This window comes from Trifolium pratense, linkage group LG3 (genome assembly GCF_020283565.1).
Source record: "Trifolium pratense cultivar HEN17-A07 linkage group LG3, ARS_RC_1.1, whole genome shotgun sequence".
NCBI lineage: Eukaryota > Viridiplantae > Streptophyta > Magnoliopsida > Fabales > Fabaceae > Trifolium > Trifolium pratense.
This window is the reverse complement of record NC_060061.1, coordinates 37944969-37997490: the sequence shown is the minus strand read 5'-3', so window position 1 is coordinate 37997490 and position 52522 is coordinate 37944969. Positions and strand designations below refer to the sequence as shown.

At 32.5% G+C, this 52522-nt stretch overlaps 5 protein-coding genes across 6 annotated transcripts in view; all 5 read left to right on the top strand.

The window, feature by feature from the left end:
- The window catches only part of LOC123917375 (uroporphyrinogen-III synthase, chloroplastic), a 5754-nt gene extending 676 nt beyond the window's left edge, over nucleotides 1-5078 (top strand). Inside the window, exons 2-9 of the mRNA XM_045969074.1 lie at nucleotides 734-821; nucleotides 1334-1400; nucleotides 2226-2344; nucleotides 2793-2885; nucleotides 3001-3056; nucleotides 3595-3680; nucleotides 4107-4238; nucleotides 4899-5078. Of these exons, the coding sequence (XP_045825030.1) occupies nucleotides 734-821; nucleotides 1334-1400; nucleotides 2226-2344; nucleotides 2793-2885; nucleotides 3001-3056; nucleotides 3595-3680; nucleotides 4107-4238; nucleotides 4899-4953 (696 nt within the window). The 3' untranslated portion in view covers nucleotides 4954-5078. The remainder of the gene's footprint in view (nucleotides 1-733; nucleotides 822-1333; nucleotides 1401-2225; nucleotides 2345-2792; nucleotides 2886-3000; nucleotides 3057-3594; nucleotides 3681-4106; nucleotides 4239-4898) is intronic.
- Nucleotides 5079-9265: 4187 nt separating this feature from the next.
- On the top strand, nucleotides 9266-13811 carry LOC123918058. Of its 2 annotated transcripts, none has more exons than XM_045969994.1 (11): nucleotides 9266-9841; nucleotides 9956-10103; nucleotides 10187-10303; nucleotides 10583-10814; nucleotides 11131-11270; nucleotides 11540-11844; nucleotides 11937-12036; nucleotides 12263-12322; nucleotides 12405-12488; nucleotides 12569-12703; nucleotides 13163-13805. In XM_045969994.1, exons 1-11 carry the CDS (start codon nucleotides 9744-9746, stop codon nucleotides 13454-13456), a joined length of 1713 nt encoding a protein of 570 aa, XP_045825950.1. In that variant the 5' UTR covers nucleotides 9266-9743; the 3' UTR covers nucleotides 13457-13805. The 2 variants fall into 2 exon arrangements, with proteins under 2 accessions (XP_045825950.1, XP_045825951.1); XM_045969995.1 differs by having other exon boundaries at nucleotides 9366-9841; nucleotides 11543-11844; nucleotides 13163-13811.
- Nucleotides 13812-25487: 11676 nt separating this feature from the next.
- LOC123915786 lies at nucleotides 25488-26743 on the top strand. Its single transcript, XM_045967027.1, has one exon. It carries the CDS (start codon nucleotides 25680-25682, stop codon nucleotides 26580-26582), a length of 903 nt encoding a protein of 300 aa, XP_045822983.1. The 5' UTR covers nucleotides 25488-25679; the 3' UTR covers nucleotides 26583-26743.
- Nucleotides 26744-39404: 12661 nt separating this feature from the next.
- Nucleotides 39405-40492, top strand: LOC123915874 (protein MIZU-KUSSEI 1). The gene has a single exon (XM_045967146.1). It carries the CDS (start codon nucleotides 39664-39666, stop codon nucleotides 40369-40371), a length of 708 nt encoding a protein of 235 aa, XP_045823102.1. The 5' UTR covers nucleotides 39405-39663; the 3' UTR covers nucleotides 40372-40492.
- A 7348-nt stretch (nucleotides 40493-47840) lies between these two features.
- LOC123915052 lies at nucleotides 47841-48801 on the top strand. The gene is made up of 2 exons (XM_045966205.1): nucleotides 47841-48651; nucleotides 48770-48801. The coding sequence occupies exons 1-2, from the start codon at nucleotides 47841-47843 to the stop codon at nucleotides 48799-48801; spliced, it is 843 nt and encodes a 280-aa protein (XP_045822161.1).
- Nucleotides 48802-52522: the final 3721 nt, after the last annotated feature.

The window sequence follows — 52522 nt, the reverse complement described above, 5'->3', positions numbered from 1 at the left end:
CTGTTTCAAATTCATAACTGACCAGCTATAGATTCTTGAGCTGTGTTAGTTATTAATAAATACTAAATTTAAAAGCACTTTCTATATGATGGTTTGGCTGGCATTGTGGAGTCTGGGTTTGCTCCATTTATTATCAATTTATGAGAGAGAGATAGACACAAATGGAAGATTACCGAGACCATATCGTGGGGTCCACTTATTAAATTAGGTTCCACTAATCTTACATTTGTGCCGATGTCTCTCGTAGATGGACAATAAATGGAGGTAGGTAAATGGAACAAATATGAACTCCCAAGTGTGTGTTTGAACTCTTTTTTTTTCGCTTTCACCGCCAGTTTAATCTGGTTCGAGGATCAGTTCTGGCATCAAGTGGTTCCAGCCCCCTCCCAAATGTAGTTGCCGGGTGTGTGTGTTTGAACTTTGAATTAGTTTAATTTGCGTCTAAAAGCTTACAATAAAAAATGTACTACTTAGAAGGCTTATGGAAAAGGAGAAGCCTCTTTACCTAAAATATAATTAAAACATCTAGGTTTTGTTTGGGAGTTAGGAGGGAAAGGAAAGGAAGGGCTTTGGGAGAAGGGAAACTTGCAATGAGATGATCAGCTAGGTTTGCAAATCGGCTTATGTCAATAAAATGAAAAGGGGGGATTCAAATGGTACTGACAATTGTAAGATTATGTTTGACTGATTACATACACTGAAACTATTTTCGTAATTCAAATGTCAAGTGCAGGCGAAACATGAAATCAATTGTTTGGAGCTTCCACTCATTGAGCACCAACGGGGAGCAGATTTTGACAGGCTTCCTAGTGCATTAAGTGGTAAGCTCTTGGAAAAATCCATGTTCTGAAGATTTACTATTTTGCGAAGTAGGAATCATTCCATTTTTTTTAATATAGGACAGTGCGGATATTATATGATGTGATTATCTTTTTATTGGACCAATTTTGAAATTAAAATATATGTGTGCTTAATGGGAAGAAAGAGGCAGTGGTGACATTTCTTAATGCTATGTAAAGTTGAAGTCCTTGAGGACACAATATCATATCAGGGATTGAGGAGCTATTTCCCATGACAAATGGTTTCTCTCATGGTATGATATGTAATAAATTAGGCTGGTTCCTTTATGTGGATTAATATCTATATTGAAGTAGTGTGGAGAAATATGGCATTTATGAATCCATGATGATTTTGTCAACTTAAAAAGTCATTTACATTTTTTTTTTATATTTTTCTGATACACATGATGACATGAATCAAGCTGTCCATGTAATGCTTATTATCAGCGCCGTATCACTTTGTACTCATTCATTTCTTCCGTTGATTCTTGCAGATAATGCTTTTGACTGGGTTGTCATAACTTCTCCTGAGGCTGGTTCAGTCTTTCTAGAGGCATGGAGGTAAGGATTTAGGCTTGTTTGGGTAAATTGTGTAAAAATTGCTTGAATAGAATGTAATTTAGGCTAGTTATGTCCAAAAATTCAAATTTGAAGTGAAGTAATACATTTGTACAGAAGTAACCTTTAGTTATCTTCAAATGATTTTGTAAATTTTGAATGTATTTTCGACGAATTATTTCTGAAAATCAAATTTTGAAGTGAAGTTGTACATAGGTACAGAAGCAGCAGTCCTTAGTTACCTTCAAATGATTTTGAGAATTTTTGCAAATCATTTTCCCCTTCAAAATTAACTTTGAGTTGTTGTGGAGTGCAAGCGAAACATGCACCCCTCCAAAGTCACCCACCCTATCCATGATGAGGTTTACCTATAATTTGTGCAGGCTGTTGATGTTTGCGCTAAAATATTTGCTATTTTTCTTCAGTGACTTGACATCTTTTCTCTTTTTTTCACTAATGAAATTTTTATACCATTTTAATAATTATGGTACCATGTAGTCATCTAGGAAGAATGCTTGAAATATCTTTCATTATGCAACATTTTATCCAAATCTTTCAATATACAATCTAAATAGTGCATGAGTTGTCAAAGATGAAAATGTGAATTGGATGAATATTCAAATGTTTTTAATTGTTCTGGTCTAATTTGTTAATGCAGTTTATAATTGGTTAGATGAGATCCTGTGTGATATCAAGAACATACAAAATCTAAGCATTTCTTTTATTCTGTTCTTTACAATGCCTTTGTTTGCGTGTAACTTTATATAATTGTGTCGAGCACTTAATTTTCAAACAAATGATTAGCTTAGTCTTATTTGTTGTCCTTAGAGCTGCTGGTATGCCTCGTGTCAGAATAGGCGTTGTTGGATCAGGTACTGCTAGCATTTTCAAGGAAGCTTTGCAGTCATCGAACCAATCACTTGATGTTGCCTTCACACCATCAAAAGGTATCCATGTTTGTCAGTTAACTGTCGACTGAATTTAAATGGCTCCTGCATTTATGTCCCCAGTTTTGCTTCTTCACCATGATGGATGAATAACTCAAGAAATACAAAGTAACATCCCAAACCTTACTAGTATTTTACGGGTATTCAAGGAATATATGCAATAACAATAGTTCCAAGATATGCATACAGGTAGGTGAGAGAAGGACTTGGTTTTACTTTGATTGTTCTATTACTTCTGAGAATCAGTGGTGTAACTACATGCATTTTACTTTCGAAAAATGTGAATTTTGTGTCTACTGTTTAACGGTCTTTAGCATTTTATCAGTAGTGATCATATTGTTACTCAGTATTAGTATAATAGTAAATATAATTGAAGCTTGTTTTCAGTAAACTCTAATTTAAAACTTCAACTTCTGAAAGTAATTTATTAAGCATTTGATATTTTCAGCAACTGGAAAAGTTTTGGCTACAGAGCTTCCCAAAATTGGAAATAAAACCACCATTCTATATCCGGCGTCTGCAAAGGCTAGCAATGAGATTGGTATGTGAAGTGTTCTTGTTGCTTTACAAAAACATCATTCTCTATTTTGAAGTTATTTTTAGAAATTACTTAAAAGTTGTGACATTCTAATCGTTTGTGATATTTACATAACCAGAGGAAGGACTTTCAAGTCGTGGATTTGAAGTTACAAGAATGAATACATATACAACGGTAAACTAGTTTAGTCTTGGTGTCCCCTTCTTTTTCAAGAGAATATGGTCCAATACAAATTTTCCTTGCAAGTACTGCATATTTGATAAGTGTTTTGTACAACTAGTCAAGTTTAATTATTTAAAGTGAAATTAATGATACATTCCCTGTAACATGTTTCATTGTTTTTTGGAAGCTGTGTTTCTGAAAATGATTTTCCTGCCATGATATATTTTGTCAAGTGTGTCACGTTATGTTGTTTGGAGGATAAGGTTACAAAAGATTGAAATTGTGTCCTTTACATACAACTTTTTCCCTTAGATTGTATTTTAAAAATTTATGTAGCAGTAGAAGTTTACATCTTCAGAATACTGGCCATGAATAACAGCCTCATCAAAAGCTTTATGTTCACTGACATTTCGGAAAAAATTAGCTTAGCTTTGGTCATAAGTCATAACCAACTATTTCTCACACTTGGAAGGACAACTAGTTTAGACTATTTATGGCTATATATCTGTCAGAGATTTACTGTTGCCCCTAATTCTAACTTAGCCGTCAGGTACCAGTTCAACATGTTGACCAGATGGTTCTAAAGCAAGCACTTGCTGCCCCTGTTGTTACAGTAGCTTCACCATCTTCAATTCGGTGAGTTCCTTTTTGCTTCCTCCCCTTTTGCCTTTTAGTATTTTAAAATTTCATATATATATATATATATATATATATATATATATATATATATATATATATATATATATATATATCAATTTCAAATCTGCAGTTAATTATATTTTGATGTAATACATCAACTGTGTAACAGGAGTTACATGTTGTACTATCTTGATGAAAGTCCAATTTGTTTTAAACATCCTTATTGAAGTTCATTAACCAAACATCCTTGTCCTAATGACTCTCACAGTTGTAAGAACTGTGAAGACTTGCTTTATCTTCTTATTTGTGCTTTAGAAATAGGTTGGGCGTTTTCTAGGAAGTTCTATATTATTTAGTATTTAACCAGCTGGTTATTTTCATCTGATACAATTTACTTAGTTCATGTGTATTCTGCTGTGACAGGGCCTGGAAGAATCTAATCGCAGATTCCGACTGGAGCAATTCTATTGCATGCATCGGTGAGACAACTGCTGCAATGGCAACAAGATTAGGCTTCAGAAATGTGTACCACCCAACACAACCAGGCCTTGAAGGGTAATCACAAATCCGCTATTTAAAATATTTATTTGGGATTTTCTTTTGATAATTCTCTTCATAATGTATTCAATACCTGTTATTTCTGCTAAAGAGTGTTCACTGCCCGAGTGTCTGGTTACATGGAGGAGGTTTCCTCTGAAATAATTCAAGCAACATTTTTAACCAAGGTCTTTTATTTTTTGAAAAATGCAGGCTTACACCACCTAAGAGTTACTCAAGTTTTAATAAGTTACCTTCATTCAAAAAAACATGTATTATCACTCCAATAACTTTACTAACTTGAAATAACTTACAAATCTACACTAGAGGATCATAGACTTTCAGATTATACTTCATTAGCTATATGAAAATTATTTATCGCATGATGGTTGCTCAGTTGTGGCGTTTTATTTTCAATAATGCATTTTGAAAGAAGCTTTTTACATGCTGCTATGCTGTTGAAGTTGAACTTATGACAGTTAATATAGAATCTTGTGGAATTATTTTTGGAAATTATAAAAGCAATGATAGAAGATTTGAAATATAGACAATGACTGAAATTGATTGGAAGTATTTCAGAGTAAACTGGCAAAGTTTATACAGATATCTTACGGCTCTTTAGACTGCTTTGATTTACTGTTGATACATCCTTTTTGACAATCTTCTTTATCTTTACAGCTGGGTAGAAAGCATCCTTGAAGCATTAGGATCCTATGATGAATTATTGAGGTAGTTCTGTGCCCATCATAGCAACCTGGAGATGTTTCCAGCTGTTTCTTTATGCTGCATAAATTATGCAGCATATTTGATTAATGTATTGAATTGACATTATAGATGGATTTACTTTCTTTGTTCATTAGTATTCTTGAAGACTCATGAGGTTATCATGCGCTAGTAGTAAATAATTTCGATCATGTAAATCCCATTCATCTATTTTCTTTATTGCCAATTGAATTGAGTGCTCACTGGCCCAAATTAGCACTCAATTTGTTCATAAACATTGAGGAGATTGTCAATAGGATTAAGAAGTGTTAACTTACAATAGATATTGCATTTTTTTTTTTTTTTATATTATGTACAGATTACTCAATCGGTCTTAGTTGAGTCTTGTTCAATCCTAATTGAATTGATACCGTGATAGTTCAAGTGTTCAAACCAGTCAGCTCCAAACTGAGGAAAGATTCGAGACAAAATACAAAAGGCGTGCAACAATTGGAAGTGATTGAACAGGCTTCTTATTTCTAATTTTGTACTCTCCATGAGGCTTCATACTTTCCAAGTGTTTGGTTAACTATCACCGGACGGGTTTACTTTGTCACCCTACACATTCTGTCGCGCGCCCTACGAATTTATCAAAACACCATACCTTTATAAAAATTCACATTTTTATAACGTTCGCTACTTAAGTAGCGGAAGGGTAAAAAAAGAAAAGCGTAGGGTGCGCGAGTAACCGGCAGGGCGGTAAAAGTAATTCTCATTGCTGGATATTGTTATTTTAGTTGACCCAAAACATTTAAAAAAAACCTAGAATCGGGCATGTGTAAATGTATCACAAAATAAACTACTTTACATTCGATTCATGTTTAACTAAAATTACTTTGACTATATAAAATCAAAATACATTATATTAATTTTGCAAAATCATGGTGACTCATTGTGATAACAATTAATAAACATGAACCAAGATTTATTTTTTGTCACAATGACGGAGAGAAAACCTTCTTGTGGATTTCCCACCCAACGGTTTCAAATAGAGTTTGTCTCAACCGAAACTACACTCATTTTTAATCGCTGTGCAATGAAGAGAGTGAAATTTTGGTGAAGCAGTGAAACTGCAAAGCATATTTGGTAGCACGTTGTATCAAGTGAAAACACCATAGAAGGTGACAAATTATCTCTACTAGCCTTTATGTTGCCATGCGATTATATAGTGAAAAAGACAATATCCTAATACAACATCATGTGAAGGTTGTAAGGGCATAGTTTTGGGATGGATAGTATTCTTGTTCTAAAGAAGATGCAACAAAATTTGGAGCTATAGTATTTCTCAGCGTTTGGATATTCTTTATTTTTTACCAAATTGTCAAATTATGGTATAGTCTTAGTGGCTATAGATATCATTTTCTTTAAATTAAATCAAAAGAAATTGGGTTTAAATGCAAGTTTATTCCTCTATTTTGTCTCATTTTTAATTTTGGCCTCTTCATTTTCAAATTTAGGACTATGGTCTCCTAATTTTAAAAGGATACAATTTACCTGCAATGTTTAGATGCTGTTTTTGTTATTTCTCTCAGGAAAAAGTAATTTTTTTATTTATTAAAAGACAATTTTATCTGCACTTTTGTTAAATTAAAAAAAAAACTTTTTGTGAGATAAATAGCAAAAAACACCCATGTAAATTTGGTCCTTTTTAAAATGTCAAATATAATTTTTGCCTATACTTTTGGGTCGATTTTTAGAATATAACAAGTGATATACGTAGGTGTTATATGACTTCTTTTTTACAATAACAAACTCAACTTATATTATTAATTAATCAAATAGTTTTCAATATAAAGAGAAATTAAATCATTCTGACAATGACTAGGGCAAGAATATTTCACCCTCGTTAAAATATGCGTAACTATATTTGTTTGTCACTTAATAAACTTTATCTCAAAATTAGGATATATCGGTGATAAAGACTTGATATTAGAGATTAAAGTGCTAATAAATTTGGATGTACCAACAAAACTATAAGAAATTGCATCAACCACAATTTTTGAATCACGTCACATGGGAGAGGCCTCTTTGGATTACTTCTGAAATTGCTTCTTTTATCGCCATACCTCCCTTTCATAATTATGTTAAGTTAGAACCTACAGTGATCACGAATACACCAACCCCAGCTTGTAGCCCCAACTGCAAGAATAATGCTGTGGATAAAGTTGTGCTATATGAACTATGACATAAAAATGAGTTATTAAGTTAAAATTTACCTGGACTAACCCACATGCATCTTAAGTTATCTCGTTATCTTTTTTTTTTTTTTTGTGTTGGAACAGTTCACTATAAAACAATGTTTTTGGCTTCAAAATTGGACACCCCTACTAATGAACGTTGGAATTTGTTCCCTCAAATTAGTCGGTTATCGAACTAAATACCAAATTTTAAAAATAAAATCACCTAGACAGTGTCTTGCATCAAATTTAGTCACTTTTATGATATAAATTAATAGGTATATTATTTGTTACATAAAAAAAAATCTCAGTACTTATCCTATCAAAATATCATTTGTGTGAAAAAAATAAACTAGACATTTTAAAAATTGACGAACTAAAAATAGTAAATTTAGAACATGAGATTAAAAATCATGAATTAGTAATGATTGGAAACTAAAATTGCATTTAATCCCAAAGAAATTAAGATAACGTCTAACACGTGAACATGAGATTTGGAGTCACAGTCATGTGGTGGTGGATTGAGACACAAGGGCTTTCATGTTATTGTAACACAAGTTTTAACTTTCTGTTCTCAACTACCCATCATCATCTATTTGCCGTTTCGTGCAGTGTGTGATTTTGTATATTAATTTGTCATCACTTTTCGTTAGCTTTCTCAATCCAACAAGTTTTTAATGTAAGCCAAAAAAAAGTGTCATGTTTTTAAATAATTCAGTTAAGCTTTTGTTTAGTACACTACTTGTAGTTGTGTGCATATCAAATATATATTTCATTGATGCGTATGTGGCAACAACTACTAGTGAATTGTGAAAATATAATATAATATAATACTTTTCCTATGTCTTTATTAGTTCTTCTTAATTATTTTGTTAGCGTATAACTTAGAATCTAGAATGAAGATCTATCCATAAGATAATAGTTAAAATGAACGACAAACAAAAGCTTGTCAATTGCCAGAATCAAAATTTAAAATATGCAAATTTTGTGAATTTCACCTGCTACGTAATTTTTTAGACAAATATGGATGTAGTGTGTCCAAATGATACTAGTTAAAGAATTACAAATAATTGTACAAAAATAAATAAATAAAGAATTGCAAATAAAAAAATCATTAAAAAAATGTGATTTATGAAGTTACTAATCATTTTTGACAAAATGTTATAAATTATGAACAAGTCACATAAGTAGATTTGCATGTGGTATATCCATAAATTAACTTTTACTCCTTTACACGTAAATCTACTTATTTGACTTATTCACATTAGTTGTACGATAAATATTCCTAATTTTTGAAGGACAATATAGAAAAACGTAATATTAATTATTGCAATCAACAATAAATTAGTTCAATTAGTAACAGACTTGAGTCATTTGAAATATCTGATTCCTATGTAAAAAAAATACAAAAACTAGTTGAAATAAGAAAATTCACTTTCTATACTTCAAATGTTCTAAATTTTTTTTCATCACAATATTTGAACCACTAGATCGCTTAATCTAATTCGGGTTTTACCCATTTCCAATCGTAGTTGCAGAGAATCAAACCGTCATCTTCTCTAACGACTCCAACTTCAATTATCACTGAACCGATTAATAAATGTTTCGGACATAGATTAGTCTAACCAACACTAATACATTAGATATCCTCAAAACTCGCTGTGAATTAGGTGGCAAAACATGTGAACAGTGCAGCTTTTGCATGACCAAAACCCTCCCTTGACCAGCCCAATATATCAACAAAACAAAAAAAATTCCAGCCAGCCCCCCATCAAATTTCACTTTCATCAATAATTAAGAACACAACAAATGAGTAATCCGAGGATAAGAAAGGTAAAATAACCACGGGTGAGGAGCGTTACGTTGGAGTCAAGGTAAAATTTAATTTATTATAGCTACCACATCAAATGAAAAGTGCACGTTGGTTTGATCATGACATATACTACTTTTTTGACTGGATCTTCCATTTTTTTTTACCATGCTATTAGATACGAATTTCTACAGTCATTTAACGGTGTTTAATCTTTATCGAAGAATTAATAAAAATAAAACAAAAAAATCTTTATCAAAGAACTTATATAATATGCACAAGTGGATTTTATTCTTTCATCTAAATTTTTTTATGAACCGAATTTCGTTTATCTATATAAATAAAAAATCAAACGCGTCTTTCTTGCTTAATGGACTCAAATCTCTTACTAATTTGTCGTTATGAGATCTTCTGCTTTCCTTACCTTGCTCCCATTTTTCTATAATTAGTACTTACGTTCCATTCCAGCTTGGATTTTTGTTCTCTTTTGTCCCTACACTATTTTTTAAACAAAATTATAAGCAACACATTTTAATTAATATTCTATCCCTTTCATATTCATAACTTGTACTATCAAATTATTATATCCCTTATAAAGCCATAAGAAAGAAAATAAATGAACCAATTTTCAATTGGAGTGTATGATGACACTTCATTCCTTCTCAAGTCTCTTCTTGGATCATTCACTTAAACCTTTTAATATTTATTTTCCTAATTTGGTATATTCAATTTTCAGTAGTGGAAGAAGTTTCAGGCTTAGAAGAAGTTGAAAAGATGAACAAGACCGTGAGAACAAGGTTGAATCCTAGGAAAGGTTCAGTGTCACATGAAAATATAATTAAATTTGCTATAAAGTCAGAACTCATTAAAAGGTATATATATTTATTTTTTATTTATATATGTCATATATATATTTTTGAAAAACGGTTTGTACAGTAACAAAAGTTTAATATTATTCTTAAATTATGATGTTGAACGTGTAACAGTTCTTCTCCTCACAACTCACAAGCCATGGCTTCAGTTTCAACAAACAAAGATCTTAGAGTTCCTCAAAACATGCAAAAAGGCATAGGAAATGCAGTTAAAGATGGAAAAATTTCCAGCAAAGACAGAAAAATGGCTTTGCAACAAGATGTAATGAATATTGTCCTGTTTTTTCTTCTTCAATTTCATTAATTTTCTTTGCTTCTAACTAAGATGAAATTTTCAATTTTCAGGTGGATAGATTGAAGAATAAGCTTAGGCATGAAGAGAACATTCACAAGGCATTGGAGAGAGCTTTGAATAGGCCTTTGGGGGCTCTTCCTCGTCTTCCTCCTTATCTCCCTCCCTATGTTAGTAAATCACTCTACCTTCCTATTTTTAGTCGTTTTCTAAAACACGGACACAGACACGAACACGACACCAAAATGTTGACACTTGATACCGGTAATCACATGTGTCGGTGTCAGACACCAGACACACCTTCAACCTGAAGTGTCAGTGTTACGAAGGTTATACCTAATAGGAAATAACTCAACATTATTATAATCATAAGTGGATTTATTTATTTATTATCATATTCTAGAAATTGAGTATTTGAGTGATGAATTTAATCTTACAAAAAAATGTAGACACTTGGACTTGTGGCTGAAGTGGCGGTACTTGAAGAAGAAATAAGAAGGCTTGAAGAGAAAGTTTTATATTTTAGGCAGAATTTGCATCAAGAAGCAGTTTACATGTCATCCTCCAAGATGAAACTGGAGCATTCAGAACCAACACATGTGAACAATGCAAACACAAATGATAGTACAAAATTGAGCAATGTTGTAGCATCTGCAACTAGGCCTAAAACAACATTTCCTGGTGAGTTACTGACTAGTCAATGTAACATCTACAAAATTGAGTATAGTGTGTGTGTGTGTTTGGATTCAGGGTGAGTTTGATTGACGGTATGCCACCGTAATTTTAGTAAAATCTACGGTTCGGAGCTTCAACAAAATTACATATTTTTTTGTGATTTTGTCAAACTCACCGTCAACTCGGACATGCACGATACATTTCATAATCCGTTTCTGAAGTACAACAAAAGTAGTCTAGTCCAGTCTTCTATTTTTTACATAATGTGACGAGTACGAGTGTGTAGTTTCTGATTTCATATATCTCATGTTTGTCTTACCAGAGGATAGACAAGGAAAAGAGATTCAATCATTTACTCATTCTTACAAGCTCAACAAGCAGTCCATATGCAAAGGCCAAATGGCAAAAATTCCAATTGACAATAAATCACTACAGAAATGTTCTGAACCTCCCAAGAAACAGGTTTGGAATATGTAAAAATAGTTTCCAATTAGTATTATAGAAGTAGTTTTACTAGAACATAGTTTTAAATTGCAGATGCAGTCGTGGTTGCGGTTATGTGGTGAACCTTTATAATGCGTCTGATGCGCACAGTTGAAGTTGCAGTTGTGAAACCTTTATATTGCGGCCGCAATTGCAGCTGCAGACCACGATTTAAAACTATTTACTAGTACGTAGGTCAAAAACCGAAGAATTTTTAAGTTAATGATGAAAATTTTCCCTCTTTACAGCAGCAGGAACTTCTTCGAAACAATCGTCTACAAGAAATTCCACAAGGAGATGAAAGTCCAAATACAATCTCTGAAAATATTGTCAAGTGTTTAACTAGCATTCTCTTGAGAATGAGTACACCACCTTTAAGGCCTCTAAAATCTAAAAACTGTATTGAAGGAACAGAGTTTTTGGATCCATATGGTATCTTGGAATTTGGAAATAGAGACATTGGTCCATACAAGCAATTAAGTGCAAGTATTGAAGCTCATTCTTTCAATCCAACACAAACTGCTAAGTCTTTGTTTTTACTGCATCGGTTGAAGTATGTGATATCATTCTATTCTATTCTATTCAAATTCAACTATATTAGTACTTTTTAAGGTGTTCTAAATTCTAATTTCCTTAAATTTGAAGGGTTCTTTTGAGAAAACTAGCATTTGTTAACATTGAGAATCTCAAGCATCAAGAGAAGCTTGCATTCTGGATCAACATATATAACTCTTGTATGATGAATGTATGTCACTCTAAGCCTATGTTTGGTATCATAGTGAATATGCCAGAATCATGTGATTCACCGTGATTTTGCAGAAGCTGTAAAGTGTAGCTTTTGGAAAATCACAGTAGATCACCGTGATTCTGATATATCTACCCTGATACCAAACACACACTAATACAGTTTCTATTTATTTCTCACTCTTTAATATTAGTAATGACTTATTAAAAGTTCTGCTTTGTTTCAGGCATTCATAGAAAATGGGATACCAAAGAGTCCTGAAATGGTTGTTGCATTGATGCAGAAGGTTGTTTGTTCCCTAAGTTTAGCACATATTAATTGCATTAGTTTCATTGCTCATTAATTAATGTAGTTTTGTTGTTACTCAGGCAACAATAAATGTAGATGGACAGTTGTTAAATGCTACAACCATAGAACACTGCATTTTAAGGCTTCCATATCACTGGAAATATGTAAGTTGTGTCCTTTTCAAATGCAGCTTTTTCATTCTCTGTGTGGGAAGATAACAAAATTAATAAGCTTCTTTTTACAGCTAAATTCCAAACAGATCACATTATTAAAGGAAGTGAAAAATCATGAAATGACAGTAAGAAGCATTTATGGACTTGAATTGTCAGAACCTCTAGTGACATTTGCTCTCTCTAGTGGAACTTGGTCATCTCCTGCTGTAAGTTTATCTGTTGCTTAAATTGAATTTTTAGTCTTTTATAAAGGTTTTAAATTCTTGTTGCAATTCTTGATCTTGCATAGAATTGTAGTAAATACGATTGACGTACCTCAATCGCGGTCCTGTTGTGATACCGAAGGAATAAAAGTATAGTATTGATGTAGCATCTCCGACAAGGGTGAGAATATGTAAGGTTAGGTTAGGTTAAGCTTTGCAAGGCTCGAGTCTGACTGTGACCTACTTTGAAAATACAAGGCATGAGCCTGATCTATTTTATGCATCGACTCGGACATTTTTTGAAGCCTACTTCATTATTTATTTATTTTTCTTTTCTGTAAGCCTACATCTGATTGCTTTTCTAAAAGTTCACGTAAGCATAGCTCAGTTGGGCCTGGTAGGGACATTGCCTGTAAAATGCAGGGACCGAGTTGCTAATTCATGAACTTTGAACAAATGCAGGTTAGAGTTTACACAGCATCCAATGTTGAGAAGGAACTTGAAGTAGCCAAAAGAGAATACTTACAAGCTGCAGTAGGAATTTCAACATCAAAGTTTTTTATTCCAAAGATGTTGGATTGGTATTTACTTGACTTTGCAAAAGACTTAGAGTCATTGATGGATTGGATATGCCTTCAATTACCAAGTGAACAAATGAAAGAAACAATTAAATTTCTTGAGAAAAGAAAAACTCAACCCCTCTCACAATTTGTAAAAATTATGCCATATGAGTTCAGATTTAGATACTTGGTATAAGCATAATTTATTTTTTCAATTTTTAAAATGGCTTTGGGGATACAATTTGTATACTACAACATTAAAGCTCTAGATCATACACATAAGATATGTACATACATGTCATTTTATCATTAATCTCAACTAGAATGAAGGAATAAATGTCAACACTGTACAATCTATGGAACTTGGCCTATAGAATTAAGTATCATTAATCTCACTTTACAGCTAAATTACCTCCCATTTTATCATTATTACTCAAGCACTATAGAAAAGGCGTGATTATAGGATCCTGATTTCAAATATCAGTATTGGCTCCAACTGAAAATGTTATTTCCTTTGTGAAATATAATAGTATTTGTTTTCAAACTGAAAAGTTAGCAAAAAATTCAGTTAATAGCTCTCAATAGTGATTTATTTTGCTTCAAACGTTTAAACCAAAGGAGGAACTCTTGTTTTCTGGCTTAAAAAACACAAGTAAAAGCAGAATGTATATAAAATCGAGTAAATTGCGAGTAAAATAGGTTGTTTATTGATTGAGGTGTGTTCAAAATAATATTTATAGACAAAAAATGTTAAAGACTAAATTCTACCGGCAATGACTTTGACGGACACAAAATATGGTCCAAATCATGTTATTCTCGCGCGGTCACATTGTGTCATGCCACTTCCTATGCTAGCATTCCCACATTCGGCGGCTATTTCTGATCACGTAGCCTTAAAAATAACCACATTGCCTGATCTCTTTCTGTTAAATAGACAACGAGGCTGAATTATATGTATCACCTAAGTCGAAATCCACTATGCATTAAATCGGACAATTATGCTTTGTTGCAGTTGAGAAAGATTCAACTCGATTAACTTTGGCTGGCCGCCCTTAACTCAGCTCATCTAAATTCGATTGTAGAAAATTTTCAAGTAACAACTTAGATGATTTTTGAGCGTGTAAAACAATAATGTTTACGAGTGAAACAAGCAATAATGAAGGTTAATTAATATTAGTTGCATATTGATTAGTATTTATGCATGATATTAGTGTATCAATGAAGAAATGGTTGCAATCTTATATAGTACAGAATATTGCTGATAGTAGTAGGAGTACTGATGGAATTCCATATATGGTCCAACATTCAAAGAAGGAGGATATTGGAATATAGACACTGAGGAATATTGGCTTGTGGGCCAAAATATTCTTAATTATTGTGTCTTTTTCTAAAAATGTTGAAATTAACTCATATATTAACCTTTAATTATTGTACTTGACACTGCATTTAGCAAGTTGTGTTATGATTTAGAATCATTAAAAACAAGTAAATATTAGATTTGGCTACACTCCAATGTCTTAATTAAACCCCTATAATTCAATATATATGATTAATTTTGAGTTTTAAGACAAAGTTGGGCACAATGGAATATGACAAATCAAAAAATTGTAAATTGAGCATTCTTTTTCTCTCTGTTTCTATCTAGAACAAGAATTCATAATATTATTGATTGGGAAAATAGAGGAGTAAAATAATAATATTTTTCTTCTTAATTAATGCGAAATTTTCGTTCATTAGGGAGGGAGTTTCCAAATTAATTAGTAGTTCTATTATATCTAGCATTAAGATTAGTTTATCTTTAAGTCACTAGGTTTGATCTAGTGATGAGGGATTTGGGTAGTACGCTATAAGTTTTAGGTTCGATTTTCAGCTCAAAGCAAAAAAAAAGATTAGTTTATCTTTTCATCTAAACTTTAGTTTTTTTAAGAAGCTAAATTAGTCCATCTGAATTGGATCTAAACTTTGAAGTTAAGTTTTCGAGTTAAATTTAATGTTTTTTTATTCATCTTATCCATAGTTTCGTTTGTGTAAAATTTACTACTTTTTATTTATGCTAAATGTATTGTGTTGTTATTCAAAAGTCCAACTCATATATTTAGGTTTCTGGGAGGTGTCTTCATTTTTTCTTAATCTTTCGATTTCCAGTCTTGACGGTGTTCACCGAGTAACTAGCAAACGGTGCAGGGTTTTGCTGGTTAACCAACGAACCCTCTTATGGCAGGTTATGCAGAAATAGGAAAGATAAATTGAATAAAGATATTTTTATTAAAAGATTAGAAAGAAAAATTACATCAAATTTAATATAAAATGTGGACCTAAATGGAATCTTACTCAAAGGGATAAAAGAGGGACATACTCCTCTTATCCGTTAGTCCGCGTCAAGCATCTCAACTTCTAGGAAAAGAACATGAGCATGTACAAGCTTGCACTTTGAAGGCCAAGCTTCTGTTTTCGGTCCTACAACTTGTCACTTAGCTACTTCCACCTATCAGTTTAGCATCACGTGACAATCCTATTTGTGTACGGGAAATCTCATTTAGGTAAAACTCAATTCGATTAGTTATATCGTTTCCAATTAGGTCACAAAAAGTCCCTCTTCGATTATCATATCGTTCCCATGAATATTAAAAGAACATTGAAAGGAACAAAGAACACTAATTAACTAACAAATGAGTATAATTAAAAACTCATGGAGTGCTTGAGAAACCTCAGGGGGCACGAAAAAATTGCCATTAAGAATAACTCTTACTATACACCAAAAAAAAAAAAAAGAATAACTCTTACTAACCCCCAAATTATAACCCCCTATTGGGTAGATTTTTTTAATTCAGCCCATTAAAATATTAATTTGTGGATACGGGTCGAGGGCTTCATGGGCCCAGCACTTTTCACACTTTTCGGTACATTCTTCCATCCTACTATTGCTACCAACCACATCATGACTGGTGACCACACCACTCCTTTTCCATACTATTTACTCCCTCCGTCCCATTTTATAAGAACTCATTTGACTAAATGCACTATTCATATGTCTTGTTTTGACTGTATTTTTCTACAAGTATATAAATGTAAATGTTATCATATAAAATCTTGTTTGATTTGTTTCGATGAGTATTTTCAAAAAATCAAATTTCTATAATTTTTACTAATGTAAATTAAAGATATTCGTAATCAAAGTTATGCATTGGTGTGCGTGCAATGGTCAAATAGTTTTTATATTTTGGGACAGATGGAGTATTTATTTATTTATTTATTTATTTTCCTTCGGTTAGATTTTCTTTCTACTTTCCTACATTTATTGATTTTTTTCCATATACCTTTTGACTTTCTCGTTTACTTTCTTGATTTTCCCTTTTGCCTTTTTGTTCCCATTTTAGCTACTATTTTCCATTTCGCCATCATTATTTTCTATTTTGGCTTTATTTATAATTTCTAATTGAAATCACTGATATATTTTTTTTATCTATTCCCTTTTGCTTCTAACTTTCCGGGATAAACGTCCTCTCAAACCAAATTTGTAATTGGATTGTGTTTAGTTTATCTTCATACCGTCGAAATATTTAAATTGTCCCATTAATATTAGACGGTTTAGATTTTAAAATTAGATTTTGTTTTTTTAAAATGTAAAATTTGAGATGAAAATTTAGACTATTTAATCTTAATCAAATAGTCGATGTATGACCAAGGCAATCACCTCTCTCCAACTATATATAATTTGGATTTTTTATGTAGTCCTGTTAATACTCCACACTCAATAACGATTCAGCTGGAGAAGACATTAGTTTAAGTCGTCACGTTATAACTTCAGACTCAAGACTATAAGAATGAAAACAAACAAAAAAAATATAGTAGGAGCTATCTCTTCTCAACATGAACTCGATCACATTTGTTTTAAATTGATGAAAAAGATGTCACGAACAACCACAATTAGATTTCTTATCGCAACTCATTACACAGTTACAACTCTTAGCCATTTAATCTATATCGATAATCGAGATTATTTTATGGTCTGTTTGGTTGGAAGGAAGAGAAGTAGGAAGGAAAGAAAACACGAAAACCAATGAATGAACTTAAATTAAATCTTAATCCAAATTCATTTGTCGATTTCTGCATTTTCCTCGAATTATTGTGTGAATTAACTATGTGATGTAGACTATCTTGTTTCAAATCAGCTGTGAATTTTTTTATTTTTTATTTTTGGTTTTTACAACTAGTATTCAGTTCACTATACCGTTTAATCTGGTTCGAGGTCAGTTCTGGTATCAAGTGATTCCAGTCCTTTTTCGATTGTAGTTGTGGGGGATCAAACTGTGATTTTTCCTACCAAATTCAGCGTCAATCACCACTGAACTAACTAATAATTAGTAAATCCATGAAACTGTATTAAAGTTTGTCAACAAGAACCGCCACTTTCATAATTATTAAAAATATTTCATGATCGCCACTAAAGGAACAAAATTATTTCATTAAAATATTACTATGTTAAATAAATTTGTAATAACTATTATTATATAAGAGCTTCATAATGCAATTTCATGGTCAAGATTCGATTCATTGTAAACAAATGTTGAATTTAGTTCATGTCTTTGTACTTAGTTGTCTTGTTAGCAAAGGGTGCATTCCTCTCTTCTAGAATTCATGTTCAACCATCTTTTTCCGCCACCGAAATTGATAAATTATTATTTTTGTTGGCAAAGAAATTGGTAAATTATTAAATAGCCAAGATTTGATATTTTAATACCATGTATGAATTGACTAAGTTAGTTTTGTCAAGCAAGAAAGGCAAACTCTCATAAATACCATTCCCACACGTACATTGTTAAGTTGTGTGTATAATATATACATACACGTATACATAATACATACATTAAATTAGTAAATAATATACTCGTATTAGACTGAGAAAGGATCTCTCAATTATTTTTTCTTCAATTTTCCTCAATTGTTACTGTTGAATCTAAGAAGACTCTAGATGGTTAATTCATATTGTTGATGAGCTGGCTTGGTGTGCAAGCTAGCAAAAGAAAGTGTAGCTAATTGCTTCTTAAGCAAGTTAGTTAGTTTGTTAGTGAAGTTTGTTAATAGAGTTTGTTAGAGTCAGTTAGATTTGATTTACCTAGGTTGTTAGAGTGTGTTAGAGTCAGTTAGGAAGTTGTTAGTTGGTTAGGGCCTAAGAGAATCATCAACCATTGTGATGATCTAGTATAAATAATTGGCTCATGATTAGTGATTGTAACCAACTACTTTTCCCCATTGTGGATGAATAAAACTGATTCTATTTTTCCCTAATCTTCTTCTTCTTCCTCTGTTAAACAAGAGCTTTTCATTCTTTCCATTCATTCACCATTGTTGCAGCAACAAGGATTGTAGATCCTGCAGAAACTGTGCACATTGGCTTGGCCAAAGTGACAGTGCAGCGCGCGCGTGTTTCCTTGATTGCCTGCTTGCTTGCTAAGCCTGTGCAGGCCAAAGTGATCGAAGCCTAGCTTCAGCTGCGCCAACATCTGGCATCAAGAGCCTGGTTCGTGCTTTAACCATGGCAACCTTTAACAATGGTCAATTCCCTGCGAATCTTCCAGTCTTGGATGGAAAGAATTATGATAATTGGAGCAAACAGATGAAAGTCTTGTTCAATTATCAAGATGTGATGGAACAAGTGATTAGTGGTGTGGAACCACTTTCAGAAGGTGCAACAGAGGTTCAAAGAACACAACACAAAGAATTGAAGAAGAAAGATTACAAGGCATTGTTCATAATTCATCAAAGTGTAAGCCCTGATATCTTTGAAAAGGTTGGAGATTGTGAATCAGCTAAGCAAGCTTGGGATATCTTGGCTACAGCTTATGCTGGAGATCAGAAGGTGAAGAAAGTGAAGCTACAAACCCTAAGAAGCAAGTTTGCACAGCTACAAATGGAAGAGAAAGAAACAGTAAGTGAATTCTTTACAAAGATTGCAAAATTAGTTAATGAAATGAAAGCATGTGGTGAAATTGTGTCTGGTACAATGAGAGTTGAAAAGATACTGAGATCTTTAACTCCTAAGTTTGACTATGTGGTAGCTGCAATAGAAGAGTCTAAGGATCTTGACACTATCAAGGTTGAGGAACTGCAAGGGTCTTTAGAAGCACATGAGCAAAGGATGAATCAGAGAAATTCTGATAAATCCAATGGTGAGGTAGCATTACAAGTTCAGCAGGGTAACAAAAATAAGAAAGGAAAGGGAAAATGGCAAGGCAATAAGGGAAAAGATAGTTATCAGAATGGAAATGGAAAAGAGAATCAAGATACCAAAGGAGGTGGAAATCAGAAGAAACAGTTCAATGGTGGTAGAGGTGGTTACAATGGAGGTGGAAGAGGTGGAAGAGGTGGCAGAAGTGGAAGAGGCAAGTTTGATAAGAAACACATTCAATGCTATAATTGCCAAAATTATGGTCATTTTGCAGATGAATGTAGATTCAGAGAGGAATCAAGTGATGCTGAAGCCAAAATGGCTAGAAATGATGATGATGATGAAGGCTCAGTTATGCTTCTTGTAACTACAAAAGATGAAAGTGACCTTCAAGAGAAGTGGTATCTTGATACTGGATGTACAACACACATGACAGGGAGGAAAGATTGGTTCACAAGCCTAAAGGCTACTCAGAATCACAATGTCAAGTTTGCAGACAATAGCAGTCTTGCAGTACAAGCCATTGGTGATGTAACAATCAAAAGAAAGGATGGCAAGTGTTCAGTGATTTCTGGTGTATTGTACATACCAGGTATGAAATGTAATCTACTCAGTATAGGCCAATTGCTAGAGAAAGATTACAGAATTGTAATGGAGAATAGGTTGCTGAAAGTGTACAACACTAAAGGTAACTTGATGTTAAAAACTGAAATGTCAAAGAATAGAACATTCAAGATTGGGCTCAATGTTCTGGATCACAAGTGCTTGATGACTGCATCAAGCAGAGAAGAATGGAGATGGCACTATAGAATGGGGCACTTGAATTTCAAGGACCTCAGCTTGCTGCAAAAATCAAAGATGGTGACAGGCTTGCCAAGCCTGCAAGTGCCTGAAGAGATTTGTGAAGAGTGTGTGCACTCAAAACAGCACAGAGGGAGCTTCAGCAAGCATGCAGCAAGTAAAACCAATAGTGTACTTGAAGTGGTGTATTCAGATGTATGTGGTCCAATGCAAGTGAGCTCAATTAGAGGTAACAGGTACTTTGTAAGCTTCATAGATGACTTTAGCAGAAAACTATGGACTTACTTGATAAGTAAGAAAAGTGATGTGTTTGAAATTTTTAAGAAATTTAAAGCTACAGTTGAAAGACAAAGTGGTAAGAGACTCAAAACCCTAAGAACAGATGGGGGTGGAGAGTATGTATCACATGAATTTGCAAAATTCTGTGACAATGAAGGCATTGTGCATGACATAGTCCCACCATATACTCCACAGCAAAATGGGACTGCTGAAAGAAAAAATAGAACAATAATGGATATGGTGAGGTGTATGTTGAAGGGAAAGCATTTACCTAAGGAGTTATGGGGTGAAGCAGTTTCTACTGCTACTTATACATTGAACAGGTGCCCTACAAAGAGATTGAAGGGTATCACACCAGAAGAATGTTGGTCAGGACACAAGCCAAATGTGAATCATATGAGAGTGTTTGGTTCACTAGTTTTCAAACACACACCAGATCAATTGAGGAAGAAGTTGGATGATAAGTCAACAATGATGATACTGGTTGGTTATCACTCAACTGGAGGTTACAAACTCTATGATCCAATCAACAACAATGTGGTGATCAGTAGAGATGTAATAATTGATGAACTCAAGGAATGGGACTGGAACACTAATGACAGAAAGAAGTCAACTAGTGTGATGATTGAAGAAGTTAGTGAAGAACAAGTAAATCAGCCAATGCCTGAGGTGAGAAGATCAAATAGGCCTAGAGTTCTACCAGCAAGATTACAAGAATGTGAAATGAACTCAGATGGTCAAGTGAATAATGATGGTGAGTTGATCCATTTAGCATTCATGGCTGAATCTGAACCAATTGATGTGCATAGTGCTCTACAAAGTGAAAAGTGGAGAGGTGCTATGAAAGAAGAATTGGATTCGATTGAAAGCAATCAAACATGGGAGCTGGTGGATCTTCCACAGAGAAAGAAAGCAATAGATGTGAAGTGGGTTTACAAGCTGAAAGTGAACTCAAAGGGTGAAATAACCAGATACAAAGCAAGACTAGTGGCAAAGGGATTTCTTCAGAAAGAAGGTATTGACTATGATGAAGTGTTTGCACCTGTTACTAGAATGGAAACAATTAGGTTAGTGACTGCTATTGCTAACCTAAATGATTGGCCAATGTATCAAATGGATGTGAAGTCAGCTTTTCTGAATGGTCCTATAGAAGAGGAAGTATATGTTGCCCAGCCACCTGGTTATGAAGTGAAAGGTCAAGAGCTTAAGGTGTATAAGCTTAAGAAGGCACTCTATGGTCTGAAACAAGCTCCAAGAGCTTGGAACAAAAGGATTGACAAGTTCTTAAATGAAATAGGGTTTAAGAAATGTGTCACAGAACATCGAGTGTATGTCAAGAAAGATGCTGCAAAGGGAGTTATTATAATCTGTCTATATGTAGATGATTTGCTTATCACAGGAAGCAATGAATCTTATATTAGTGAGTTCAAGGGTGACTTGAAGGAAGAGTTTGAAATGACAGATTTAGGCCTCATGACATATTTTCTAGGCATTGAGTTTCTGAGGAATGAGCAAGGAATCTTAATGCACCAGACTAGATATGCATCAGAGATTTTGAAGAAGTTTGAGATGGACAAATGCAATGTTGCATTGTCACCTGCTGAGCCAAGGTCACAACTAACAAAGTGTGCAGAAGAAGAGGATGTAGACCCTACATTCTATAGAAAGATGATTGGTTCTCTGAGGTATTTGTGCAATACAAGGCCTGACTTGGCTTACAGTGTAGGGATTGCTAGCAGGTTCATGGAAAGGCCTAAAAGTTCACACTTGATTGCAGTGAAAAGAATACTTAGATATGTGAAAGGGACCATAAACTATGGTATTATGTTCCCTGCAAGTGATAGAGACAAAGAATGCAAGCTGATTGGCTACACAGATTCAAATTGGTGTGGTGATCATGAAGATAGAAAATCAACAGCTGGTTATATGTTTTTCTATGGTGGATCACCAATATCATGGTGTTCAAAGAAGGAACCTGTAGTGGCCCTATCCTCCTGTGAAGCAGAGTATATAGCAGCATCACTCAGCACCTGTCAAGCCATTTGGTTGAAAAACCTAATTGAGGAAATCAGTCAAGACAGGTGTGAAACTGTCACTTTGAAGATTGATAATGTGTCTGCTATCAATCTTGCAAAGAACCCTATTGCTCATGGAAGAAGCAAGCATATAGAGCTAAGGTTCCATTACTTAAGAGAGCAGGTAAGCAATGGTAACTTGGCCCTAATGCACTGCAGAAGTGATGAGCAAGTTGCAGACTTGTTAACCAAGGCTGTAACAACACAGGTGTTTGAAAAATTAAGAAGTGAAATGGGAATTGAGACAGTGGACAACATGAATTAAGGGGGTGTGTTGAATCTAAGAAGACTCTAGATGGTTAATTCATATTGTTGATGAGCTGGCTTGGTGTGCAAGCTAGCAAAAGAAAGTGTAGCTAATTGCTTCTTAAGCAAGTTAGTTAGTTTGTTAGTGAAGTTTGTTAATAGAGTTTGTTAGAGTCAGTTAGATTTGATTTACCTAGGTTGTTAGAGTGTGTTAGAGTCAGTTAGGAAGTTGTTAGTTGGTTAGGGCCTAAGAGAATCATCAACCATTGTGATGATCTAGTATAAATAATTGGCTCATGATTAGTGATTGTAACCAACTACTTTTCCCCATTGTGGATGAATAAAACTGATTCTATTTTTCCCTAATCTTCTTCTTCTTCCTCTGTTAAACAAGAGCTTTTCATTCTTTCCATTCATTCACCATTGTTGCAGCAACAAGGATTGTAGATCCTGCAGAAACTGTGCACATTGGCTTGGCCAAAGTGACAGTGCAGCGCGCGCGTGTTTCCTTGATTGCCTGCTTGCTTGCTAGGCCTGTGCAGGCCAAAGTGATCGAAGCCTAGCTTCAGCTGCGCCAACAGTTACATCATAACCATTGAATAACTTTTCTTCAATTTTTTCTCATTAAAATATTATCACATGTTTTGATCTAATGATCTAGATCCACACATTATTCCCTCAATTTTTTTTCCGATGGAGAGAATTCACTCTCGTATAGACTCATCTAGAAGCAGCTGCCAAATTAGTTAAATCATAGACCGTCCGTTTCAGACCATTGCACGTGGTAATGTTATGTAGTCGTGGGTAAATCTAACTTAACACAACCAAAATCTAGAAGCTGTATACCATGTATTTTGATCACACTTGTGGAAGACTTACATGATTAAACAGATTTTGGCGATAAAATGTTGCCTCTAGACTGTGGTTGTGAAGGATGGATGGAGTGTATGTGTAAGATACTTTGACGTTGTGTGTAAAAAGGTTTGAAAATAAGAAACGATATGCTAATCCCTTTGTGTGAAAGAGGATTTAAATAGCATGGGTGCTGTGTAGAGGTGGGAATATGCTAGGTCGAGGTAGGCTTTCTCAAGCCTGAGTCTGGCTTGTCAAAATATCGAAGGCTCGAGCCTGGTCTGTGGCCTATCATAGACTTATTTTTTAGACCCGAGTCTGGTCCTTTAAAGGTCTAATGTGGCCTGTTAGCCTGTTTAAAAGTCTATTTCATATAAGCATATTTAAATAAATAATTATATTTATTTTTAGATATACTAGATATACTTATGAACTAATAAACCAATGTCATTTTGATATTTAACATGATATTTTCGAGACTTTGACTATATATGTCATCATATTTCAATTATAATTTATAATAATACATTTATATATGTGAAAAACTCATGTAGATTAATACACTTAAACTACTGAAAAAGTTAATAAATTTATAATTTAACCAAAATACAAATTTTAATATATAAATTAAATTCTATAAATAATGATAGTAATAAAAATATTATTCATATTAACTTAAATAGGTCGGCCTAATAGCCTAAAAGACTTTTTTAATGGGCTGCAGTCTGACCTATTTAACTAAATAGGCTTATAAAAAAACATTGGTATGCTCTATTTAAAGAAATAGGTTTGCCTGACATGAGCCTATGTAAGTCAGGCCTTAAGGCTCCGTAGGCCGACCTGACATGTTCCCACCTCTAGTGGTGTGCCACGACCATTAATGTGAAAACATCAATCATCTATATATATAAATCCTAGATAATTGTCCAATTGTCTATCTAAACTCAAATCCACAAACGGATGAAAATCTTTCATTTAGTCACATCATCCACTTACATGCATTTAATGTGTGGTACTAATTATAATAATAATAATTATTATTATTATTTTGGGTTGTTATTATTTTAATTTTTTTTATTCATTTTATTATTTTGTGTATTTTATTCAAAATAGTTAATGTTTTTCTAATAATCTTTTGTCCAATTTTTATGTATATAAAAAGTTAGTCGATTGTCAGAACTACTTATTGATGTTAGTAAAAAAAATAGATAAGATAAAATTTAATAAATATTTTTGCAAATTATTTTATAATATAAAATAACACATAAAACTCGTGCATTGCACGGGTAAGAGTCTAGTTTTATTGATACATCTCATAATAATGGTCTAATATCATGATTGACCTTAAACGTCAATTATTTTAATGTCAATGTCAGTTATTATATAAGTGAAAATTGACAAAACACGTTATCTTAGATCAGTATGTAACTGAACCAGCACAATTTTTAGAAAAGATAGACAATCAGTAAAATCCATTTTATTAAAATATATTCCACTAATGTATGATTTGCATTTATCTTTACCATACATAGATAATCAATAAAACTTGATCAAAAAAAATGAATCCGGACTCTATATATGTATATGGAAACAAATATAAGTTTACCAAACAATCAATATTACCTAATTAAAGTTTCACACGTGTAGAATAACTTAATCTACTCCCACACGGTTACACATAATTAGAATATCATTAGATTAGATACCATATGAAAACAACAATTGATACAAAACGATTTTCATCTCTTATCTTAGCTTATAAAAAAATTCCAAGCATCGGTACACAAAGTCGGCTAAGGTCTAAGTACCCTGTGACACCACTCACCCATACCATACAAATAGTCAACAAATTCATCACAACCCTTCAATCCTCATCAATCAATTATTATCTTATAAAAATAAATCATACATTTTTGTGTTATATATATCCAACACCAACCAACCATAAACCTATTGATTCAATCCACAAAGTTAGATTAGAACAACAAAAAGAAAAAATGGAAGTGTTGTCACATAGTCCTAATCAAAGTCCTACAATGAGTCCTACAATGGATCATTTTAATTTCAACATGCTTTCACCTTATCTAAGTGCACCTTCTTCACCAAAACGTTTTGGTGAAGCTTTTTACTTAAGTGCCCCTACTAGCCCATCAAGATTTTTCTCACAATTTGAAGATGAAGATGTTGGATTTGCATTTTCTGTTAATAGAGAATCAGATTCATCACCTCGTTCAGCTGAAGAACTTTTCCATGGTGGAAAAATCAAACCTTTAGAATCTGCTACATCACCTCTTTTATCACCAAATAGAGTCAAAAAATCTCCAATTTCAAAAGGGAAAAAAGCTATAATCGAAGCTTTTTCACCAAAGAACAAAAAAGATTCATCTTTGGAAAGAAGAGGAAGAGATAGAACACCAGCTTCTGAATTTTCAAATTCTGGTAGAAGAGTGACACGTTCACATTCTCCATACAGAACATCAAAATACACATGGGTTGAAGAACAACAACGTAATCATCAACAACAACAACAACAACATAGTAACAACAAAGAAGATTCTGTTGAAGCTGTTCCTGTTACAAATTCATCAAAGAGTTCTAGGATATGGAGATTAAGAGATTTTTTGCTATTTCGTAGTGCATCAGAAGGAAGAGGAACAAGTAAAGATCCATTCATAAAATACCCTGTTTCATATAACAAGAAATTATCTGAAGAAGGTAAAGTTTTATCATCAATTCCACCAATTCCAAGGTCTAGAAGAAAGGAAAATGGTGTTTCTGCACATGAATTGCATTATGCTAGAAAGAAAGCTGAATCTGAAGATTTGAAGAAGAGAACTTTCTTGCCTTATAAACAAGGGATTTTGGGTAGGTTGGCTGGTTTAGGATCAAACACAAGATGAATGTCATGAATTTTCTTCATTCATTCATTCAACCTCTCATAATTTATTTTTTTCATGCATAAAACAAAATGTAATTCTTTTATTGAAATTTAGAATATACATCAAATTTTTGATACAATTTTATCTTATTCTTATTATATGAATTATTATTTTTTGTTCGATACAATTTTATCTTATTCTTATTATATGAATTATTATTATATTTTTGGTCCAAAGACCGACTAGTTTGAGGTTAAATTTCACCATTCGATTGTAAGGGCTTCAATTTTGTATGAATTAGTTCATCGTCATAGGAGGCTCTAACGCCTGGTAAGTCTGGACAGTACTCCAAGCTCTAGCCAAAATATTGTTGGTATTTTAGGAGTTAGTGTAGCATATAATTGATATTTTTTATTGAACTATTTATATATTATGTCACATGTAAAATTTTGTCCGGATTCTCTATAATAATTATGACTCTGCCACTATCCACGGTAAAATTGATACCAAAATCAATTGAACTTAAAAACTTAAGAAAAATATACTTTAATATCTCAAGCCAACAATCCATATAAATCCAATGAAATTATTAATATATTGTTGATATATACCGACAGTTTTTAGAATATTTAGAGAGACAAGGGCATGTGGCTAGTTGATGAAGACAAATGAGCATGAATATGGGGTCCAATGACAATGTTTTTTCTTTAACAATATCAAATTCAATTTGATAACAATCTTTGGGTGTTTGAAATTAGCGGTTACTTAAGGTCTGTTTTGGTAAAAATAAGCTAGTTGATAGCTGATAAGCTAGTTGATAGCTGAAAAACTAGCTTATAGCTGATAGCTGAAAAGCTAGCTTATTGAAATTAAAGTGTTTGGTAAAATTAGCTTTTAAAGTGGTTATTAAGGGTCTGTTTGGTAAAAATAAGCTATAAGCTAGCTGATAGCTGAAAAGCTAGCTTATAGCTGATAGCTGAAAAGCTAGCTTATTGAAATTAAAGTGTTTGGTAAAATTAGCTTTTAAAGTGATTATAAAATATAAAATTACATAATTGATAGTGGGTAGTTTATTTTTTAGAGTGGGTAGTTATTAAATTAAAGGGTAAAAATGGAATAAAGTGTAAAAAGCTATAAGCTATAAGCTCAAATGCTACTTGAAATAGCATCTGAAAAAAAGTTATAAGCTAGTACAAAAAGCTTGTTACCAAACACCTCTAATTTTTTGAAACAAGCTTATAAGCTCATATAATAAGCTATAAGCTAGCTTATTTGTGTTACCAAACAGAGCATAAATATAAAATTACATAATTGACAGTGGGCAGTTTATTTTTTAGAGTGGGTAGTTATTAAATTAAAGGGTAAAAATGGAATAAAGTGTAAAAAACTATAAGCTATAAGCTCAAATGCTACTTGAAATAGCATCTGAAAAAAAGCTATAAGCTAGTACAAAAAGCTTGTTACCAAACACCTCTAATTTTTTGAAACAAGCTTATAAGCTCATATAATAAGCTATAAGCTAGCTTATTTGTGTTACCAAATAGAGCCTTAGGAGTCATGAAATAACATGAAATTGAAAACAACATCATGTATGTAACAACATCAAAGTGAGTTTATAGATGCATGAAAGTGCAATTCTTTTGTCTTGCCCAAGTTATACACGTCTCTCAAGAAGTCACATAATAATTTTGTGAAGAGACAACGTGCGGGCTATATGGTGATCTAATATTGGTCAGAGACTGCTTCCTAACTACCACATGTGACTGTTGTTTGGGTTTGGGTTGGATCCTATTTCTTTTGTCACATTTCATCGCAGGTATATGGTCATTATTAGACCGTTTAATTTAGTTCGATAATCAATTCTGACATCAAGTAATTTTGATCTTTCTTGACCGTAGTTAAAAGTTATTTTTTGGTTTTAACATCAGGTTATTTGTCAAAAAATATTTTTAATATAAGTTATTTGTCGGTTTCTCATTATTTAAAAGTGTAACAAGCAGAATATTTAAGTTCTAAAGATTACCAGTTGGGATATTGAAATTTAAGCTAACGACGTTTTTGCAAGTGTACAAAATAATCGTAAGTAGTAGAAAGTTATTGTCCTCAGGGATTATCTATTCTGATCCAAAACAATTAAATCTAACACTTAGATGTAAAAAATATGATTCAAAACTTAGAAATTTAGTTTGTGTTTTTGCAACAATTAGAAGTAGATTGGACCTTCGAAATTCGTTTATCACGACGTAACTTGGTAGTAAATTGCATTCGAATGAATAACTTCTTTAATGTTATGATGGATTAACAAAATGATGATTTTAATCTCTTAGGTAATCATCCTCTTCAACAATGAAGGACTCGTAATCTCTTACGTAATCCATGATAAATGAAGGTTTCTATGAACGTTAATCCTTTCAATCAGAACAAAATTAGCTCAAAATCTCTAAAGAATCAATTATTGCACAACCAATCCTATATCTAATTCCAATTTCTATTCTCATAGTTCATTGAAATCATAAGATCATCTCAAATTTGATCACGAATTAAGAAGCATTAAGATCAGGATTAATTGTATAACATCTAAATGTGAAATTCATTCAAATTCAATTACACTACATGTTCAAATTACAAAGATAAACTCATTTCCAAGGTGAATTGAAGAAGATCCAAGGTCATGATGGATGAATCCATGGCTTGATGATGATTAGAGGATCAATTCTTCATGAAAAAGTGATGAAACTTGTGTTTCTCAGCCTTCGAGAGTGGTTCTAGATCTAAATCTTCCAACTGAATGCGTAACCTTTTTCCCGGTGCATCAACAGCTGATTTATAGTTGAAGTTCCCAAGATGTGCGCCCCATGCTCCGCTTTTCCACGCATCATGCACCGTCTGACGTGACAGCTCCTGGTTGGTTCAAACTGCGCCTCATGCGCCAGTGCATCATGCGCAAGTGACAGTAAGCTACCAAGGACTTCAACTTTCCTGCGCACCATGCGCCATTTTCCTGCGCACCGTGCGAAATTGGCAGAATTGCCACTCTGATTCATGGCTTTCTTGCGCCTTGTGCACCATTTCTTCAGGTATCATGCGCTAGTCATAGCATTTACCCTTGTTTCCTTCAAATTCCTTGACTAACAAGTAGCTTTAACTTGATGGTATTCTTCCTTCGTTATGAGCTCAAAAGCAACCAAAAGTGCTCTAATATTACTCGAATTGACTTAAAATGACATGTAATGACGTGAAGTCATCACTAACTATCACAATTCACACCTTTTTGTTGTATTTCAGTTCACCCTTTAAATTTTCATGACATTCAAAGTAATCAAATCTTGGCATCTAAGACATTTCTATCTCTTGAAACTTTGAAGTTATTATCACTCGAGGAACAATGTTATCATCAAACTGAAAAACTTCAAAAAGCAAGAGACATTCATTAAATAATAACCATTAACAACTAAATTATATAACACATATCAACATTACAATCACTACTAAAAATTTAGAAAAGAAGTTCTGACTCAAAAATAAAAATTACATAAAATTATAAAATGTGCTAGGGAGAAACACCAGAATCAACCCCGGCCAAACTAATCCTCTAGCTTAACACGCATGGGCGGGTGCACACAGGGGCATGGTGTTGCTAAATCCACACTAAAACTTTTCCTTTGTTTTAAGAGTTAAATATGTTTTCGTTCTTATATTATTAATCAGGTATCTGCACAAGACGAACGGAGACCGGTAAAAAAAGAACTACATAACAAGGCGCCGTATATATGGGGAACGCCAAAAATAAACACCAAAACAAACACCACCTAATAGAGGCCCAAATCAGAAAGACACTCCTCAAATTCCAGACCACCAAAGACACTAACCCAGCCCCAAAGTTGCCACTAGTTCGACACTAACTCCCGATCTCGAATCGAAAGTGATCGGCCCATCAAAATCCAAAAAACAGCTCCTTCAAGCTAAAAGCTGATGAGACAACGGTAGAATGAGAACCTAGGCAGACAAGTCCCAGCTCAAAGACAGTCTACAATCCATACGACGACAGAGCCAACACACGTGGAAGCAACCGGCAGACAAGTCTCAGCTCGCAGACCACCTCAAAATAGTGAACACCGACGCGGAAGAGGTCAACCAGAAACACAAGAAACCTGCAAATCTCAACAGTTTGGACACCAACAGAGACTAAAAAAGAATCCTACAAATCTCAACAGATTTGGAAAGAGGTCAGAGAATCAAGTATCCTAGAAAACCACGGCACACGGCATCAACTAAATATCGGCGGCGCCAGATCCAAAACGCCACCCATAAAATTTGCGAATTTTAGTTTTCATCCTTGTCGCTAAGCAAGCTATAGCGAGGAGGGAATCATGTTCTTTGGCTAAGCGAGCTAAGCCTGGCTTAGCAAGCACTATAGAAGTTAGTTTTCTGTTATGACACTTAGAGTCAAAGTTTGTTATGAAGTTATTAGCTCTGTTTTCGATTGTAAAGTAGTTATGCTTGTTACTTAGATCACAAGTAACCTTGGTTGTAGTATAAAACCAATTGTATTCCTCATTATTGAAAATTAATGAAATGATAACTTTTCCCTCTTATCTCTCTCAATTCAATTCATACTTTCTCTAAGGTCTAACAAGCTTGATATTATTAAAAACATTATTTTATTCAATGCAAACCATTAAAAATGACTAGACTTATGTATTTATTTATTTTTTTTATAAATAGACTTATGTATTTTAGATGCTTAGAAATATGGAATCTTTAAGTCCGAACTTGAATCAATGCATATCATTATCTCTGTAGTTACTAACAGAGTTGTAGTTACAAGACTTAATTGTTTTAGTTTTTATTTGAAAAAATAATAAGTTCTTGCAAACGCCTAATATTAAGAAAAAAAATTACGACATACCCATCAAATTATACCTCTGCTCTCACAAATTATTTGAAGTGCTTAAATTATCTTTCATCCTAATCAATAATATTAAAAAATTGTCAGATTTATACGTATCCGAAAAGTGAAATATATGTTTCTCAGAACGTTAAATTTTGAGCCGATAAAGAAATATATCAAGAAACTAAAAAATGTAATTGGCAAATTTGAGTTTTACTGGATTTATAGGAGCATGAGATAAACTATTATATTAAGAAATAGTGGAAATATTTTCACTCTTCCCCTTCTCGAGTGTTGCTCAAGCAGACAAACTAGGCATTTAAAAATACTTTCTGGTAAGATTTTATTTATATTACCATAATATATTTTTTTGTAGTGTCTTTTATCAAAATATATCTTTATGTGAGATGGGGGTTTTTGTGCTGTTTAGAGGTGTAGAAGAACCATTACTATAATTCAGATAGTTATGTGGATCAATGAAAACCCAAACTAATGAGGCTAACATCATTTGCATTTTTTTTTTTCCATTTTCTTTTTTGGTGAATTGCTTCTTTTATAATTGTTTTTTGTTTACCTTCGATATGTTTCACTTTCAATGTTGAATTGACTATGTGTTTTTTAAGTGTGTATAACATCTCGGACTACTTTTAAAAACCGTCGACTATTCCCACAAATTAACACGGGTCTTTTCAATGTGTTTTGTCTTCACTCGCATACTTTTTGAGAACTTCAAAGAAGATCACAATTCAAAGAGTGTTTGAATTCAAACATGCTTAATTGTGAAGTTTTTTTGGAATGTGCCATGAAAGGGAAGATGCATCTTGTTAATATATGTAATGCAAATCCATTCTTATAACCCTTCCTTCAACATAGTGTCTCATACCTGCATAGTCTTAAGATTCCTTTCATTCTAATGTGAATTTGGTTCATTCATGTGTTCTCTTTTGACTTGAAGCCGCTCATTGTCTATACATATTTTGAGCACCAAGTATCACTTTCCACCCTCATCAATTGTAGACATCCCAGTGTGTGAGAGGAGAATAGTAAATCTTACCCTTTTACCCACCTATTCAGTAAAAAACAAAATTGTGATCGAGAGTATGAAGTTAATGGGCTTGTTTAAGCATGAGTGCATTGGTCCAAAATCATGACCCAACACAACCATGAATCACTCACTTTACAAAAGAAAAATAAATAGATGTTTTCTCTCCCCACCCCCCGTGATTCTTTTATACCCTCTGAATTTCCAATTTTACCCTTGCAAAAAACTTCGGTTTATAGAAACCGAAGTTTTTTTTGCCTTGAAAACCGAAATTTACTCTGAATTTGTACTAGAAAAAATTCGGTTTCTGCGAACCGAAGTTTTTTGCAAGGGCAAAATCGGAATATTGGGGGGTATAAAAGAATCACGGGGGGTGGGGAGAGAAAACATCAAATAAATATTGGTCCTATTGTCAAAAAGAAAAAATATATTGGTCCTAAAAGTCATTCACTCATGACAGAATACATAAATTTTCTCATCTCACTCACTCACTTTCTCGCCTATTCCCCTAGCGTGCAAAAAAATTCGGAAAATACGTTCCGAACTGTTTTTCTAGTGTAAAATTTACACTATAAAAAATTCGGAAAACGTTTTCCAAATTGCTAGGGGATAGGAGAGAAAGTGAGTGGATGAGATGAGAAAATTTGCAGAACACATCCATGAATCACCCACTTCCTTAAGTCTAATGAGTTTTGGCTTTTTGGGCATGAATTAAGACGGTTGATTCTCTTTTTAATTTTTTATGGCTTCTCTTTAGCGCCCAGTGATTCTTTTTTACTCCTCGAAAATCTAATTTTGTCCTTGATAAAAAATTCGGTTCGTAAAAACCAAAAATTTTCCTAATTCAAATTCAGGAAAATTTCGGTTAACAGAAACCAAAATTTTTATTAAAAAGCAAAAAAAAAACTCCAAGGGGAAAAAAGAAATACGGAGCCTAAAGAGAAGCCATCTTTATTTTTAGTCTTCTATTGTGTTTGAAGATAACATTCGTGTCATGGACTGCTTATATCTCTTATTAATTTTGTGTTTGAGCCTTTGAGGGTTGTATAAGTGTATCTTAGGCCAGCTCAATAATTTTTAATAAATAAGACCTAAAAACATTTCTATTAATAATCACAATTAGATATTGTTATTCACTTATTACATTATCTTAAATGAGGATTAAAAAATCTAAAACTATTTTAAAAGAGAAACTATTTTTAATAATTTATCTTTCTTTTTATAAATAACTTTTAAAAAAATTGATTTTCATTACTAAGATAAACACAACAATTTCTGTTTTTCTTAAAATATATTCTCTCCGTCCCAAAATATAAGCAAAAATTGGTCAATGAAAGTTGATGTATTTGGTTTAAAATTTAGTCCAGATACATTCACTTTTGCTGACCTCCTTTTGCTTATATTTTGGGACGGAGTAGTATCTCACAATAAAACACTCCTCTCACTTGAATTATCCCTATATATATATATATATATATATATATATATATATTTGTGTGTGTGTGTGTTATTGATTGTCAAAATCATTTGTTCGTCATTACTCATTAGTAACAAATTAACTCCAACCACTTTATTTTTATCTCATCTTATATCAAGAATTTCTCGTAGATCTATATAATATAAGTACACTCACTATGATACAAAAATAGCTCTCTCTCATTTATCCTTGTATATGTCCAATGCAAATTTTTCATTTGAGTATTGAACAAAAAACAAACTATGTAACTATACAAGGTTGTCGTTTTTCAATTTTTCTTTCTTTTGCCAAGCTGTGATTGTCAAATCATACATCAAGCATATTGTTCACTAAATCTTCTCATTATTTTCAAAAAGAGTGTTTCTTCTTATTTTATTTATAAGCAAAAATAAACTAATAGAAATTAATGTTAAATATGTTAATTTTTGTTGATATTTTTGCTTATAAATAAAACATCAGAAACTTTTATTTATTTACCTGTAAAACATTTTTGTGATGTTTATCTTCCGAAATAAACCACAAACAATTCAATCCATGACATAATAATAATAATAATCTAACAAAGTAGTGTACAATCATAAATCCCATCCATCACTTTACTCCCAATAATTCCAAGGGAGTGACAATACGATCCTGTTTTGTGTTGAGAATTATATAATGTGGTTTAGGCTAATTCAATGATTCCAAATTGTGCCTCTCATGATAATATCAAAAGTTTAATTAACCTAACTTGATGTTTCACTTGGAAAGAAAATAAGGACGTCACTATGAAAATATTGATTCTTAGTAAGGACATCACTATGAAAATATTGATTAGCAATGAGTCACAATCATCCATATCAGAACTGATAATCAAAATTTTAAGTTCTAATTTTTTTATTTAAAATAATTAAATTAAAACTTAAAAAATTGTATTATTCATTTAAAAGTTAAATTTGATCGGACGGTTATAATGAACTAACTATATGCTTGTAGTCAAATTGTATTGAATTAAAATTCAAATATTATGGTCTCCGTGAGCTTAGCTCATTGGTAGGGACACCGTATTTTTATGCAGGGCTCGGGGTTCGAAACCTGGATACTCCACTTATTCTCTTAATGAAAGAAAAAAAAATTCAAATATTATGTATCAAAAGCATGAGTGCTACTGCTAGCATAGCTGGCTCCAATAGCTAAAGACAATTATAGTTAGTTATTTTATTGGCTACATTTTAAACCTATATCCACTCAAAACTCAACACAACATAAACCATAATTTTCTACAACTGTTGGATGAATTTGTATTGGGTAACGATGCTGGTGCAACAAATAAAATAGAAATGAAGAAATTTTGTATATTGTGCAAATACTTTATAGTGTGTGAACACTAAATTTAAGGTCCAATTCACCACACAATAAACTTTAGTAAAACTTATGGTGAAATTTTCTATTTGAAAAGTACTGCTTCAACATTAACGCCCGTTTGCATTGACTTATTTAAATTTATATGAGTTTATCTATTAGTATAAATTATCTTATTAGTATTTGTGTAAATTAATTAAAAAATATTTATCACAATATCATAAGTCATTTATATTATATTCTAATAAGTTTTTATAATATGTTTATAATAGACTTAACGTGGAGCTTATAAAAAAATATTTCACTTCAGTTTCAATTTCTGCTTGCTACATTGTACAAAATATTAACATATTTTTCTAAAAATTATTTTTTAAGTCAATCTTAAACTTATCTTTTTGTTTTTATACGGTTATTTTTTTTTCTTTTTTACACTTATCTTTTTAAGAATATTCCATTTATTTTTTATTTATTTTTTTGACTTATCTCAAATTTATAATTAATTGATTATGTTTCAATTTATGCAAGTACTTTGTAGTGTACATATCCAAACGGAAAAATCTTATTGAGTATAAGAATTTAGGATGATGTAAGTTCTTGTGTTATAAAGTTTAATGCTATAAGCATTTGTATAATTTATTTACCCAAATAAAACTTAAATATAATTGTACAAATTGATCAAATAAAATTAATATATTTTCTTCAAATTTTGGATCAAATAATTTGGACCAAATATGTCAAGGTTCTTTAATCACTTTTTGCTTATATTTAAAATAGGAAGAATAACATGCATCACTTGATAAAAAGAAACAACTTTTAACAAGTTAACAAAGTGATACATTATTTTATTAATACTTTATTGATTCATGAATAAACACATTCAATCATAAATAAAAAAAGCCCATGAAGAGACACATTTTAGAATGTTTTCTTTGTTTCCATTATTTTAGAAATCTCTAATTTAAAGTTTCACTTTTTATCCAATCTTGTGATTATGATATGACAAGTAATCACACTGCAATTTTTCTTTTTCTTTTATTCTCATGAATGTAAAGACTAATCACTTAAAATATTAATTCTTTTAAAGAATTGATCTTTCAACATACAATATTTTTATATCTACTAACCAAAAATTGAATTACTTACCAAATAATTAAAAAAAAAAACTAAAACACCTATACTAATATATAAGTTGTTTCACACCACATCGGACATTTTCTTCTTTTTTGGTACAAAATGTTATTTTTTCTTTTTATTTGCCTAATTATATATTAGAAAAAATGGCTAATGAATGATGCAATCAAAGAGAAGCACATGAGGCAGAAAAATTAGGAATGCCTAAATCATTCCACTATGCACCATACATAAAAGGAACTTTAATTCCAACGTATACTTGTCAACCTTTCATAGTTAATCAGCCTAGTGAAAGGTCCCCACTAATATACACATTAACCCCAATTTGTTAATTTTTGACCTTATTACTATAATTATGCACCAATTTAGGTTATTTTTTTCTCTTCTTACTTTTTCTGAGGAGATAATGAGGATTGTATGAAAGTACATATTCAAATATTTAAACTCACTTTGTGGTTATATATCATGATGATTTTTCATAAATATGGGATCTTTTTTGCACAAATTCATGACTCTTTAGCATGGGTACTAGTTGGTGGTGAAGAGTGGGATACGTATCAATGCAACACCACATGTTTCATGGGACACGGTACATGTAGGGGAGGAAGGAGGGGTCACCCAATGGGGTCATGGCCACCCTCCAATATATATTTTTGAAAAGTATATGTATGTATTATTAAATTATTATTTTCCACTTAAATCACTGGTCTTTTTAAGTTATCACTAAGTTAAAATGAATATTATTTTTAACAAGAGTTAAAATAAATATTAAATCGTCCCCTTGAGCTTAACTCAGAGGTCGGAGTTCGAACATCAGACATTCCACTTATTCAAAGGGTGAAATTTTTAACCACTAGACTACTTAACAAAAAAAAATATATGAATGTTAAACCATTAAAAATAAGAAATGATGACCTATTAAACTTTTATCGTGGTATTCTTAACAAGAGAGTTGCTCATATTCTCTTATAGTTTAGTTTTCTCTCACTTATATATAGTGAGAAACGAAAGCATTTTTTATTCACTTGCATTGCGGATAGGATCCATCAACTTGGAGATATGCCGCCGGTCTATTATTATTAAGACGATACAAGATGGTTCAACTAGCTGCTCTAATATCATTGTTGGATCATAAAAACGGCTTTAGAATTGGTTGACTGTGCTGCCTTTTGTGATTGTTTTTGTAATTTTTCTTTTGACATTTGCTCTTATTTTTGTTGTCATATTTTTTAGGCACTTTGTATTTTGAATATTTGTTATGAATTTATTTTATTTAGTAGTAAATTATTTTTTTTAACTTGGCCATCCAAATATTTGTTGAGAATTTTCTTATGTAGATTTGTTTTTTATAAAAATCTAACATATCTCACTCTAAGCAAAAATATATATAAAGATATACTACTTTAGCTAATCAAATTTAACAAATATCGTTGCCACTATATGCTTATACTAAATTTAAAGTGACTGGTGGGGGATGTTGCGACGTGGAGAGACTCACACTTGATGAAAAATATTGAGTTGGAAGAGTAGTGATTGAATATTTTATAAGTGAGATGACTCAAAAACCTGATGTCTTGAGGTTTTAGATAAAAATATCGTGTCAAAGTCACTTGTAGAGTTACTCAATTTCCAATGTGTTGATCTAATTAAGTGAAACTCCTCTAATCCAACAATGCATGCGTAAAATAATTATGCCAAGTTGTTAGAATTTGAGAGGCTTATACTCAACCACAAAAGTTAGCTTGAGAGTTGAGGTTTGCACTACATTTATAAAAATTATTTTTACCATATCTCTAGCCAATGTGAAATTTCTAACACAAGTACACAACGATTACTCTTAATGATGGAAATAATGCTAAATATGGTTAACAAATAAACAAGCAAGAAAAGGATAAAAAAAACAAGAGCTGGCTTCGTACGAACGGGCTGGGCCTCTTGTTAATTTCAACTGCCTAATTTCAACACAACTTTGATGAATATGACCTATGGTCTGACACATTAAAAATAAAGTAGCAACTAAAATAAAGAAGGCATACGAAAGGGAGAGTCACTTACAAGTTAAAGCAAAGTTTCATGTACACAAACATAAATGTTTGGGGTAGGATGAGGTTCATCTCAATAATTAGTGATGGGTTTTGGAAAAAAAAAGCATAAAGCAATTGACATTGATACATACTCTAATGTAATGATCAGAGAGGCACATGCTATTCCAACATTACCACAAACCCTTTGTGTAACCCTTCTCTTCTTTCTTCACCTTTTTGTGAGTTTTTTCTTCCTTCATTAACCCCACAACCTTGTGGTCCTGCCTAACCCTTATCTTATCACTTATACTTCAATAACCCCTATTATTATTATTATTATTATTATTTCACAAACTTTGTCACATCAAACTAAACATCAACCAACCTTTAATATTGGTTTTTCCTTCACTCAACCATTTAAATGGATGTCTTATAGCACTTACCACAAGCTTTAAATAAAGGTTAGTCACATTAATTATCACAATTTCTTAGGGTTATTGTTGAAAATGTAAACCAACCTCGAGCGAGGTTGATGATGGTGGACCTTCGGTGGCAAGCAGTCTTTATGATGGTTGCGTCAATGTAAGAGAGATTGACACCTATAATATTATAATAGACGTCACAATGCACCTTTTTTATAGGGTCACATGAATAAAGAGACCATACAATTTGATAATATTTTATCACTAGATCAATCAGATAAAAGTATCTTGATACACTCACATCCATTTTAATCTCGATTGTTGGTTTCTGTCTAATTCAATTATGACATGACAGTAATTGAAATTACATAAATCATATTTGAGTGTAATTATGTACAATATTAATGATTGCGTACAATATCAGTAATTATGACGCAACTATTGTTTATTATGTTTCTTACCACTAAAAAGATTCCATGAGTAGTACATGACCCTATCAAAGTGACCAAGACCAACTAACTTCCCAATCCCAACCCTCTTTGACATCTCATTAGCTTGGTAGACCCAATTGCTATAGTTTGCTACACTTTCCTTTTCTCTATATGTATTGCTCCATCTTCTTAGCTGTAAACTCCATAATCCATATATCAATCTCCAAACATACCCACCACTTTGTTTTCCTAGAATCGTGTTACCTTAACATAGCACAAATTTTTTAAATATTTTTTTTTTAAAAAAATTTAGCCACTAATATTATCATATAAGCCATAATCAATGCCATCTATTCATTCTAGTCCATGCTACCCAATGGAAAATCCAGCAATAGCATCACTACTCCGCCACACAACGGGCGAAAAGCGGAGCAAATTCTCGGCCGGTGGACTCTTAAAGATGTTCAAGCTCTTCCCTATGTTAACCTCAGGTTGCAAAATGGTAGCACTATTAGGAAGACCAAGAAAGCCTATGCTAAAAGACGGTGCGACAACCGGAACAATCTTCGGTTATCGGAAAGGTAGAGTAAGCATAGCAATACAAGAAGATACTCGACAAATGCCGGTTTTTCTCATAGAATTACCAATGCTAACAAGTGCTTTAAACAAAGAAATGTCATCGGATATCGTTAGAATCGCGTTGGAGAGCGAGACGAAAACAAATAAGAAGAAATTGTTGGAAGAGTTTGTTTGGGCTGTTTATTGTAATGGAAGAAAAGTTGGGTATTCAATGAGGAGAAGACAAATGGGTGATGAAGAACTTCAAGTTATGCAACATTTAAGAGGTGTGTCCATGGGAGCTGGGGTGTTACCTACCACATCTGATCATAAGGATTATTCTGATGGTGAAATGACTTATATGAGAGCAAGGTTTGAAAGAGTTATTGGTTCTAAAGATTCTGAAGCTTATTATATGATTAATCCTGATAATAATATTAATAATGGTGCTCAAGGACCTGAGTTTAGTATCTTTTTTGTTAGAGCTCAATAGAATTATTGTATTATATATCTTAATTGATGTTTATATATCATTGCTTTCTAATTAAGCTCTAGCTTTTTTGAAAAGTGTTATTAATTAAATGAATAATCTTATCAATCTTTCAACTCCTAAATTTTGAATGGCCTTTCTCTGCAAATTTTCTATGTATGTTAAAGTTTATAACTAGATTATTATGAATTATGATTGCCAATTTATCATGATTCCACATTGAATTGGATTCCCCTGAAATCATAGAAACTTTTTCTTGATCAAGTTAGTTCTTTCATAAAGTAACAAATTTAGCTTAAGCTATTGGATAAAAGTCATAAAACTGTAATTCTATCATTCTATGAACAATAATAAATTAAAAAATGAAATGGCAAGTGTGGTAAATTCAATTTTCTAAAGTTTAGTAAAACATACTAAGATTTGGGCACACGAGGCTGTTTTTTAAGTATAATTTTTTTAAGGCCTAAGGTAATTAGTGATCTTATACTTAAACCGGCATTGCTTGTATGATAAATTATGAAGCTGGTAAAATTTTAGATGGTATTTGTCAAAAAAAAAAAAAAAAAATTAGATGGTAATATTTTTTTTTTTTTGACAACCCGAGTAAATTTTTTACCAATGATTAAAAGTTCATTACTGTAAATTAAAGTGGCTCTTTGATGAGCCAAAAGCTCAAAGTCTTTTTTGCAATCAAAGTCAAAATGGCTAGGCTTGAACATGGGAAAAACTGCAAATTAGACCCAAATGACGTGGAATTTAAAGAAGAAAAAAGTCCCGGATAACTTAATGTGATGTAGTATTTTACTAAAAATAAAAATTAGATAAGATGACACGAATTTTTTCAAACTTAAACTAAGGTCGCGTTTTTTTCTTTTTTATGAGTTCTAAGGTTGATGTTTATCCACGTAGGATGTCCGATTTACGCGCACAAAAAAGAGGCCATATATTTTTAGGGGTGTTCACAAGTGAGGAAACTTGCTCAACCCGTGGTGATCCTACCTAATCCAACCCGCATTTTACCTGAATCAGTTTATGTGTGGGTCTAGTCCGAACCAACTCGTTCAAGCTTGAAGTAATTTGGTTCGGGTAACTGGTTTATGCTTTGAAACCCATGGACCAATGGATCCAATTCGTTTAAAAAAATTTGTTACATTTTTTTATTTGATAATATAGTTAAAAAATTTCATGTTTTTTTACAATAAATATTTTCATGTGTTAAAATCTTAAATTTTGATTTTTCATGGAATAGAATGTCACTTTTTTTTTGTTACAGAATATATAGTATTTTTATGAATTTTTTTTTTAAAAAAATATTTACAAGTAATGATATGTTTACCCAACTCAACCTGCTCACAACCGGATTAGGTCAGTTCGAATTTACGCACACACAAAAGAGGCCATATATTTTTAGGGGTGTTCACAAGTAGAGCTGTAAAAAGGGCCTTAAGGGGCCGGCCCTTTAAGGGGCGGACCCACTTATTCATGATTATTAATTTTATTTAAATTTTAAACAATTTTTCTAGTGTCGTGAACTTATTCTCTTTTTCTTCAATCAGCACTGTCCACGATCGGCACCCTAAAAAAACTGTGTTTAAAATTTAAATAAAATTAATAATCAGGAATAAGTGGGTCCGCCCCTTAAAGGGCCGGCCCCTTAAGGCCCTTTTTACAGCTCTATTCACAAGTGAGGGTAACTTGCTCAACCCGTGGTAACCCTACCTAATCCAACTCGCATTTTACTTGAATCAGTTTATGTGTGGGTCCAATCCGAACCAACTCGTTCAAGCTTGAAGTAATTTGGTTCGGGTAACTGGTTTATGCTTCGAAACCCATGGACCTGCGGATCCAATTCGTTTAAAAAATTTGTTACATTTTGTTATTTGATAATATAGTTAAAAAATTTCATGTGTTTTTTTTTTTACAATAAAAATTTTCATGTGTTAAAATCTTAAATTTTGATAATATATTTGAAGTGTTTCATGTAATTTTCATGTGTTTAAATTTTAAATGGTAAAATTAGTCTAAATTTTGAATTTTCATGTAATAGAATGTCACTTAACTATATAGTATTTTTATGGATTTTAAAAAAAAAAATATTTACAAGAAATAATATGTTTACCCAACTCAACCTGCTCACAATCGGATTGAGTCAGTTCGAATTTAACATAAGCAATACTAATTTTACATTCAACCCAATTAATTTTGATCGAATCGAATAATAGATTTGACTAAAACTGACAAACCCGACCCGCGAACACCCTATATATATTTTGCATTAGATTTAGTCAAACCCTTCACTATTTAGGAACACCGAACACACATTATATATTGAGAAGGATCAAAATAACTTGAATAGATTCAAGAAAAAACACACCTAACTTGACATTATAGTGTGATTCATGAAATTATCTCTTCCCTCTTGTCATTCTCTTATCCCCTCTGAAATTTCATTTTTGTTTATGGGAATAAAGTTTGGAACGTAGATTCCAAACGTTTTTTAGTTTTTAAAAAAGTCCATAACTGCAAAAAAAAAAAAAAAAAAATCAGAATCTAGTTCCAAACTTTATTTTCATGGGCAAAAATGGAATTTCATAAGAGATAAGAGAATAATAGGGGGGAGGGGGAGATAAAAGTTCGTGATTCATACCATACTCGGCCCAATCTCATAATTAGAAATTTTTGTAACCCAAGTCTAATTGAAAACCACTAGTCTACAAAATGAAAAGATAATTTCTCTTCCGAGTCCCCGCCATTCTTTTATACCCCAAACTGATGTTTTTGCCCTTGCAAGGTATTTAGGTTTTTACGTACCAATTTTTTTCCATCGTTTAAAAATTCCGGTTAATAGAAACGGAAATTTTGTGCCGTTCAAAAAAAAAACCAAAATTTTGTGTTCCAAACTTCGATTGAGAGTGAAAAAAATACAATTTGTAGAGATAGTTGAAATGAGTTCCGTTACAGATACTATTCCACGAAGAAGAAGAAGAAGAAGAAGAAGAAGAAGAAGAAGAAGAAGAAGAAGGGTCGATGGTTGAAGGTTGAAGTTGCGCCTCCCTCGACGAAAAAGAATGCAAAATTTGCACTTTATTTTAGGGGGGTATAAAAGAATGGCGGGGGTCGGAAGAGAAACTTTCAAATGAAAAAGTCCATGCTCAATCTTTCAATTTATTTGGGTTGCACATGATCCAATTAAACAAAGAAAAGAAATTTGTGGTCTTGCTACTTGGGAAGTTTTTTCCCACACCCCTACTATTATCCCCTATCCCTACAAACTAAACAAAATACCAATTTAAACAATTCTAAGAATAAAATAAAAGAGGAAGGTGAAGAGGAATAAGTTGTTGGAATCTTTTTATTTTTTTTGCATTTCGAAACCCTTGTTTCTTTTCCGATTCAGTTTTATGGTTTTGGTTTCTTTTCATCTAACCCTCACAAGTCTTGTATTGAAGCTATGTGAATATTTCTTTTGCTTTCATTTGTTTAAAGAATTTCAAATGGAATGAGCAAAGTAGCTCAAAATTGAAGCTTTTTCTTTCTTCTTTCTATGTTGTTGATTAATTTATGTATTTTGATTCTATCGCATTGCCCAATAAACATCCTTTATGAACTCATCCTTACAAATCACTCAATATTTTAATTTTACTCTTTCTTTTCAAAAAAAAATTAGACAAGTGTCGGTTCACCCCTCATCAAGTGCTTCAGTATGTATAAAATGTTACAGTTTTATAAAAAAATTACCGAAATTTTTTAATGTGTTCCAGTTTGTTAATTTTTGCGAATTTTAATTATTTTTTTTTTAAGTGATGGAAAAGAACAAATATCTTTCATGTATCCACTTCATTTATCTACTTTTCCGAAACTAATGGAAGAAAAAATGGATCTTTTCACAAGAGATCGATAAAATCACCTATATAATGATAATGAATTGTATAATTATATATTGGAGCTTCACTATTAAAGAAAAAAGAAAGAAACTAAGAAATGGATCTTAATCAGACAGTCAGATCTTATGTGACGGCATGATTGCATGCATTTTAGTGCATGCAATCCAAATCCAAAAATAATTGCTACAAAGTGCATAAATTTTTGTTTTTCCCCAAGAGTCGAATATAACAAACATTTAAACTCTCTTATAAGTTTTAACATTTGAGTTGGTGCAAAGTGCAAACACTTTCATTTTGTTGGTCTATAAATAAAATAGTAATAATTAACTATTTAAAACTCACGCATAATTGTAAATTGTGAGTTCTCGGGTTCGAACTTGATCGAGCCTTATAATATCTACATTATTATTAGTTGAGAAGTGCAAATATAAAATAAAGAGAGCAGAGGCCACTACAGTCACAGTGTGCAAGTAAGTAAGAGCACATTATTGAGTATTAAGTGTTGGTAGTAAGACATTAGTAAGTATTAATAAAGTAGTATATATGTAGCAGTTGACTCTATAGCATTGGAGGAACAGAAGAAAGTAGTTAGAAGCACACGCGGGAAGAGAAGATGTATATGGGTACAACTCGACCGGCATTTTGGTTGGAAGGGGGCATATTGGGCCCATCCATTTATAATACTAAACTATATTCTATTCTCGCATTAACTAAATGTGCACCAAATAACACAATTCCTTCCATACCCTACTTAGCAACTACCCTATATACTTCTTTAATCTCTATCACGCTCGTAGTATGAATCATAAGACTTTGTCGCACTTTTTAAATTCATTGAATATCTAATGTATCTGGTCTGTAAAACAAAGTTATCATTCGTCATCTCGTAGCATCTTTCTCCTCCTATGTTAATTACAATGTAAAATTATAAATTTACTAACATGCATGCATTAATACTAATTTAAGCATATTAAGGCTGTGAGAATGTTTTATGTGAAATTTCGGCCGGGTCACCGGTCACCACACTTATCTCTTTTGGTATGTGTTTATTTTAAGAGCGTTTTTATTTAGTAAGAAAGAGAAGAATTTCTGGTTGTGGAGGGTTGATTAGAGGTTCAAGTGGTTAGTGGTTGCGTGGGCTTTTCAAAGTTTGTCGGAAGTAGTAGTACATATGTAGCGGAGCTTTAGGGTTTGCTTGAAAATTTATGGTTAGCACGCATGTACAAGAGGTTTTGCTAAAGTAGAGCTTCGATCACATATACAGGTTCGGAATTTAACTAAAGGCCAAGCTTGTACACTCAAATAGTTGATTGAGTTGGATTGAAAAGTAAAGATTTTGTCAATCGTATCGTGAGACAAATGCTAGTGAAAACGATTTGGCTAATATCAAGAGTAGTAATATAGTAGAGTAATATCAACATTAGTAATCCATTTTGAATGGTAAAAATAACCTTTTAAGTATAATAATAAATTTATGACAAACTACATGTTAAATTTAATTTGTCTCAAAAAAAATTATAAGAACAAATTAACTTAATTATTGCAAGATTAACTTGGTTGAATCTATTCTCACCTCAAGCCACAAAACTCAAGAAAGTCGGTGGGTTAGAGTTTGGAGCCAGCTGTTTAGTATAAAAACTGCCCAACTGCTTTCTATTCTTTCTCACAAAACTCCAAAATTCATTTATCTGTGCCACGTGGGCTGCTAATTCAGTCACTACTACCGTACCCTCGTCGTATCTTCCTCACCCCCCCTCCCAAACTAACTTTTTTGAAAGCGTGTGCACCTTCAACTTATTTCTTCTCTATACTTTTGTGTCAATTTGTCAAACTACCTTACAAAAACTCTTTTCCCTTTTTGCTAATAAAATCTAAAAATGGAGATATGTTATAAGTAATTAAATAAATCATCAAATTAAGGTGAAAGAGATGTTTCACTATTAATGTTGAAATATTCATGGATAATGTCAACTTAAAATAGTAATATAGATTATTGTCTATCTTTGTCAACTTAGAATAGTAAATTTAATTTGTTTTTATCCATGGCTTTACTAGTATAAAAAGCCACTTTGTGTTCAATGTAAAATGCACCTTTCATGAATGATATGAATACATCTAACCCTTCTACTCTCATAATTTTCTTAAGTTTTAATTTAATATTTGCAGCTTATAACTAGATTAGTAATTTTATCATCCTATTAGTACCTAATAAATAATTAAATATTTAAATTTCTCAACACGTTATCAGCACGATCGTTTCTATCGGAAGTGATTTACCACCACTAGGTATATATCATCTATCCTTATTACTTTAATCTTATGATAATTATAATTATTATTCGCCCCGTTATAGAGAACTGGCAATTTGTCAAGTGATTTATAACTAAAGTGGCTATTATTATTATTATTATTTTTATTACTACTACTTTACCCACTTATTATAGAAAACTCACAACTTGTCAAGAACTTTATAATAAGTGTGAATATTATTTAAGTTTTGTGTGGAGGTCTAAAATCCCCATAATATCACAAAAGATAATTTTTGATTAATAATACTAATTTCCATGGAGGTGTTCAAAACCCCATCTATATTACTAACTTTCATACTTAATGGAGGATTAAAACCCCATATCTATGACTAACTTTTATACTTAATGGAGGTATTCAAAACCCCATCTATATTACTAACTTTCATACTTAATGGAGGATTAAAACCCCATATCTATGACTAACCTTTATACTTAATGGAGGTATTCAAAACCCCATCTATATTACTAACTTTCATACTTAATGGAGGATTAAAACCCCATATGTATGACTAACTTTTATACTTAATGGAGGTGTCCAAAAACCCCATCTATAATACTAATCTTCATATTAAATGGAAGACTAAAACCCACATCTATAATATTGCTAACTTTAATTCTTAATGGAAGACTAAAATCTCAGTCAACAATATTATTTCACGAGAGACTCATAATTAAGATTTTGAAATTTGATATTATTTAAAGTTATTATCATATAACTTTACATGTTGTTCTCTCCATTTGTGCATCTTAAGAGCTAGATGATTTTTAACACACTTAGAATATTTTTACTCATTCCCAACGGTAACAAACAATAAAATTTAACACTTTTCTCATATCCCCTAACGGCCACATAACGGCCATGAACAGTAAAAGCTTACATTTTTCCACTATCTCCCAACGGCCACAAACCCAACGGTAACGTAACGGACACTTCATAAAATTCACCTATAAATACTTCACCTTCACTCATAAGTTTTCATACCATTCTCAAACTTTTACTCACATTTCCAAAATGTTTAAATTTTTTCTTATGCTTATCACTCTACTTGTCTTTATGTTTTTCATCTTCTGGATCACCAAATATGAAGAATTAGGAGAACCTTTTATAATAGTAACAATATTTGTTGTTTTACCATTACTTGTATTAGCCTGGTTTATTAGCTGATAGAATCATGGTTTTTGTAATCATAGCTATTGAATAAAATAATTTAATTTTTTTTTTTGTCATAGTTTATACATTAAAAAATTGATTGTGTTCTTTTGTATTTTAGATATAAACATGTCAAACGTTAAGCATCATTTCAAAATTCTAAACATAACCGGAGATAATTACATAACATGGAACAACAACTTAACTGAGTACCTTGCAAGTGAGGGGCTCGATAAAATTCTAGAAGGAGATAATGCAGAGGTGCAAACAGCTGACTCACAGGAATTAGCAATGAAAAAATCGAAAGTAAATCGGATAATTAAACACCACCTTGATGATGGTTTACAAACAGAATATTCAAATGCCAAGGATCCCAAAATACTATGGGACAAACTTAAGGCAAGATTTGGACATCAGAGGAAAGTCCTGTTACCTTCATTAATGGATCAGTGGAACAAATTAAGGTTCCAAGATTATAAAAGTGTTGTTGCATATAACTCTGCCATGCACCAAATTATTGCACAATTAGAATTTTGCGGTGTGGCTATAACTGAAGAACAGAAATTGGAAAAAACATTTTCAACTTTCCATGCATCCCAAGTATTGTTGCAACAACAATATAGAATGAGGGGATTTACTGAGTACTCTGATTTGGTCGCAGCTCTTTTGGTGGCAGAACAAAACAATGAGCTCTTGATAAAAAACCACCAGACACGTCCCACAGGAACAATAGCATACCCCGAAATAAATGCAACAACATTTAATCGTGGGCGTGGTGGCCATAAACGTCATAAAGGACGAGGGGGTAAAGCTCATTTTGATGGTCGAGGCAGAAATCACGGTCGAAACCACTTTCGTGGTAGAGGTCGTGGACGAGGATATATGAATAATTATAGGCCTCCTAAATATGACCAAAATAATAAGAATCATCAAGGTAAAGGTAAATATATCCAAGAAGGTCCCTCAAGGAACCGTGATGATATCTGTTTTAGATGCGGAAAGAATGGACATTGGTCTAAGACGTGTAGGACACCAGAACACCTGTGTAAAAAATACAGGGCATCTGTTGAAGAAAAGGGAAAGGAAGTAAATTTTAATGAAGTTGAACCCAATAATGATACTACCTACCTTGAGGCTGCTGATTTTGTTGAAGAAGAAAATGAAATGAATATAAATTAAGTAACTAATTAAATAAGTATTTGAATAATGTGTGGTGTGCTTGTATTACTTAATAATATGTGTGACTTGTGTGGTGTGCTTGTATTACTTAATAATATGTGTGACTTGTGTGGTGTGCTTGTATTACTTAATAATATGTGTGACTTGTGTGGTGTGCTTGTATTACTTAATAATATGTGTGACTTGTGTGGTGTGCTTGTATTACTTAATAATATGTGTGACTTGTGTGGTATGCTTGTATTACTTAATAATATGTGTGACTTGTGTGCTGTGCTTGAATTACTTAATAATATGTATGACTTATGTGGTGGGCATTGTGTAATATTTGGTTATTGAATAATAATGTTGAATGTATTATATTATTGTTTTCCTATCTTTAATCTTGATTTTATTTTAAGAAGGTCAGACATGGAACATGTCAAAGACATTTGCATCCCGGACAGTGGAACTACCCACACGATCCTCAAAAGTAAGAAATATTTCAATGATTTAAATTCTACTAAAGGTGTGATAAATACTATCTCAGGACCTGCTGATTTAATAGAAGGGACAGGTAATGCTATGTTCATGTTACCAAATGGAACAAAATTTGTCATTAATGATGCTTTATATTCTCCTAAATCAAAGAGAAATTTGTTGAGTTTTAATGACATATATCGTCAAGGGTTTGACACTGAAACTGTAACTGAAGGCAATATGAAATATATTAATATTACTACTAATGTTTCTGGAAAGAAGAAAACCTTAGAAAAACTACCAAAATTGCCTTCGGGATTACATTATACATATATACATAAAATTGAATGTAATTTGGTAGTAAAAGAAGACCCCAAAACTATGATTTTATGGCATGACCGTTTAGGTCACCCTGGCTCAACAATGATGCGAAAAATAATTGAAAGTACTCATGGTCATCCTTTGAAAGGTTTAAAGTTTACAAAAGAGGATAAACCATGTGAAGCCTGTTCTCTTGGAAAACTAATAACAAAACATTCACCAGGCAAAATTCATACAGAATCACCTGCATTTCTTGAAAGGATTCAAGGTGATATATGTGGACCTATCCATCCACCGTCTGGACCATTCAGATATTTTATGGTATTAATTGATGCATCTAGTAGATGGTCGTATGTTTGTTTATTGTCAAGTCGTGATATGGCATTTGCAAAATTTCTTGCACAAATAATTAAATTAAGAGCACAATTTCCTGATTATACTATAAAGAAAATTAGACTTGACAATGCTGGTGAATTTACATCAGAATCATTCAATAATTATTGCATGTCAGTAGGAATCACTGTTGAACACCCTGTTCCTCATGTGCATACACAAAATGGCTTAGCTGAGTCATTAATAAAACGTCTTCAATATATAGCTAGACCATTAATAATGAGAACTAAGCTACCAGTTACTGTTTGGGGTCATGCAATTTTACATGCTGCAGCACTCATCCGTCTAAGACCGAGTGCTGATCATAAACACACCCCTTATCAGCTTGCAATTGGTAAGGAACCAAATATTTCCCATTTAAAAATTTTTGGTTGTGCAGTATATGTCCCAATAGCTCCACCACAAAGAACAAAAATGGGACCTCAAAGGAGATTGGGAATATATGTAGGGTATGAATCACCGTCTATTATTAGATATCTTGAACCTTTGACAGGTGATGTTTTTCAGGCAAGATTTGCTGATTGTCATTTTGATGAAACAAAATTTCCAACACTAGGGGGAGAAAATAAACACATAGAAAATGAAATAACATGGTATGTACCATCTTTATTACATTTGGACCCATATAATAAATCATGGGAAGAAAATGTAAAGAAAATAGTACACTTACAAGATTTAGCAAACCAACTGCCAGATTCATTCACTGATTTGAAAAGAGTGACAAAGTCACATGTACCAGCTATAAATGTCCCAGCTAGAATTGATATTTCAAAAACAAATGATGTAGCAAGTACATCCAAGGCACGCTTGAAGCGTGGCCGACCTATGGGATCCAAAGACAAAAATCCCCGAAAAAGAAAAGAAACAGAAAAGGTGAATATGATTGAAAGTGATCCTGAAAAGACACTAGATAACAACAAATCCATGATTGAAAATTGTGCTCTCGAAGAAGCACAAAATGATGACAATGAGATCATTAATAATGAAGCTGATAACAAGAATGATCTCGAGATTTCAATAAATTATGTTAATACAGGAAATCTGTGGAGCCGAAAAGGTATGAACATTGATGAAATATTTTCGTTCTCAATTGCATGTGAAATCATAAACGAAAATGATGATCCTGAACCCAAAACTGTGAATGAATGTCAAAATAGACATGATTGGAAAAATTGGAAAGATGCGATAAATACTGAGTTAAACTCTCTTAAAAATCGAAAAGTATTTGGACCCATTGTGGATATACCTGAAGGTGTGAAACCTGTTGGGTATAAGTGGGTCTTTGTAAGAAAACGAAATGAGAAAAATGAGATTGTAAGATACAAGGCTCGTCTTGTTGCACAAGGTTTTTCCCAAAGACCAGGAATTGATTATGAGGTAACATATTCTCCTGTTATGGATGCCATTACTTTTCGTTATTTAATTGGTTTATCAGTGTTTAACAAATTGGACATGTATCTCATGGATGTTGTTACTGCTTACTTGTATGGATCACTTGATAGTAACATATATATGAAAATCCCAGAAGGATTTAAGATGCCTGAAAACTCAAAACCCAGAGAGACGTATGCAATAAAGTTGCAGAGGTCATTATACGGGTTAAAGCAGTCAGGACGCATGTGGTATAACAGACTGAGTGAATATTTATTTAAAGAAGGCTATGTAAATAATCCTATTTGCCCTTGTGTTTTTATAAGAAAAACAATATCTGGTTTTGTAATAATCGCTGTCTATGTTGATGATTTAAATATCATTGGTACCAATAAAGAAATTAAAGAAGCAAGAGATTACTTAAAGAAAGAATTTGAAATGAAAGATTTGGGGAAAACCAAATTCTGCCTTGGTTTGCAAATTGAATATACTAAAAATGGTATATTGGTACATCAATCAAACTATACAGAAAGGGTATTGAAAAGATTCAACATGGACAAAGCCAACCCTTTGAGTACCCCAATGATGGGCAGAACATTAAATGTTGAAAAGGATCCGTTTAGACCTAAGGAAGAAAATGAAACAGATCTTGGCTCTGAAGTACCATACCTCAGTGCCATTGGGGCACTCATGTACCTTGCCAACTGTACAAGGCCTGATATAGCCTTTGCAGTGAATTTACTAGCAAGATTCAGTTCATGTCCTACAAAGAGACATTGGAAAGGAATAAAACATATTTTTCGATATCTCCGAGGTACTTCTGATTTTGGTTTGTTTTATTCTAACAATACAAAACCAGTTTTACTTGGTTATGCAGATGCAGGATATTTGTCAGATCCACATAATGCTAAATCACAGACTGGATATGTGTTTACATATGGTGACACCGCAATATCATGGAGATCTCAAAAGCAAACACTTGTAGCAACTTCTTCAAATCATGCTGAAGTAATTGCCCTCCATGAAGCTAGCAAAGAATGTAGATGGTTGAGATCAGTAACTCAACATATCCAAGGAACGTCTGGTTTACC

Coding starts and splice junctions, on each gene's coding strand:
- LOC123918058 (XM_045969994.1), top strand. CDS start 9,744: ATGAACAAGACCGTGAGAACAAGGTTGAATCCTAGGAAAGGTTCAGTG. Junction 12,489..12,568: donor TTCCATATCACTGGAAATAT/GTAAGTTGTGTC, acceptor TTCTTTTTACAG/CTAAATTCCAAACAGATCAC. Junction 12,704..13,162: donor GAACTTGGTCATCTCCTGCT/GTAAGTTTATCT, acceptor GAACAAATGCAG/GTTAGAGTTTACACAGCATC.
- LOC123915052 (XM_045966205.1), top strand. CDS start 47,841: ATGTCAAACGTTAAGCATCATTTCAAAATTCTAAACATAACCGGAGAT. Junction 48,652..48,769: donor TAAGAATCATCAAGGTAAAG/GTAAATATATCC, acceptor TAAAAAATACAG/GGCATCTGTTGAAGAAAAGG.
- LOC123915786 (XM_045967027.1), top strand. CDS start 25,680: ATGGAAGTGTTGTCACATAGTCCTAATCAAAGTCCTACAATGAGTCCT.
- LOC123915874 (XM_045967146.1), top strand. CDS start 39,664: ATGCCATCTATTCATTCTAGTCCATGCTACCCAATGGAAAATCCAGCA.